The following is a 72,089-nucleotide window of genomic DNA, read 5'->3' as shown; positions in this document are numbered from 1 at the left end:
TTGTGGCACACAAGCTTAGTTGATCCATGAAATGTGGGATGTTCCTGGACCAGGGTTTGAACCCATGTCTCCTGCATTGGCAGGTGGATTCTTTATCACTGAGCCATCAGGGAAGTCCCTCAAATAGTGTGTGTATATATATATATATATATATATACACACACACACATATATATATGCATATATATATATATTGACTCAAATCTATATTGCTGAAACTGTCAGCAATATATATCAAAATATATATCTATCAAATCTATCAAAATAAATCTTTAAAATCTGCCCCATATACACTTTCAGCTATTATGTACTCCATACTATTAGGCTCAAAAATACTGAAACAATTAAATAGGATTATAATTTTCCAGTGGTCATGTATGGATGTGAGAGTTGGACTGTGAAGAAGGCTGAGTGCCGAAGAATTGATGCTTTTGAACTGTGGTGTTGAAGACTCTTGAGAGTCCCTTGGATTGCAAGGAGATCCAACCAGTCCATTCTTAAGGAGATCAGTCCTGGGTGTTCATTGGAAGCACTGATGCTAAAGCTGAAACTCCAGTACTTTGGCCACCTCATGCGAAGAGTTGACTCATTGGAAAAGACTCTGATGCTGGGAGGGATTGGGGGCAGGAGGAGAAGGGGACGACAGAGGATGAGATAGCTGGATGGCATTAATGACTCAATGGACGTGAGTTTGAGTGAACTCCAGGAGTTGGTGATGGACAGGGAGGCCTGGTGTGCTGCGATTCATGGAGTCGCAAAGAGTCAGACATGACTGAGCGACTGAACTGAACTGAATAATTTATCTAGAATCTCTTATCCTTCCAACAAATGTTTTTAATTACATAACTTCCAGACCAGGTGTGAGAAGCTGGGAATATAAAAGAGAACATTCTTACCACTAAGGAATTTACAATTTCTTGAGTGAAAGGAACCAATGAACAATTATACTACAGCATAATAATTTCTACAATAATGGGTAAATTTAAGATTGTTAGTGAGTAGAAAGTATTCACATACCTATTGCTCTTATTGTCATTCTGAAAATACTGCAGAGTTGAATTGACTGGATAAGAAAAATGATTAGGAAAGGGAACAAGAGATGAAGAAATAGTAAGTATATCACAATGATTTCTGATTTGGGGAAGTGATAGAGACACAGCACACACGAGAAGGACCTAATTCTGAAGTTCGAGGTGAGAAGGGGAGAGTGATCTATATAGATGAAATTTCAGGTTCAAGAACTGGACTTTAGATTTGAGAATGGTCTATATTTAGATAAAACCGATGCCAGAAAATGCATATGCATAACCAGGGAGTCTGCATAATGTGTGAAAACAAGAGAAGGCGTTAACATTTAGAAGTTGACTTCAACAGATTAATAAAAGACTATGCAAAGAACCATGAAAAGACTCAAAAATTGGAGGGGAAAAACGCAGAGTGCAAGGTCAGGAAAATTCAGGACAAGAAAATGTTTCAATAGGTAAGTTATAAAGAGGGTCAGGTGGGTAAGATACGTAAATGTGATCAAGACTGAAATGTGCACGGGCCTGTGGTGTGGGTACTGTTGTCACCTCAAGGGAAATTTCAGACAGTTCTGTGTCCTCTCCCCACTCTCAGTGGGGAGTCTAGCTTGGGATCCACCATCCATTTGCTTGCTCAAAAAATATTTTTTGAGGGTCTATTATGTCCCAGGAAATGGAATTTTTTGAAAGAAAGGAGCTCTTTTATGCTCTTTTGGGCTTGGGCTACATCAGAACCAAAAGACCCAAAGCCCTGCCCTTGTGGTGCATCCCTGCCAGAATTAGGTGAGACAGACAATAAAAATACTTTTTATTGTAAATTAATAATTTTTGTATTTATTTTTATAAATATAAAAAGAAATTTTATATTCTTCAATCAATTTCAATGGATTAAAGAATAAATAGGAAGTAATTTAAGATAATTAGTATATACCAATATCAAAATTGTTATTGTTGCTGTTTAGTTACTAAGTCGTGTTCAACTCTTTGCAAAGGGACTGTAGCCTACCAGCTCCTCTGTCCATGGGATTCTACAGGCAAGAATACTGGAGTGGGTTGCCATTTCCTTCTCCAGGGGATCTTCCAGACCCAGGGATTGAACTGAGGTCTGCTGCATTACAGGCAAATTCTTTACTGCTGAGCCAATGTGGCAGCAACAGATTTTTTTTTTTTCTAAAATGTTCACATAGGATTGATGCCAATGGAGAAAGAGGAACTGAATATAAGGGGGAAAGAAAGCAGATAAATGGTGAACTAACATTGCCATGAAGAGGAAAGGACTGGATTTTAAAGTACAGGTGGCTATTTGAGGTTTTTTGTATTTCCATACAAATTTTGAAATTATTTGTTTTAGCTTTGTGAAAAATACCATTGGTAACTTGATAGGGATTACATTGCATCTATAGATTGCTTTGGGTAGTATACTCATTTTCACTATATTGATTCTTCCGATCCATGAACATGGTATATTTCTCCATCTATTAGTGTCCTCTTTGATTTCCTTCACCAGTGTTTTATAGTTTTCTATATATAGGTCTTTAGTTTCTTTAGGTAGATACATTCCTAAGTAATTTATTCTTTTCGTTGCAATGGTGAATGGAATTGTTTCCTTAATTTCTCTTTCTATTTTCTCATTATTACTGTATAGGAATGCAAGGGATTTCTGTGTGTTGATTTTATATCCTGTAACTTTGCTATATTCATTGATTAGCTCTAGTAAAAAATGGGCCAAAGAACTAAACAGACATTTCTCCAAAGAAGGCATACAGATGGCTAACAAACACATGAAAAGATGCTCAACATCACTCATTATCAGAAAAATGCAAATCAAAATCACAATGAGGTACCATTTCACGCCAGTCAGAATGGCTGCGATCCAAAAGGCTACAAGCAATAAATGCTGGAGAGGGTGTGGAGAAAAGGGAACCCTCTTACACTGTTGGTGGGAATGCAAACTAGTACAGCCACTATGGAGAACAGTGAGGAGATTCCTCAAAAAACTGGAAATAGAACTGCCTTGTGACCCAGCAATTCCACTGCTGGGCATACACACCGAGGAAACCAGAAGGGAAAGAGACACATGTACCCCAATGTTCATTGCAGCACTGTTTATAATAGCCAGGACATGGAAGCAACCTAGATGTCCATCAGCAGATGAATGGATAAGAAAGCTGTGGTACATATACACAATGGAGTATTACTCAGCCATTAAGAAGAATACATTTGAATCAGTTCTAATGAGGTGGATGAAACTGGAGCCTATTATACAGAGTGAAGTAAGCCAGAAAGAAAAACACCAATACAGTATACTAACGCATATATATGGAATTTAGAAAGATGGTAACAATAATCCTGTATGCGAGACAGCAAAACAGACACTGATGTATAGAGTAGTCTTATGGACTCTGTGGGAGAAGGCGAGGGTGGGATGATTTGGGAGAATGACATTGAAACATGTATAATATCATATAAGAAATGAATTGCCAGTCCAGGTTCGATGCATGATACAGGATGCTCGGGGCTGGTGCACTGGGATGACCCAGAGGGATGGTACAGGGAGGGAGGTGGGAGGGGGGTTCAGGATGGGGAGCACGTGTACACCCTTGGCGGATTCATGTTGATGTATGGCAAAACCAAAACAATATTGTAAAGTAAAAAAAAAAATTAAAAAAAATAAAGTACAGATGGAAAAATTAGAGTTATGCCAAAGATGTGACATTGCTAGTGTGATCTGGATGCAAGGAAAAAGGAAGAAAAAGTCATGGGTGTGATAATAATAAGAGAGATAATAAGATAATATTATGATAATGATAAAACTTTATGCTTTCAGGGAAATTATAAGGTCTCCTCCTGACAGTAAAAGGAAAAGTATAGAGATAGAAGGGTTAGCAGAGACTTTGAATTATTACGCCTGAGTATGAGAGGACAGCAAAGAGTTGGGCATGAGAGAGAGGACTGCCAAGAGGGTCACTCTTATCATTAGAGTTGATGCCCTCGTAGGACCCGAGCAGCCTGAATTTGAAAATAGAGAAGCTGGAAAGATTTGTCATTACAGAGCCAGTAGATGAACATTGGTGCTTAGGTAATTGGCAAGAAGGTAATGCATTAATGGGTTGTGAATCCTAGAAAATATGTGTGTGCATGCTCAGTTGCTCAGTCACGTCTGACTCTCTGTAACCCCATGGACTGTAGCCCACCAGCCTCCTCTGTCCATGAAGTTTCCCAGGCAAGAATACTGGAATGAGTTTCTATTTCCAACTCCAGGGGATCTTCCTGTCTCAGGGATTGAATCCATGTCTCCTGCATTGCAGGCAGATTCTTAACCACTGTGCCACCTGGGAAGCCCAGAAAAGACGAGGATCAGAAAAAATGAGATGCCAGGTAGGCAAGCAGAATACCTGAAGATCTGGAGGTGCAAGTTTGAAAACCTCATATGTCCAGCTAATCAGTTCTTTCGTGGATCATGCTGGATGTACAGATTTATTATCAAACCCAAGGTCAACCTACATATCCACCTATTTTACCTTCCAGGGAGTTTATAGTTTTGCATCTTACATGTAAGCCTGTGATCCATTTTAAGTTAATTTTTGTGAAGGGTCTGTGCCTGTTCATTATTTTGCACATGATAAAATGTGTTCCAGCTGTCCCAGCACTGTTTGTTGAAAAGACTGTCTTTAAGCCATTATATTGTCTTTGCTCCTCTGATGAAGATCAGTAACTACACAGATCTCTCTCGACTTATGATGGGGTTGTGTCCCAGTAAGCCCATCGTAATTTGAAAATATCAAAAGTCAAAAGTGCATCTAATTACCTAACCTACCTCTTAGGAACAGCTCGTTCCTCCTTTCTGACTAGTTAGGGCATGGTTCTGACCCCATTTTGGAAAATAAGACCCAGACTGGATATTGCTGACAACTTGCAAAAAACTGTATGTTCTTCCAGTTTCAATCTAATTTGAGTTGCTGATAAACCCCACCTAGGAAAGATTACAGGGCTCTGTGGTACTATTTTGTGTTCTGGAAGCCATGGTTTTTTGAGGGTCCAGAGGTCACCCTGTGGAGGGGGAAGCTGTGACAGTCTCTAGTGCTTTCAGGAGAAGGATGAATTGATTCTCTTTTCCCCAGGGGATGTCACATAACACCCGGCATACACAGGAGGAGAGCGTTCCTGGGTACTGCAAAGGAGCGTGCACCCTGACGTCCAGAATTTGGTTTGCTAGAATCACTTGTTGTTGACAGGGGCCAGGCTGAAACCATAATTGGTGCAGAGACACTGCGTATGATTAATAGGTCTGGAGCTGACTGCCCTGAACTAGAGAGAAGGTGCCTTTTCTGAAAGTGCATCCACAGATGTCCCAGTGACTAAGTCTATAAGAGATGAGTGTGTACACCCCATACTAGGACTCTTTCTGGAACTGAGATCACTGTCAGAGCAAATAAGAGTTTGTTTACTCTCATAGCGTCCAGACTGTTCACCTTAAGGCTATTGCTGCACAGTCAAGAAAATGAAGATAGAGGAGAGAGAAATCCTATAGTCTTTTATCATGCAGCCAGAGTTTTGTTGACTCAGATAGAGATGATTTTTACTGCTTGCCAATGTGGCCAGCTACTAAGGAGGGTTGCTCTTCCCAAGGCATGGAGAGGCAGAAGGTCAAGTAATTATAAGCTTACCAAAGCCTCTGGTTTCTGGAAAAACTATAGATAGAAACTTATACTGAATCACTTTTTAAAAGTTCTATTGACATCTGACATGCTATAGACTGCACATAGTTAAAGTGCACAGTTGGATTTATATGCTACTGCTAAGTCACTTCAGTCGTGTCCGACTCTGTGCGACCCCATAGACGGCAGCCCACCAGGCTCCCCCATCCCTGGGATTCTCCAGGCAAGAACACTGGAGTGGGTTGCCATTTCCTTCTCCAATGCATGAAAGTGAAAAGTGAAAGTGAAGTCGCTCAGTTGTGCCCGATTCTTAGCGACCCCAAGAACTGCAGCCCACCAGGCTCCTCCGCCCATGGGATTTTCCAGGCAAGAGTACTGGAGTGGGGTGCCATTGCCTTCTCTGGGATTTGTATGAGATACATATAAATCCATGAAACCATTGTAACCATTCTAACGAGCACATCCGTTGCCCCGATGTTCACCCTGTGCCCTTTTATAATCTCATCCTGCCCTCACCAGCCCTCTGCGAATCCACTGACTTACTTTCTTTGACAATAAACTCATTTAAACTTTCTAGAATTTTCCATGACTGGAATCATAATGTTTGCTTTAAAAAATTTTTGGTTTTCTTCATGCTTCATAATTATTTTCAGGTTCAAAAACAGTATTTATGTGAATAGTTTCTTATTTCTGTTGTTGAGTAGTATTCTCCTGTTTGGATATACTACTAACTTGTTCATCTACTTAGCTGTTGATGGACATTGGGGCTCCTTCCAGTTTGGGGCTATTACAGAGAAAGCTGCAGATTTTAAATGTATAATTTGATGTTTTGATACATGCTTAAATCTTTGACACCAAAAGTCTCTTTTCAGCCTTTTTAAATCCATCCTTTGTGACTTGTAAGATTATTGGTGCAGGGACGCTCAGAGTGGATATTCACTTGCAGTGGATATTGATATGTCCATACAAACGGTGAGGACCCTGTTATGAAGCCCTAGTCCTTCCCTGATGGTCATCTCACAGCCAGTCTTGCATCATCAGTCTCCACCACCTTACAGGGTTATTTTACTTATAAGTCCAGACATCCTGTCACTTAATGCATAACCTCTTCAGAGTGTATTTTTAAAATGTAATTTCATAACCTGAGTAGCTATCACACAAAATAAAAATATTTAAACTATAACCAAAAATGGATAATGTGAAGGAGTTTACAATTCACCAAAAATTAAATTTGATCAATAAACATACAAAAAATACCCAATTACACTAGCAATCAAAATATACACATTCAAATACAACCAACAACCAGCTGTATAAATTTTTTTGCTCAAATTTAGCAAAGATTTAAAAGTGTGACAGCATTAGCTAGTAGGAAAATGGTCACTTTTATACTAGTTGGTGGGAGTATACATGGGTATCACATTTTTGGAAATTTAATCTGGTATATCCTAACTCAGAACTTTTACTTTTTGGAATTTAAATTAAGGAAATAATTAGAAAGGGTTTTTTAAAGTAAAAATGCAAATAATTGAAATATCCAATAATAAGATATTTCCTTTCATGGAGTAATGTGTGTCATTAAAATAATGCTGTTAAATAAAGAAGATGGGTACATATATACAATGAAATATTACTCAGCCATTTAAAAGAATGAGATAATGCCATTTGCAGCAACACGGATGGACCTAGAGACTGTCATACTGGGTGAAGTAAGTCACAGAGAAGGAGAAATAGTGTATGACATCCCTTGTATGCAAAATCTAAAAAGAAATGATACAAATGAACTTATTTACAAAACAGAAACAGACTCACAGATTTAGAAAATTAACTTACGGTTGCCAGGGGTAAGGATGGGAGAAGGGTGATTAGGGAGTTTGGGATCGACAGGTACACACTGCTGTATTTAAAATGGATAACTAACAAGTCCTACTGTATAGCAAAGGGAAATCTGCTGAGTGTTATGTGGCAATCGGGATGGGAAGGGAGTTTGGGGGAGAAAGGATACATGTATCTGTATGGCTGAGTCCCTTTGCTGTCCACCTGAAACTATCACAAGTTGGTTAATTGGCTATACTCCAATATAAAATTAGAAGTTTAAACAAATTAGATAATGCTGTTAATAGGATAGCAAATGTATTTCAATTCATGTGCGAAGTCTAAAATATGACTTTCCTTTATGGATCACATTATTATGTAAATATAAGTAACACTGATTTATTTGTGTGTTTAAATGTCGAAATTTTGTTAGCAAAGTCATACATGTGTTGGAAATAGTGTGTCCATTGCAGTATAATTCAAGCAATCAATATTCAGCTAATAAATGCTTTGTAGACCACATGAGTTCAGTACAACAGAAAGACATTTGAAATATATAATGTTCACAAAAATATAATAAAAAAAGAATTACAAATATATATGTACAGAAACATTTATAAAATTATTATTGTTAATAATAACAACAACAATAAAGATGATATAGTATTTGCAGCATGGAGTAACAAGAAAGCATTGTCTGGCATTATTCTGCAACTTACACATTATATCTTTCATCTTAACTTTTAAATATAATGCTTATTCTATACTTATGTAGGATAATGTTCTTGTTTATTGACCCAAAATGTTATGGGGCTATGGGGCAATATGTTGACAATTTATTCTCAGATGGTAGTGGGAAAAAATTTCCTTTTATTATATTTTGGATATTTTTCCAAGTTTGAGATTATTCCAAAATAAAGACTAATTTAAAAATCTTACCAAGTGAATTCATTCATAAGTCACATGTGTAGCATTACGACTCACTAACACACCAGGCAGACAATACCTCTGTACATAATTTTATTTATCATTGATTGATGTGTATTATTTAACTCCACATCTTGATGGGACATTTTCACTTTCAAAGGATAAATAAACTCAGTGTTTCATAGGGTCATATACTGTTTTACCAGATGTAGATACAGCCACATATTCATTATAAACAGATTTATCCTGTCTTTTAGGCAGATTTGGAATTTGTTAGTTTATTACAAAGCAAAAATGGGTATTTTATTTACTGAAAACACTTTGCCATTTACCTTATGCATTTTATTTGGAATGTAAGTCACTAAAATGAAAAAGAGTGAGAGAGAGATTAATAATGAAATTATATGCTACATTACTACCAGCAAATAAAACTGCCATTTCTAATGTAGCTATGCAATTTTTGAAAATAAAGGAAATTTGAAAATTTTGCAAAATTTTGATATTTGGCAAAACTAATACAATTATGTAAAGTTTAAAAATAAAATAAAATAAAAAAAAAAGCAAGTTATTAAACCAAACTTTTTCCTCATATGCCTTTCCCAAATCTAGAATTGTTTTGCCTACTGAACTGTTGGGTGGAAATTATATTGGGTTAGTTTGACATGGGGAATTCTTATGGAACCCAGGCTGGCTCCTAGTGTTAACCATCCCAACTCCCTGAGAGCTTAAAAAACATTGATTCATGTTAGAGCATAAAAGTATGCTGGAGATGGATGTCAAAGTCATCCCACTACAACTTCTGGAATGTTCCTATGCTAACTTCTCCCCCCAACTTGCTTCCCTGCCCTCATTTTGACTTGTCCTTTGAAAACATAGCCATTTGTGTGTTTCTGGTCATCTGACACCGGGCACAGTCCCCTCCAAGAATCTTCTCATCAGATCTTCAATCATAAAAGGAACTAGTTAGACGTTGAAGAATTTCATTTGTTTGGATTAACAAGTACATTTTAAAACTAGAACTTTCAGTCTTCTAAAGTTCTTGTGATCTTCAGACCACATTTCTTTTGTTCTATTTATTGTAAATAATGCTCTCAAAGATGGCTGCAAATAAAGAGCATCACCACAGTGTTATGGATATTCAACTATTCATGATCATTTGTTACATCAGCCACTCTAAGTTCCTCTCCATATATTCGTGTATGTGCATGCAGTGTGTTCTCATTCGCTTCAGTTGTGTCCAGCTCTTTACAACTCTATTGACAGTAGCCCGCCAGGCTCCTCTGTCCATAGGATTTCCCAGGCAAGAATACTGGAGTGGGTTGCCATTTCCTCCTCCAGGGGATCTTCTCAATCCAGGAATCAAACCCGCTTCTCTTGTGTTTCCTATAGTGCGGACAGATTCTTTACCACTGGCTGAACCAGGAGCCCATATTTGTGTGTGTGTGTGTGTGTGTGTGTATATATATATATATATATATATATATATATATACCTCTTGAGAAACCTATATGCAGGTCAGGAAGCAACAGTTAGAACTGGACATGGAACAACAGACTGGTTGCAAGTAGGAAAAGGAGTACGTCAAGGCTGTATATTGTCACCCTGCTTATTTAACTTCTATGCAGAGTACATCATGAGAAATGCTGGGCTGGAAGAAGCACAAGCTGGAATCAAGACTGCCGGGAGAAATATCAATAACCTCAGATATGCAGATGACACCACCCTTATGGCAGAAAGTAAAGAGGAACTAAAAAGCTTCTTGATGAGAGTGAAAGAGGAGAGTGAAAAAGTTGGCCTAAAGCTCAACATTCAGAAAACAAAGATCATGGCATCTGGTCCCATCACTTCATGGGAAATAGATGGGGAAACAGTGGAAACAGTGTCAGACTTTATTTTTGGGGGCTCCAAAATCACTGCAGATGGTGATTGCAGCCATGAAATTAAAAGACACTTACTCCTTGGAAGAAAAGTTATGACCAACCTAGATAGCATATTGAAAAGCAGAGACATTACTCTGCCAACAAAGGTCCGTCTAGTCAAGGCTATGGTTTTTCCTGTGGTCATGTATGGATGTGAGAGTTGCACGGTGAAGAAAGCTGAGTGCCGAAGAATTGATGTTTTGAACTGTGGTGTTGGAGAAGACTCTTGAGAGTCCCTTGGACTGCAAGGAGATCCAACCAGTCCATTCTGAAGGAGATCAGCCCTGAGATTTCTTTGGAGGGAATGATGCTAAAGCTGAAACTCCAATACTTTGGCCACCTCATGCGAAAAGTTGACTCATTGGGAAAGACTCTGATGCTGGGAGGGATTGAGGGCAGGAGGAGAAGGGGATGACAGAGGATGAGATGGCTGGATGGCATCACTGACTCCATGGATGTGAGTCTGAGTGAACTCCAGGAGTTGGTGATGGACAGGGAGGCCTGGCGTGCTGTGATTCATGGGGTCGCAAAGAGTCGGACATGACTGAGTGACTGTACACACTGATATGTGCATATTTTTATTTTTATACATTTCACATACATTTATCTATAAATAAACATACACACATATGTGTTACTTTTTTCACATATTTTAAAGAACATTTTGTAACCTATCCACAGTTTAGAAATCTCAGTTCATGAGAGGCTTTGAGTGTTAGTCACTCAGTCTGGTCTGATTCTTTGCAACCCTATGGACTGTAACTTGCAAGGTCCTCTGTCCACGGAATTCTCTAGGCAAGAATACTGGAGTTGGTATTCCCTTCTCCAGGAGATCCTTCCAACACAGGGATCAAACTGAGGTCTCCTACATTGCAGAAAGATTCTTTATTGTCTGAGCTACCAGGGAAGCCTGACCTTCATAAAACTCTTCTTCAAACCTTGGACTTGCTTTTTTCCACCAACCTTCACAAAGCTCCTCTTTCTTGTTTCCTCTCAACTCTTGGGGCACTTCCTCAGATGCCTCCTTCTATGGCTGGATCTCATGAAATCCTTCCACTTCTCCCACCCACATCACTGGAACTCAGTCCTGATTTATTGTTTTTGTACCACTTATTCCTGCTGCAAAGTTGCTTCAGTCATGTCCGACTCTGTGCGACCCCAAAGACGGCAGCCCACTAGGCTCCTCTGTCCCTGGGATTCTCCAGGCAAGAATACTGGAGTGGGTTGCCATTTCCTTCTCCAATGCATAAAAGTGAAAAGTGAAAGTGAAGTCGCTGAGTTGTGCCCGACTCTTAGCGACCCCATGGGCTGGAGCCTACCAGGCTCCTCCGTCCACAGGATTTTCCAGGCAAGAGTACTGGAGTGTTTGCCATTGCCTTCTCCGACCACTTATTCCTACCTGCAGTAATTATTTTTCTGTCTTCTTCAACTAGAAGATGAGCTTCATGAAGGCAGGACAACTACTGACCCCCTAGGGCTTAGTCCTGACACAAGCACACAGTAAATATCCAATAAATATCTGTTGAATACAGTGCTGATGCCCCAAACATTAACTGGTACAGGACAGACACTGGACAATCGGAACAGGGGTGAGAAGTGAACAACTGGGGGTGCCCTCCTGGCCTGAACAGACTGAACATTGGCCGTCCTTAAATGAATGAGAGTTTCAGCTGACGTCATCTGCCTTCTTTCCAGAAATGGAGTACTGCTTTCCTCATTGGCTTCTTAGGAATGCCTCTCAAATTTGTACTTATAAGAGTGGCCACTTGTAGTTATAAAGCAGAACGTTTTTACTGCAAACCTCACAGATATTTCCAGTAATATTTCTTTATATTGACATCTAGTCATGGGATCTTTCTCATACTTTCTCAGAATTTTCCATAATCTGGCTTTTGAAAGACTAATTCTTTTTTAAAAAGTTTATTTATTTGGCTGCCCTGGGTCTCAGTTGCATCATGTGGGATCTAGTTCCCTGACCAACGATGGAACATGGACTCCCTACATTCGGAGTTCTGAGTCTGCCACTGGACCACCAGGGAAGTCTCAAGACTGATTCTAATTCTAGCATTTCTTTCTTTGTCCAATGTGAACACAAGATGCCCAACTTATTACAAAATCTCAGTATACAAATCAGTTTTTCCTTTTAGATTAGAATGCAACATTGTTGCACTTTTCCTTTTTTTGCTTCATCTCTCTTGAGATTGAGAATGAGTAAAATCAAATATATTTCACATGCCTCGCTCTTTCAGTTGAAAAGAGACACAATCCACTACCCCATCATCCTGTCTTCCTGTCTTCCTTCTGGGCGAGTGTTGCCCACCTGCTCTACTCACGGCTCCCAGGGAGTAAGTTATTTAAAGTCATGACTCATTTATTCATTTTTTCAAATCCTCACCACTAGGCAGCAGAGTCTGACTATAAATGGGAACAGTAGCTTTAGGTGAAATTGAATTGAATATTCTTTTTCCTTCTTTCTTGGCCCAATAATTTCTTATTTACCTTCTTGGAATTTAAATTATGCACATGCTGTCTACTCCCCTGTCCCTGTTCTTAGAGATCTAATACAAGGAAGCTTTTAGCCTGCCGTATTCCAGTCTTGACTGTCATCTCACTGGTTCCCAGTAATAAGGGAGATCTAGTTTACCTCCTTCTGGTTCATTTAAATGTCATTTTATTCATTACTCCAAATCACTCACATTTTCTTATTCCTTTCATTTAAGAGTTACCAGGACCATCCATGTTGCTGCAAATGGCATTACTTCATTCTTTTTAACGGCTGAGTAATATTCCAATGTATATATGTACCACATCTTCTTTATCCATTCATCTGTTGATGGACATTTAGGTTACTTCCATGTCTTGGCTATTGTAAACAGTGCTGCAGTGAGAAGTGGGGTGTGTTTATCCTTTGGAACATGTGTTTCTTCAGATATATACCCCAGGAGTGGGATTTCTAGATCATATGGTAGCTTTATTTTTAGTTTTTTAAGAAACCTCCATACGGTTCTCCATAGCAGTTGAACCAATTTACATTTGTACCAACAGCGTAGGAGGGTTCCCGTCTCTCCACACCCTCTCTAGCATTTGTTATTTGTGAATTTTTTTTTTTGATGATAGCCAGTCTGGATGTAAGTGGGGTTTGAGGGAGAACGGATCCATATATACGTATGGCTGGACTTCCCAGGCGGTACTAGTGGTAAAGAACCCGCCTGCCAATGCAATAGACATAAGAGATGCGGGTTCAATCCCTGGGTTGGGAAGATTCCCTAGAGGAGGGTATAGCAACCCACTCCAGTATTCTTGTCTGGAGCGTTCCATGGACAGAAGAACCTGGTGGTCACAGTCCACAGGGTTGCAAAGAGTCCAACACTACTGAAGCAACTCAGGATGCACACAGAGCACATATGTATGGCTGAGTCCCCTCGTTGTTCACCTGAAATTACCACAACATTGTTAATCAGCTATACCCCAAAACAAAATAAAAAGTTTAAAGTTTGGGGAAAATTTTTTTAAATAAATTTATCAATCTGTGAAAAAAAAAAAAAAAAGAAGTTACTGGGAAACCCAGCCAAAGTATTTGGATTTTAATTTTATCTAATTACATCCCCCTTCTTTTGAAGTTTTTTCCTTCCATCCATCTTTTCTCCCTCCTTTCCTCCCTTCCTTCTTCTTTCAGCTTCTGCCTCTGTCCTCTCTCTCTCACTTCCTAAGCCAGACTATTGACCTTAATTCCACAAGATACCCAGGTTACTTGCATAGTTACAGTTAAAACCCATAGTGCCTGTGAGCAGGAATTTTTCCATTATTAGCTTCCATTGTTATTTAGACAACATAATATAAGGTCTCACCTTATCGGTTCCAAAGTTTGACAGCAATTAAGAAAACTAAATTCCAAAGCAGCAGGAAAGCAAGCTAGCATATTTTCCCAAAGGTTAAAGTCTTGAAAAGACAACCTCAGTATCAGTTTTCAATTAAAGAGCCTGATTGTTTGAGTTATTTAGGTGTGTCCAGATATATTTTAAAACAAAATTAAACAAACTTCAACATTTTAAGGGGTGTCTGGAAAAATACACTTGCCTAACTTCTCCAATTATTTATGGCCTTTTGTGAGTCAAAGAGCAAATGAGAATGTAGAAGGCTTCTTTGGTCAGATAGAGCTCCAGAAATTCCACTGTGTTCCCAGATCAATAAGAGAATGTTCCTGTAATGTAACCAATAAATTATACATCACATAACTAGCCTTTATTTTTAGGTCATCTTGAGGAAGTCAGTTCATAAATATTAATGGCTCCGGATCAAAGACAATAACTTTATTATGTTTTTTTTTTTCCAAAATTAAAGTTAACCTAGTTGTCCCTATTTGAAATAGATGTGTCTGATCATAGGCCTCTGGTATAGAGATGGCTCGTCCTGATTCCATATCCTAATATATATTATGTGTTAGTGGTATTAGATCCAAGATAACCAAGACATACACTTCGAATTTCATAGTACTTGTAAATGCTATATCTAGTTCAACCTATTTTTTTCATTCAAATGACTCTTTGCTGTTGTCATGTGTCACTGATCTTCACCAATATTTCAAGAGCAGAGAGCATGTGATAGGTAGGATGGGTATATGTGAACCCCTGAAACTTGTCTGCCCACTCCCCACAATGGCTTATCCCATCTTCCACCCTAGCCAGGACTCAAGGGACTCTGAGGGACCTGTCCCAAACCCGCACATGCAAAGCCTCCAAACCAAGGAAGAAGTCCACTTGGTACCCAGTTCCCTGTCCTGCTTCCATTCTTCGTTCCCTATTTTCAAGGAATTCTAAGCCTGAATTGGAGTACAGGGCAAAGGCAAGGAAAGAGGCAGAGAAAGAGAGAAGGAAGAAGATAGGGGGATTAGGGAGGAGCTCTCCCATCTCCCCAAGCCCTAATCTTCAGTACCAGAAAACTGAGGATTCACTTTGAAAATACCCACAAAGCCTACAGAGGGGCAAATTCTCCAGGCTTCCAAGTCATATATCCTAGAAGTTTCTGAATTTGGTTTTCTGTTGCATATTCTAACTCTCAGAACCAAAAATAGCTTCACTGAGGAACATTTTTCAACCTTCATTTATAAAGGCCATTGAATCGATTGCCTTAATGCCCTGCCCCCAAATTTACAAAACATGGAAAATCATGCATTTTAAAAGTCCCTCGCAAGTCTAGGCACTAGATATCTCTGAAAGTTGTCCTCTACCATTACTAGAAGGCTGACCATCGAAGAATTGATGCTTTTGAACTGTGGTGTCAAGGAAAACTCTTGAGAGTCCCTTGGACTGCAGGGAGATCAAACTAGTCAATCCTAAAGGAAGTCAGTCATGAATATTCATTGGAAGGACTGGTGCTGAAGCTAAAGCTCCAATACTGTGGCCACCTGATGCAAAGAACTGACTCATTGGAAAAGACCCTGATGCTGGGAAGTACTGAAGGCAGGAGGGGAAGGGGACAACAGAGGACAAGATGGTTGTATGGCATCACAGACTCAATGGACTTGAGTTTGAGCAAGCTCTGGGAGATGGTGAAGGACAGGGAAGCCTGACATGTTGCAGTCTATGGGGTCACAAAGAGTAGGACACGACTGAACGACTCAACAATAACACAAAAACCATTACTAGCTGCTAAAGAGCAGGGCCTTTTTCGACAACCAAAAAAAAAAAAAAAATCTCAGATCACCAATGGCACATGAGCAACATATACACTTCTGAACTCTTAAATCTTTCCTCCAAAGAAGACTTTGCTTGTGTATTTGAGCATAGTGAGGCACAGGCCAGTTTTGCTAGAACCTTTCATAGTCTCCCTGTCTGGTAAGTCCTCCTACTGGAGAACCTAAAGAATGGGAAAGTGTTTTCTCCACAGTGCATGGGAGGGTCTAAAAATTGCATAGAAAACCTTCAGTGCAGGAAACTTGCATCTCATTTTCCCCATCATACTATGGCACTAGAAAAGGCTAATCTGATTACCCTTCAGTGACTAGAATGGTTAAATTTCCAAATAAAAACATACAAACCACTAGGTATAAAATAAGCTACAGGGTATGTTGTACCATGCAGGGAGTATACAGCCAATATTTTATAATTAATAAATGGAGAACAATCCTGAAAGTTGTGAATCACTATATTGAACACTGTGGTTTACATATTATACAGCAAATATGCTTCAGTAAAAACAAATAAGAAATTTTAAGGAAAGGGCTAGTCTTAAAGAATTTTCTAGGACACTACCTAAAAATTCAAAAAGAATAAATAACATTTCAAAGATAAAGCAGCTCAGCCAAGTACCAAGAAAATTTCCTTCCCCAAGATTAAAAACCAGATGTATAAGCCCTAACATCCAGCATTATACATACACAACATATTTTTTTTCATTTATCAAGTGTGCTACAAACTCAGAAACAGGAAACAATTCAATGGAAATGTGACTAGGTGGCTGTCCCAGGAGGTTTCACTGACACACATCCTCCTGATTCTATCTTGCCAGGTAGATTCTTGTGGTCAGTGTCATGAAGGAATCTTCTCTTCTCTTGCTGTCCCCACCAGAACTGTTCCTCCCAAACCCCTAGACTCTGTCAGTGTAAAACAAGATAAATACAGTTGATCTTATTCCCTTGCCCTCAACTTCAACTCATTCTCCAAATGGAATCAAGATAAACTTTTTAAAAAATGCTTAATGAAACTTTTATCTGGACTATATTCCACTACATAAAATCATAAAGCAATGAAAAAGTATTTCAAATTGTTATATTTGTTCAAAATATATATATTCTCTTTAGTAGATAGCGTGGTAAATAAGGAAATAGCAATTATCCCAAATCTCACCACTAAAAAACTGTCACCATTAAAGCACTGATAGATTTTCTAACAGTTCTGTTTTCACAAGCAATACACATAATTTTTAATCAAGATTGGGTGTTGCTGTATTTTGAGTTTAGTATTCCATTCCATTAGGATTCCAGCTTATTGCTATATCAGAAGATTTTCTAATTTTTTAGCATTTGTTGTCTAATAATCTTTATTCATCATACCATTAACTGAAAAGTGGAGATGAATTTAGCTTTCAACAGCTGAGGAATTGCTAGTATATCACTGTACATCCCCTCCATCAAACATTTAACCAACATTAAAAATAATTTTCCTAAAGATAAACTTTTAAACACTTAAATCTGAGAGCAATCTCTGGTTTTCAAGGCCATTCAGTGACTTATTAATGTCTGAGAGTGAAATCTGATGTTCATTTTATTACTTACAAGGTTCCTGGGATCTGGTTCTTGGCTTTTTCTCCAGCCTTACCTTCTGCCATTACTTCAACCCCCACCATCATCACCAAGTGAGGAATTTCTTTTTCTGTTCCCTATGCCTTTGGTAGCATATTCAAAAGCAGAGACATTATTTTGCCAACAAAGGTCCTTCTAGTCAAGGCTATGGTTTTTCTTGTGGTCATGTACAGATGTGAGAGTTGGACTGTGAAGAAGGCTGAGCACCGAAGAATTGATGCTTTTGAACTGTGGTGTTGGAGAAGACTCTTGAGAGTCCCTTGGACTGCAAGGAGATCCAACCAGTCCATTCTGAAGGAGATCAGCCCTGGGATTTCTTTGGAAGGAATGATGCTAAAGCTGAAACTCCAGTACTTTGGTCACCTCATGCGAAGAGTTGACTCATTGGAAAAGACTCTGATGCTGGGAGGGATTGGGGGCAGGAGGAGAAGGGTACGACAGAGGATGAGATGGCTGGATGGCATCACTGACTCGATGGACGTGAGTCTGAGTGAACTCCAGGAGCTGGTGATGGACAGGGAGGCCTGGCGTGCTGCGATTCATGGGGTCGCAGAGGTGGACACGACTGAGCGACTGAACTGAGCTGAACTGATAGCCCATCACAGATCACCACCAACTGGGCATTTAGCAGCTGTCACCTTGACCACTTAACTCTCCTTCTCCCATTTCCTTTGCCTTCCAGGTCTTAACGCCCACAGGAAAATGTGATGCTTTGTCAATTACAAGTCCCAAGACTAACTCAGCCTCAAATGCCATGTAGATTACAAGGTTCCCCAGTTTGGTAGAGTCAATAAATGGAATTCCATTTTCAAACTGGAAAACCTGTTATGGGGTGAACTCTGTCCTCCCACCAACCATAAATTCATCTGTTGGAACCCTAAACCCTAGGACCACAAAACGTGATTGTATTTAGAGATAGGGCTTTTAAAGGAGGGATTAAGTTAAAGTAAAGGCCATAATGATGGGGCCCTAATCTAATTATTATCCATATAAGAACCAGAGATTGGGACATACAGGGTAACACCAGGTAACGCACAGAGAAAGACGATGTCAGGACACAGGGAGAAGGTGGCCGTCTGCAGGCCCAGGAGAGAGGCCTCAGAAGAAACCACTCCTGCTAACACCTTGATTGATCTTGGACTTCCAGCTTCCAGAGCTGTGAGAAATAAATATCTGTTGTTGAAGCCACAGAGTCTATGGTGATTTATTATGGCAATCCGAGCAGACTCGTACACTATGAAAAGCTAGAAATATTTAACTTGTATTCTGGAGCTGAAAATCTATCCATATCATCATTATTTTTCCATTTTCAACTGTCTTTACCTCTAAATCTAGAAATAAATATGAACATTAAGGAAGAACCTAATAACAAGGATTCATTCATTGGTCAGGCCAATGAATATTGGTCAGGTATACAGGGCAGGCCTTGTAATGGGTGCTTCATGAATGCCAATTTATTCTCCACATAACAGCCCAGGACACTTAGGACCACACAGGTTGAGTAATCAGCCCAAGATCATACCATCAGCACAAAGATAGAGATGACATTTGAAAGTGCATCTCTGTGAGAGCTGAGTTTGGTAGGCGGAGCAAAGGCTTGAACCCAGAAATGTTGCTAAATCTCCAAGTCTGATCTTAAGTCAGATTATTTGTCTTCCATGAGCTCAGTTTCTTCATCTGTAAAATGAGGATAGTGTGATATTTACTTTGCAAGATTGGAAAAAGGATTAAATGAGATAATACGCAGAAGAATAAGAATGCAGTAGATATTCAAAAGTGGTCAACCCCTCTATTGTAGCTTGTCTCAGAGACAAAGCCAAGAAAAGAACCCTTGATGCCAATATCAGCAGAAATTGGTTTGTTTCAGTAAGGCCCTTCAGTTTCAATAAAGAAAAAGCCTATTTCTCTATTGATTTATATGTGATCATTTATAAATTAAATAGGCTTTTAAGTGACTGATCTGCCTCTGTCTAAGCTGGGGCCTGTGACGAGGTGCTTTTGGGATGTCTGTGCTCACCTCTAGAACAGGACAAAGGAAAATCAAGTGGAGACTGGCCCATCTCGACAAGTCAGAGCTGAGCAAACAAAGTCTCATGCCTGTGTGAAAATATAAAGTGAACAAGGAACTCTGATTTGAACTAAAGTCTATTAGTGTGTCTTAAAGAAATCACTATTCAATCATAGTGACAAGTACTGCTCAGCTACAATACTTTCAAAAAAATAAAAAGTTTAATTGAAAAAAAAAAAAAAAAGAAGAAGAAGCACCACTCAGGAGTCAGCCACACTTAGAGTCAAAGTCACCTCCTTCAATTTTCGAGATAAGTGACCTTGGCCAAATTCCCTAACCTCCCCAAACTGGTTTTCCTCATCTGTAAAATAGCCACAATAATAACTGCCTCATGGTTTGGTTGTAAATAATAAATGCAATTATATACATACAGTGCTTCATGATAATAGCATTTACATAACACTTGCTATGTGTCAGTCACTGGCTTAAGCACTTGACTTATATTTATTCAATTTGGTATAGTCTTCATAACAAGTTTTTAAAATAGGTACTATCATCAGCTTCATTTTACTGAGGAGGAAGCTGAGATTCAGAGAAGTTAAGTCACTTGCCCAGGGTCACACAGGAGTAGTTGGTGGAGCTGGATTCCAGAGGCTGTACATTTAGCCTTTATGGAATGCCTGCCTCTGAGTAAATACCTAATACTTCAGTTCAGTTCAGTCACTCAGTCATGTCCAACTCTTTGTGACCCCATGGACTGCAGCACGCCAGGCCTCCCTGTCCATCACCAACTCCCGGAGTTTACTCAAATTTATGTCCATTGAGTCGGTGATGCCATCCAACCATCTCAGCCTCTGTTGTCCCCTTCTCCTTCCGCCTTCAGTCTTTCCCAGCATCAGGGTCTTTTCCAATGAGTCAGTTCTTTGCACCAGGTGGCCAAAGTATTGGAGTTTCAGCTTCAGCATCAGTCCTTCCAATGAATATTCAGGACTGATTTCCTTTAGGATGGACTTCTTGGATCTCCTTGCAGTCCAAGGGACTCTGAAGAGTCTTCTCCAACACCACAGTTCAAAAGCATCAATTCTTCGGCGCTCAGTTTTCTTTATAGTCCAACTCTCACATCCATACATGACCACTGGAGAAAACCATAGCTTTGACTAGATGGACCTTTGTTGGCAAAGTAATGTCTCTGTTTTTTAATATGCTCTCTATGTTGATCATAACCTTATACAATTGCATTAAAGAAAAAATAATCACTTTTGACTCTTAATTTTTGTTTTTTATTTTAAGAGGACTTTGTACAACAAACTAAAGCATAACCTATCAATAGGAATGCTTTCAAAAATCATATGAATATGGTTTGTTTCAGATTTAGCCTAGTTTTAACTAAGAATTATGTTTTTAATTACATAAATTACATTGATGATAGAATCACAGTAAGTTAATGTAAGTGAAATTAAATAATGTTAGGAGCACAGAAGATGAGAAATGTTTATCAAAAAGTTATAGAGGAATGGAGGACTTGTTTACTGAATAAAGAGTACCTTTTTTGATTTTCAAATATACTGTACATAATATCCTATGGATAGTTTTAAGTGAAAATATACCTTTCATATAAAATATAATAAGATCTCAAAACATTCTTCTCCAAAGATATAACACCCATGAATTTTTTTTCCAATCTTATGTTTAAGTTGTGTAAAAAAGTAATCACAGTATATAGGAATTTTCACCATCTAATTCAAATTTTCTGTCTTTTCTCGAACACATATCTCACATTTATCTCACATATCACACTTATTATTTTTCTTCATACAATCCTGGAGGTAAAGATGGTAAAGAATCTGCCTGCAGTGCAAGAGATCTGGATTCGATCCCTGAGTATGGAAGATTCCCTTTGAGAAGAGAAAGGGAATGGCTATCTACTCCAATATACTTGCATGGAGAACTCCATGGACAGAGGAACCTGGCAGGCTTCAGTCCATGGGGTCCAAAGAGTCAGACATGACTAAGCGATTAACACTAAACTACTAACATTTACTCAGTACTCACTTTGGGTGGTCCTGCCCTGAATGCTCAGGACACAGCTGTCCTTGAAGACACTCAGAGACAGGAAGGTAATTATAATAACGTGAGCGGTGTTTCCACTGTAGTTCTTCAGCTCAGTAGGAAGACGAGTGAAGAAGGTAGGAGAGGACTATGCTCGGGTGAGCAGATACTGTACTGGTATGCCAAAGGCCTGAGCCTGGGCAGTGAGGTCAATTTTTTAATGGATGCAGCTTCCCAGGCTGCAAAGAGGAGCTACAAGAAAGATAAGGGGTGTGGAATGCCTCCCATGCCATGCCAAGGATTGAGATATTTTAAGGGTTTTAAACATAAGAATGTCTAAACATAATCAGATTTGTGTTTTAGGATTTTTATTGGAAGGAGTGTGGAAACTAATTTTTTTTTTTTGTAATTGGAGGATAATTGCTTTACAGTGTTGTGTTAGTTTCTTCTGTACAACAATGTGAATTAGCTATATGTATACATATATCTCCTCCCTTTGAACCTCCCTCCCACCCTACTCGCCATCCCACCTCTCTAGGTCACCACAGAGCACTGAGTTGAGCTCCCTGTGCTATATAGCAGGTTCCCAATAGCTATCTGTTTCACACATGGTAGTGTATATATGTCAATGCTATCTGGAGGCAAAGAAATAATTCAGAAGTCTAACTGCTATTTGTGTCAGAAGAGAAAGTATAAAGGGTCTGAACAAAGACAGTCACCATGGAAACCAAGGGGAAGGAGAGGGGTGGGGGTTACCAACTGTGTTCAAATTCACAGTCTTTCCTTTCTACTAATAAAACTGTTTCTCACATTTTTCTCCATCTCATATGAGCTAAAATTGTTATCAATTTATGCCTGACCTAATTTCATTGTCCCTAAAGTCTGATAGGAACTGCTACTTACCAATAAGGGCTCTGAAACACAGAGTTGAAGCAACTAGCTCAAGGTCACACAATCAGGCAGGAGCAGAGAGACAAGACCCAAACCAGCTTTGTCTGAATCTCCAGCTGATGTACCCACCCACCCACGCACGCACCCACCCCCTTTCTGCTTCTGTTCTCCTGTTTTTCACTCTCACTGACTGGCTTTTAACCTGAATTCATCCCTGTCCTTTCTTAAAAGAATAACTCATCTGCTTACTAGTCTTTCCAACTACCGTGCAATCTATTGCTTTCCATGTCATATTGGTCTTAAACCTCTGCAATGTTCACCTTGTCATCATTTTTTTTCCTTAAATTTCAGCATTTGGTTTCTGTGCCATCTAAATATACTGACGCCGGGACTTCCCTGGGGGTCCAGTGGTTAAGACTTTGTGTTCCCACTGCAGGGGCATGGGTTTGATCCGTGGTTGAGGAACTAAGATCCCACAAGCCACAGGATGTGGCCAAAATATAAGTAAACATAAACATTGATTTAAAAAATCCATGATGAACAAAAATCAAATTTAAAAAGCAAATATACTGACACCAATTATTATCTGGAAAATTTTAAAGTATTTCTTCATCCTTCTTTCCCTGTGCGTATCAGAGTGCTTTGCGTTAGTAATAACTCCTTTATTCCCTGAAACTCTTTTTCCATATGCTTTTCCAACACGTCCCTGTGTTACTCCAGCGGCTCCTTCTCTGGCTCTTATGTTAGTTCTTTCCTGATAAAGAAAAACATTTCCTTTCTGCTATGTTCTGTACGTGCTTCTAGAGGTTTGGGTTTTCCTTTGTTTCCTTTTAATTTTTTTTTTAAATCCTCTGCTGTTCTCTTTCAATATAAAGTCTTCTGTTCCAGTGGTGTGCTGACAACATATATTTCACACAACCTCCCCATACGTGCCTGTGTGCCACTTACCTAATCTGCTGCCTCTTGGGAGCAACAAAGAAGTACGCAAAGGATTCATCCCTGTTGTGTAAGCTTTTTGCCTGACCTCTGTCTCCCCAAGTACTTAGATTTCTTTGATCATGAAAATAAATGCCAGGCAGGTATTCAGTTTACAGAACTAGAACTGAAGCCTGCAGATGACAACAGGAAAGAGAGAAAGACAAAGTCAGCGGAATACTCCCAACTGAATGCATCTTAATGCAACAGCTCAAGCTCAAGTTCCTGGAGGACCAGGAACCTCTGTCTCATACTTAACTGGAAGCCTCCAGAACGAGTATGACTCAACCAGCAAACATTCCATTGAACCTGCGCCTCACCAGGCTGACAGCGAGGCTGGAAGCCCAGTGCAGTCAGTGATGACAGTCTTGCTGGGCACTCTCAGGGTGACCCAGAACTGACACTGATCTGAAACACGAGTGTCAACAAGACTCCTAAAAGTTCCGTCCTTGAAAGACAGGATCCATGGGTTTCTGTTCAGAGCACGGTGCACTTTAAAGCACAATTCAGTAAGGAAAAAAAAAAAAGAAGAAGAAACCTAAAAACGGTGTTAGTCACCTTTGCTCCCTCCATCCCCACTTCGATGTCCATGAGATAAGAATTTAAAAACTTAGATTAAGACAAAAGGGCAGTCCCTAAAATTGTGCTTTACTGTTTTTGTTTTTTGCTTTGTTCCTTCTTTTTCTATTTTTTGGAGGGTGGGGGTGTGGAGGGAGAGTGGGGTGGGGGAGGAAGATCTGGGCACAGAGGAGGAATCCAAGCTCTTCAGCTTCTCCTCTGCCCTCCTTTTATGGGGTGGTCTTCAGCGCACGGAAGGGATCTCTTCTTGGGGAGTAACCTTTCTGCTTGCTTTTTAACCAGCCAGCCTGCGTCCAAATCATCATCTCCCCAGCTAGTTAGGTTACAAGCTCCACAGAGGCAGAGCTGTTTATTTACCGTATGTCTCATGCCCTAGTGCAGGGGGAGGCTCCTAGGCTCGGCTACGAGTCAGGAAGGCAAAGATCGACGGGCCGAGTGCTTAGGGCCAGGTGACACAGTCCTGGGTGCCGGCGCGGCTTGACAGCTTCATCCCCGCCCACTGGCAGGCGAGCGCGGCCGGGCCACACATGCGCGCGCGCAGGGTCCTTAAAAGCCGCGGCCGCGCGGAGACGCTGAGCTCGCCCACCGAGCGCAGGCGGCGACATGCACGTGAACGGCAAAGTGGCGCTGGTGACTGGCGCGGCCCAGGGCATCGGGCGAGCCTTCGCCGAGGCGCTGCTGCTCAAGGGCGCCAAGGTAAGCGCGGCGAGGCGCACGGCCCACCCGAGACCCGCTCTCCAGTCGAGGTCCCGGAGAGTGAGCGACCCAGGCTGCGCCCCCGGTGCTCTCGTTGCCGCCTCCAGAGCTGTCCAGGCTGGCGCACTCCAGCGGACTTCGAATGCGCTGGCAGAGAACCCGATCTGTAAACTGCCCGATCTCAGGTTCAAACGAGGAGCTTCCTGTTGTCTCCGTATTGTCGGTCTGTCTGTTTTACCGGGCGCGAAGGATCTCGATTCCTCCCCTTTTGTCCGTAGGTAGCTCTGGTCGATTGGAATCTCGAAGCAGGTGTCAAGTGTAAAGCCGCCCTGGATGAGCAGTTTGAACCTCAGAAGACTCTGTTTATTCAGTGCGATGTGGCCGATCAGGAACAACTGAGAGGTAAGCGAGGGGAAAATCAATCCATCAGCGCGGAGCGCGCCTTGAGCAAGTAGCAACCTGAAGGCAGCCTGCGCCAGAGAGCCAGCTTGGGGTGGCGGCAGGCTACCTACTGCAGAGGGGCTACCTCCTGCAGAGCAGCTACCTCCGAGCTCCAAGAGATAGGCGACTGCTACCTGACATCACAATAGACATAAATATAAAACTAAGGAGGAAGGGATATCTGACATCCCAATAGACATAAAAAAACTAAGGAGGAAGAAAAGCCAAGCATGTTTGAGAAATCCTTTTCTTTTAGTCATTTGGCAGCACATAATGTAATCAAAATTCCTTGGTGTATTCCAAGATAGTGCTGCTTCAGTAGTTATTAAATGATTGAGCTTGCAAATGGAACTAAGAAAGATAAAGTAGGCTAGGGGATTACGGCGTACTACTCCCAGAAAGCTGGAAGACGGCAGAATCCAATGGCAATCAAATGTGGCAATGTTTCTCCTTGGAACATGCTAGAATGCAAGGTCAAGGGTTGTCATCACAGCTGTGCTGGATGCTTTTGACCAGATGTTCTCCCTGATTTTTCCCCTATGAAATACTTTAAAAACAGTAATAGTTGTATTGCAGAGTTAGAATTGCAGAAAAAAAGTTTCTATCAGACTTTCCTCAATGCTTTCCTGTTTCTGTCTACTCGATTAAGACAGACGGATCTACTTGACCAATCTAGAGATAGTATTGGTGTAGACAAAAAAACAGATTTGGTCATTTAGAAGTCCAACAGATCTGTATGAGAAAACACATGTATTTCGAGGAAAAATGAGAAAATAGAACATTTGTATTTCACAAAGTTTTTTTTTTTTTTGGAAGACTAAGTGAAAAAATTTGTTAGGCACATCTTTAATTAACGGATCAAAAAACTTTCATGAAAGTCACTTTAGTACTTCTCTTCTTAACATGGATGAGTCTGTGTGTAATTTGTTTTTTTAAATGTTGGAGTGTTCTGTGAAAGAGTGAAAATGGAGTGGTATGTTTGAAGGAAACAAATTGTTCAGGGAAATTGTTTTTAAGGAAATTATGTAATTAAACTCTGAAAATTTTATAAAGACCCATAACATGGATTATAAGTGTGAGCAGAAGAGACCTGTAAACACAGTGCCAGAGGAATGTATTTTGCCAGAGGAAAAAGTTTTGCTGATTGCACAGGGTATTTTTCTTCAAGGGTAAAGTCATGTCAAATCCCAACAGCCATGCTGATAGAATAGGGAACAGTAGAGGTCATCTGACAGCTATTTCTGTCTGAATTTATATAGTTTGGCACATGACATTTAACCTTAATTGTTTTGCTTCCCAGTATTTAAAATTAGTACCTTGGCTGTAAACACGTTCCTTAAGGATAACTGATTGTGGAGGAGGAAACCAGACACATAATGAGTGACCAGGAGAAGGCATGATGGTCAATGAGAAAGCCACATGTTTTCTGGACATCAGTGTTTATTTGCATTTTAGGAAAACTTGGCATTGGCTCTTGCAGTTTCAGGATTTAGTGTGGCCTACAACTTTTAAAACTATGTAGACATGTAGCCCAAGAGATGTCATTGAAATCATAAAAATACAGAGGTGAAAAAGTTCTTGGAGATGACCTACAGATGAAAAAAAAAAGCAACAGGAAGAGTTTAGGCAAAGTATAAAGGGTGCCACAGCATTTAAATGTCAGCAAAACCTAGATTGTAAGTTGCTTGAGCCCAGAAGTGAGAAGCCATTAGTATTTGACAACCTAATTTCCTGTAAGGTGGTTGTGGAGTTCTGAAGAGTGTGTGTGTACCTGCTAAGTCGCTTAAGTCGTGTCCAACTCTTTGTGCCCTGTGGACCGTAGCCCTCCAGGCTCCTCTGTCCATGGGATTCTCCAGGCAAGAATGCTGAAGTGGGCTGCCATGCCCTTCTCCCCATCGAACCCACATCTCTTGTGCCTCCTATATTTGCAGTCAGGTTCTTTACCACTAGCACCACCTGGGAAGCCCACTAGGTACTAGATGCACGGAAATGGTCATAATGGATCTGAATACACGAGTGTTTAATATGACACTTTCGGAAGATAATATGGCTTATTTTTAAAAGGATGTTTGTCATAGGCTAAGCCACAGGACTTCAGTAACTTCTCAGGGACAGAGATGCTGGCTACCCAAACTGACTTCCAAGAGCACTTAGCACAGGGTGCTCAGCTCTCTAAAATTTACTCCATTGAGGTACTGCTTACAGAACTTTAATGTGCATACAAATTGTCTATGGATCTTACTAAGGTTAAGATTCTGATTCCGTAGGTCTGTGGTGACTACTGATTCTGCATTTTTGACAGGTTCCCAGGTAATTCTGATTGATGGTGCTGGCTCGCAAACCACACTGAGAAGCATGGCAATAAGCCACAATCTGAGTATAATTTTCACCAGAAGACTGCATAAGTTAAAACATCATTTCAGGGCATACACTGTGATAAATGTGTCTGGGCAAAGTAAGAATGGATCTATAATGTCTTCTTTTTTTATTAGATACTTTTAGGAAAGTTGTAGACCACTTTGGAAAGCTGGACATCTTGGTCAATAATGCTGGAGTGAATAATGAGAAAAACTGGGAAAAAACTCTGCAGATTAATTTGGTAAGCTGTCTAAACCATGTTCATTCTCTACAATTATTTCATAAAAGGATGTCTTAAAAGGAAAAAAGAGTTTTTTTCATGGAAACAATATAATGACCTACAATTTAGAAAAAGGGAATTTACAAAAAGCTAGGGGAAAAAAGCACTTCCTTTCACAAATAGTAAGACATTTGAGATTTCCAATTATGAAAATAAATCTGTCTTAAAATATTAAAGGAAATAGGAAAAAAAACCATCATTTATCGAATAACTTAATAGTTGTCAGGCTATCATCTCCAGCCAAACTAGCCTGCCACCTGTTTTTGTATGACCTGCAAGCTACAAATGGGCTTTACATGTTTTAATAGTTGAAAAAATAGTAAGAAAAGAAGAAAAAAATGAAATGTATGCATATAAGAAATTCAAATTTCAGTGTCTGTAAGCTTTATTGGCACACAGCCACGGTTGTTTATTTACGTGTTGCCTCTGGCTACTTTTCTGCTCCAACAACAGAGCTGAATAGCTGTGGCAGTGGCCCTGCGGTGCACGATGCCTAAAATGTTTACCATTTGGATTCTTTCAGAAAAAATCTTTCCAATTTCTGCTTTACATTATTTATTTAAAAACTAAATTCAATTCCAGGACTACAAAGGCTAAAGTGACCATTGTACTTTGTAATAATTAAGATTTTTATTATTAATGTCAGTGTATGTGTGTGTGTGTGCATGTATGTGTATCATTTCTACAATGTTTGATGATTATTTAATTCTTTCATGAACTGTGAAAATATAGAATTAGGAAATAAAATTTGTTTTCTGCATTGTATTACAAGCTTACAGACTATCCCATTTTATAAACACATGACATAAACCACTGGGGTTTAGAAATACTGAAACTTTAGCTAAAGCCAGATGTCAGAGCTGGGCTGGGCATGGGGTCACTATGCCCTTGGTAATTTCTTTTATTTGGTAATCTTTTTTATTACTCTTGCAAAGCAGGCATGTGTGAAGTGCAGAGGGGCCATGGTGTGTATATAAACACATAGGGAGTGCTCCCTACTTCACCATATCCAACTTCTTAAAAACAGGTACCACGTGATGTTTTTCTTTGTTCTTCCCTCACTAATCAACATGATATCCTGAAGATAGTGCTTAGTTCATAAATATTTGACTTGAATTGACATTCTCATGAGTAATGACTTAACTGTAATAACTTGATAGAATTGATGAAAATTACTCTAACTCGCGAAAAAAGGTAATCTGTGAACACTGCTTTTTTTAAGGTACAGAGTTGCACCCCAAGCTTGACAGATCCCTAAAATCCTTTGACCCAGATCAAAAGGTACTATTTTAAAATGCAAACACCCTCCTTCTAGTTCTATCTAAAATTTGTCTCAAGCATTCCTGGGTATCATATTTCAAAATAACTTTAAAAGGTGTTTGTTAAGTGTCTCTCAAAATGTTTCTGATGTGTGTACGTTTAGAGACCTCACAACTGCTGTTTCTGAGTTGAGACAACTCTTTGATTTTCTTCTGCTTTACACAAATAGTATAGTTAAGTAAAATGAAATATTTTCATTCTGTGAACCATAGTTACATCTCTTGGCTAAATCTTACTTTATTACAGTGTATCAATGTCTAATACCATTGATTTTTGCTTAGTTAACACCTAATTTAATTTTACATTTGTGTCTCTGTTGTGAATGATAAGATCTTATCATTTTCTGAAAATATTTCTATTTGATTTGGCTGTCAGTTATTCCTGTGCTTACTTTATCTCCTTCATTGGTCTGTTTCTGAATAGAATGTAGTTATATCTCAAATGACAATTGTCAACTCACCTACCTCTTTCAGTCATCCTGTCAGTTCTAATTCTGCATAAATGGCTGGTGATCATTATTTATTAACTGTTGACTTTTTAAAGTTGTAACCCTATTGCAACCTGGGATTTTTTATGTGTTTTCTATTTCCAGATATAAAATTGGCATCCATGTTTTCTTTTGATTCTCATTTACCTAGGCATACTTTTTTCTGTTTCTTAATTTTGAAAATGAAAATAACCTTTTATGTTAATTTTGTCTCTTGCTAACAGTATAATGTAAAATCTTATTTTTCAAATCACATCCTAGAACTTTTTACTTTTTATATTTGTGAATTTAAGCCACTCATATTTATTTTTACTCTTCTGTTAGGATTTATTCCTTTTGCTTTAGTTCACACTTCATGTTCACTAAATTTTCTTTTTGTCTATGTTCTGTTTCCATTCTTATCTTAAATTCCACTGGATAGCCTTAATTTTCTTTGGCTGGTAAGAAAATAGTACATTTTATGTGTACTCTTTGGTGGTTATCCCTGACTGATTGTGAACCATACTTCAGTATATCCTTTGGTTGCCAGACTTAAAAAAAAATTTTTTTTGAACATGCAACCAATTGGAAACTTCAGGAATTTAAAGAAGATATATTTTTATGAACTTATGCCACTCTCTGAAACCACATAAAGTGACCAAATTTTTTAAATTGAGCTATACTAATAAAAAAAATCACACAACAGTTCTTTCCCTTGTGTATCACTATGATTTTTAGTTTCATCTGTAAAACTCCAGATATTTTATAGATAGAGGTCCCTAGGATGTAAATTTTCCATATTCAGTTCATTCATAATGGGTACCTACTGTGTCTTTTCTCTGAGAAATCAGCTGTCAGAAAACATGTGCAATGATTAGAGTTAATATAAAGAAACATGAAAATAGTGAAGAGATATCACAGGGGGGGATAGGATTGGATTCTAATGATCTGTTTTCATCTAGCAGAGAGGGCATGTTTGCTTTATTATAATAAATACACAGGTGAATAAACATCTGCTCCAAGCTGGGAAGTTCTTGCATTATCTGCAAATAGAGAATTCTGGAAGATGGGAATTTTATTTGTCCCCTTTGGTTATAGCTCACTCTCCAGGATTCTTCCTCATTGAAACTCAACTGGCCTTTACTTTTCTTTGAACTCTGCTGACAGAGGCCACTCCTTAGCTTAACTCCAGAGACTGATGACATTTGTTTAATATTACAGAAAGAGAACAAGCTATAACCTTTGTCACCCATATATAACTTAAAAACAAGTTCCTTCACTGCTACCTACAATACGCATTGCAAGAGTAGATTAGAGTCTGACTAATCATTGTCCTCCTAACTTGATTATCTCTGGTAGTAGAATGCAAATATTTGTGTGTGGTTAGTGTATAATATTTTTTTTTTCAATTCTGCTCTGGATATAATTTGCTTCCTTGAATTTTACAATTCCGTGTGTGGTCTTTTCCATGTTTTTTCATGTTCTTGTCCATGTCAGAGAGTCAGCAGTTAGTTAAAGAACCTCACCACATATCATTCCCTCTTCTGAAAGCTTATACAACATAACTTATCCTCATAGGGCGTATCAGTTTTTGAAATTTTATTAGAATTATTTTGATACATGTACAACGTATGCTAATATGCTGTAAATTCTTTCAAGGCGGAACATTTTTGTTTTGCATGCTTAGTAGATGTTCAATTAAAGTGTATTAGAAAAATAAACTGCTATCCTGTGATATTTTGCAGACACGGATATTCATTTTTGTGTTCAGTACAATGTTTGGATGGTTTCCTATTACATCAGTGTTGCAAACAGTATCGTCTATCCTTCCACTTTTATTCCTTACCAAATTTATCCCTTCTTCATTCTTCAGACAGTGGTTCTCGCCATGTGTCCCACACAAGAGCTCCAGTAAACCTCTTCTCAGCCTTTTTTTTTTTCCCATTAGACTTCTCTGTCCTTCCTTTTCAGACTGAAATCAGCCACAGGAGCCTTATTTATAGCTGCTCAGACTCACAAGGAACATTCAGGAAAGAAATAATTTTTACATAACTATTGGTTGGTCTGGCCTTTGAGCAGAGGTAGACTTAACTTTGAATACTGATAAAGTCATTTGGTAATGTATTTATTTCACTATTTGAAACTTTAATAAACCTAAATAACTCATTCACACTCAGGTGGGACTTACGACTTAATTTGGGCATATGACTAACTTGTATTGACTCCATTAGTATATTCAAATAAAAATTAAATAAAATTGATGGCTATCACTGGAGATTCTTTAAAAGGATTTGTTCTGTACCTGAATTTAAAACTCATGAACTTTTGGGACTTCCCTGATGGTCCAATAGGTAAGCATCCATGCTCCCAATGCAGGGGGCCCAGGTTTGATCCCTGGTCAGGGAACTAGAGCCCACATGCCGTAACTAAGACCCAGAACAGCCGAAGAAATAAATAAAAGTAAAATAAATAAAATATTTTTTAAAGTTTATGAATTTTTATTTCACTTTTCTGATTTTGTATTTACAAGATTGGGAAAAGATGAAAATAATCCTTTTACCTCTAAGGTTGGTTAAACTTCAATAAAGCATAGTTTGTATGAAGTCACATTTTCTTCATTCCCACCATCCCATTTCTAAATGAGGTAGACTTTTCTGCTCTACTCTGCCTCTAATGAAGAGTTGAGGAAACAGATCGAAACCCTGTTGTCAAGCATACTCCTTTTTCTTGGCTCCCAAGCATGCTGATTACAACTTAAATTAATAACTACTTTCTGTTATTGCATCTCTATCATATCTAAAGACCCTATAGAACTATTTTAGTTAGTTAGGCAAGGCTTCCTGAATTATAAGTAGCTTCTGCAAGGGGGAACACAATCAGATTTACCCCCTAAATAAGCAGAAATTTTGAAAGATTGAACATGGAAGAAAAAAAGATGAAAATAGATTTCAGAAAAAATGATCATGTGTATTAGTATCCCTTGAAAACTGACTGGAGGAAAAACAAGAACCTAAAAGGTAGAGTTTTATGATTATATGACAGAATTTTTTATAATTGCTTTAGTTACTATGTAGCACAAGAACCATAAATAAACTGAAAGCAACTCCAGAGTGGAGGGAAATGAGATAAAGGAAATAACAGATTAGAAAATTTCAGTAGTAAACACACACACACACAAATATAAATGGAACATATATACATCTGTGTGTGTGTGCGTTGCTCTGTTGTGTCTGACTCTGCGACTCCATGGTTCCTCTGTCCATGGAATTCTCCAGACAAGAATACTGGAGTGGGTAGCCATTTTCTTCTCCAGGGATCTTCCTGACCTGGCAATCAAACCCAGGTCTCCTGCATTGCAGACAGATTCTTCTTTACTGTCTGAGCCACCAGGGAAGCCCATGCTCCCCTCCATGGGATCTTCCCAAACCAGGGATTAAACCCACATCTCCTGGGTCTTCTGCATTGCAGGTGGTTTTTTTTCTGCTGAGCCCCTAGGGAAGCCTATCTATACATATATGTGTGTATAATAGAAGACATGATGCTTAATGAGAGGAGTTAAGTTCATTTATCCATTTATCTTTATTACTAGAGAATTATTTCCAGGATAGGGGAATTTATGAGAGTGATTTTTAAGTTACAGAATGCCTTAATTCATGAAAAAAAGTACTTTAAGATTTGGAATACCAAACAATTGTAATTTCAGTATACATATAAAAATTCTCTCTTCATAACCAGAAATATTGAGTAAGCATGTGCTCATTAGATTATTTTGTCAATAGTCAAGTTTTTACTTACTCTCACTATGTAAAATTAGGGCTTCCCTGGTGGCTCAGTCGGTAAAGAATCCACCTGCAATGCTGGAGACCTGGGTTAGATCCCTGGGTTGGAAAGATACTGTGGAGGGCATGGCAACCCACTCCAGTATTCTTGCCTGGAGAATTTCCATGGACAGAAGAACCTGGCAGGCTGCAGTCCATGGGTTTGCAAAGAGTCGGACACAACTGAGCGACTAACCACACGTAAAATTAGACATTGAATTTTCCTTAATATATGATCTGGGATGTGGAAGAGATTGTCATAGTAAAGGAAAAGAGGTGAAAATATCATATATGTTCAGCTAAAACATTAGGGGTTTTTTTCTTGTAGATATATTTGAAGAATATTTCATTTGAAAAATTACTCAATTCTTAACCTGATAATAGATGGCACGACCATTATTTTTCCTCCTCCATCAAAAACCAGGAAATAAATCTGGCTTTTAAAAAAATTAGAAACATTCCCCAATCTTCTATCTGGCTGCCTCATGTAGATGTTGAAAACCCAAAACAGGTGTCAGCAAAGCTGTAAATACCTGAGAATAAAAGAGTAGTGCCAATACACATAAGCAGAAGTTCTGTTCAGACATGCTAGAGACCTGGACAGAAACACACAGAATCTGACTTCAGTAATTCCAGCCATGTACATTTGTTAATCCTTCTTATATAAACCACTGAAGGTTGTTTTTTTTTTTTTTTTTTTGCCTTTTAAAAGGGAATCATGTGCAAGTTTTATGCATTCTCCCTGAGTTTGCTTAATATCACAGTGATGCATGGCTTGAGTGAATAGAATCTTCAGTTTACTTCTTTGTGCTAAAACTACTGTTAGGTATAGAGGCAACTCTGGATGTTTGTCAAGAAAACTCCAAAAGGAATTTTTAAAATAAAAAGAAGGTAACCATCAATATATGCCCTCAGGTTCAGACTCGTTATCCCATTCTCTGTTATATTGTTTTCTTTGCAGTATTGTGAAAAATGAAAGTCATAGGAATTAAGATGTCAAAAGGAAATTTTCTATTAAAAGTCTAAGTTGGAAGGGAAAGGCGTTCTTAAATCTAAAAGGGAATGTAAGGTTTCAAATACGTTGCATGTCACAAGTTGCTTTTGATAGTGGTTAGTTCTTATTTATTTTTGGTTGTGCTGGGTTTTTGTTGCACGCAGGCTTTCTCTAATTGTGGAGAGCAGGGGCTGTCTCTGGTTACAATGCACAGGCTTCTCTTGTGGAGCACAGGCTCAGTAGTTGCGGCACATGGGCTTAGTTGCTCTGTGGTGTGTGGGATCTTTCAGGACCAGGGGTCAAACCAGTGTCTTCTGCACTACAAGGCAGATTCTTAACCACTGGACCACCATGGAAGCGCCAATTAATTCTTAAATGTTAGAATAATACCGAAAAGGTGCCTATATGTGGGTGTCAGTAATAAAACAGAATAAGCTATCAAAAAGGTAGCTGCAAAAGAGATGAACAAAATAAGTGATTTCATTACTGAAGACCATGTGTCCAGGGAACAATAATCCCCCGCTCAGTCTAGGTGAAACAGCTATGTGATCTCACAGGACACTGAGTTCAAGGCTGCTTGATGCTGCAGCTCTGTGAAAGTATCAGGACAGTCCCGTCATCTCTCCCATCTGCCATCGTTCATGGTGGTTCCCTCTTAAGGATGCTATCTCTATAACTTCATTCCAGCCATTGTTGTTGTTCAGTCACTCAGTCATGTCCAACTCTTTGCCACCTCATGGACTGCAGCATGGCAGGCTTCCCTGTCCGTCACCAACTCCCAGAGTTTGCTCAAACTCATGTGCATTGAGTCAGTGATGCCATCCAATCATCTCATCCTCTGTCATCCCCTTCTCCTCCTGCCTACAATCTTTCCCAGCATCAGGGTTTTTTCCAATTAGTTGGTTCTTTGCATCAAGTGGCCAAAGTATTGGCACTTCATCTTCAGCATTAGTCCTTCCAATGAATATTCAGAACTGATTTTCATTAGGACTAACTGGTTTGATCTCTTTTCAATCCAAGGGATTCTCAAGAGTCTTCTCCAACACCACAGTTCAAAAGCATCAATTCTTCAGTAGTCAGCCTTCTTTATGTTCCAACTCTCACATCCATACATGACTACTGGAAAAGGTCAGTTTTCATTCTAATCCCAAAGAAAGGCAATGCCAAAGAATGTTCAAACTACCACACAATTGCACTCATTTCACATGCTAGCAAAGTAATGCTCAAAATTATCCAAGCCAGGCTTCAATAGTATGTAAACCATGAACTTCCAGATGTTCAAGCTGGATTTAGAAAAGGCAGAGGAACCAGAGATCAAAGTGCCAACATCTGTTGGATCATAGAAAAAGCAAGAGAGTTCCAGAAAAACATCTACTTCTGCTTTATTGACTATGCCAAAGCCTTTGACTGTGTGGATCACAACAAACTGGAAAATTCTTAAAGAGATGGGAATACGAGACCACCTGACCTGCCTTCTGAGAAATCTGTATGCAGGTCAAGAAGCAACAGTTAGAACCGAACTTGGAACAACAGACTGGTTCAAAATTGAGATAGGAGTATGTCAAGGCTGTATATTGTTACCCTACTTATTTAACTAATATTCAGAGTACATCATGAGAAATGCCAGGCTGGATGAAGCACAAGTTGGAATCAAGGTTGCTGGGAGAAATATCCATAACCTCAGATATGCAGATGACACCACCCTTAAGGCAGAAAGTGAAGAAGAACTAAAGAGCCTCTTGATGAAAGTGAAAGAGGAGAGTGAAAAAGTTGGCTTAAAGCTCAACATTCAGAATACTAAGATCATGGCATCTGGTCCCATTACTTCATGGCAAATAGATGGGGAAACAGTGGAAACTGTGAGAGACTTTCTTTTTTGGGGCTCCAAAACCACTGCAGATGGTGACGGCAACCATAAAATTTAAAGACACTTGCTCCTTGGAAGAAAAGCTATGACCATTCTAGATAACATATTGGAAAGCAGAGACGTTACTTTGCTGACAAAGGTTCATCTAGTCAAAGCTATGGTTTTTCCAGTAGTTATGTATGGATAGAGAGTTGGACTCTAAAGAAAGCTGAGCACTGAAGAATTGATATTTTTGAACTGTGATTTTGGAGAAGACTCTTGAGAGTCCCTTGGACTGCAAGGAGATCCAACCAGTCCATCCTAAAGAAAATCAGGGCTGAATATTCATTGGAAGGACTGATGCTGAAGCTGAAACTTCATTACTTTGGCCACCTGATGCGAAGAACTGACTCATTGGAAAGACCCTGATGCTGGGAAAGGTGGGAGGAGAAGGGGATGACAGAGGTTGAGATGGTTGGATGGCATCACTTACTGAATGGACATGAGATTGAGCAAGCTCTGGGGTATTGGTAATGGACAGGGAAGCCTTCTGTACTGCAGTCCACAAGGTCGCAAAGAGTCGGACATGAGTGAGCAACTGAACTGAGCCTTTGTTGGCAAAATAATATCTCTGCTTTTCAAAGTAATGTCCCTGCCATTCCCTGCGTACAAAGCAATGAAAAAGGAGTAATGCAATCATTTGGTTTTCTTAAGAGCACTGAAAAATTTCTCTGTAGCATCCTCTTTCATCACCCTCCCCAATCTGGACCCCACTTGCAGCTGACTCCTTCTCTGGTCTTATTGGCTGGGAAATGGGTCACTTTCATCTCCTAAACCAGTCACAGGCAAGGTGAATGGGATTTCTGTGACTCAATTAGATTAACTACTGTCTGCACTAAAGCAAGGGAGATCGCCTTCCTTTGTATTACATGAAGAAGTAGATACAAATACAAAAAAGAAGGAAATGAGAACTGTCCAGGCAATCAAGGGTATCCACTATGATATACTCCAAGAGGCAAGAGAATGAAACACAGCAGATGGATGTGCCACAGAATACCTGGGCAAGAGAACTATGGGCTAAACAGGGTGAATAAATTTCGTATCCACTATTTAGAAGAGAAAAAGAATATATAGAATTCTTGAAGATGCTATGAATTAATGAAAGTTAATAAGATACTGTTGCAATATAACATTTATCATAAAATCTCAGAAATTGGGCAACTAAGTGAAGTTTTGCAGAAATGTGATGAGCTCTACAAATTTAGGCAAACAAAAGAGTTAATTACTGGCTTAAAACCAAAACACAGCCATTTCATAACCTTTCATTGATAACTTTTGCAGGAATCTCCATCAGTGTCTGAGATAGCAATAGAAACGTTGGGGTGTGACTATATCACAAAATATAATGGTTCTGTTTTCCTATTTCTGCCCCTGGACTAGGTTTCTGTGATCAGTGGAACCTACCTGGGCTTGGATTACATGAGCAAGCAAAATGGAGGTGAAGGTGGCATCATTATTAATATGTCCTCTTTAGCAGGTAAGGACAATTATGATGTTAATAATGATTTCTTATTGGTCATTTGGACCACAGAAATATCTCTTCAAAGTGTATTTATTACCAACTCAGGTTTGAAATGGCAATTTGGTTTACTTTTCTTTTTACTGGTTCTATGGGATTTTCTGTTTCATAATATCAAAAGTTTGAACTCAAAGTTTCTTTCTTTTGTTTTAAATTGTGACTTTAAAGTTACTTAATACAGTACTGTTTTCAAGAAACATGTTGTTTAGTCATTAAGTCGTATCTGACTCTTTCAAACCCAAGGACTGTAGCACACCAGACTCCTCTGACCTCTGCTGTCTTCCAGAATTTGCTCTAATTCATGTCCATCGAGTCAATGATGCTATCTAACCATTTCATTCTCTGCTGCCCCCTTCTCCTTTTGCCTTCAATCTTTTCCAGCATCAAGTTCTTTTCCAATGAGTTGTCTTTGTATCAGGTGGCCAAAGTATTAGAGTTTCAGCTTCAGCAGCAATCCTTGCAATGAAATTTCAGGGTTGATTTCCTTTAGGATCAACTGGATTGGTCTCCTTGCAGTTCAAGGGACTCTCAAAAGTCTTCTCCAGCACAAGGTGGAGAAGATCTTTTTCTCCAGAAAAAGGTGAAAGCATGGGCAATACTTAAAAGACATATTTGATCCTAGAGAGGGCTGAAGTTTAGATTCTCAGAGACTGGAATCCTAATTCAATAGCATCAATTCTTTGGCATTCGGCCTTCTTTATGGTACAGTTCTTACATCCAAACATGGCTACTGACAAAGCCATAGCTTTGACTATACATATATATTTTCCTAGCGTTGCTATTTGTCAAAGGTTATTGTGAGATTCCTAAACAGTAAAGTTTGTAAAAACACCTTTGATGAACTAAAAAGGACTAAAATGAAGTTAAGGTATCTCTACTCATGTGTGATGGTAGTAAGAGTGTATAATTTTAAAATATGGCATATATAATTAGTTGGGATATACTGTAGGGGAAACCAAACTTTCTCTCTTTCTCAGTGCCTCTAGCCCAGTGCAAGAATTAAATTGACATAAGATAGATCAACAGAGGAGCAAAGCATACAGGTTCTCACATGTCCACAAGAGCCCCCGTGGGAAAAATGAAGATCCAAAGAAATGGTGAGACCTCAGTGTTTGTAAACTGGGTTGAGTGAAGCGAGGCATTTGCGGGAAAGTAACTAAAATATATGAGGAGACTCAATAAAGATAAGAGTTATTTTAACAAGATCTGTATAGATGTCTCTTCTCCTTGACACCAGTCTCTGATGATAAAGTTTCCTTCCTCCTGGGACTGGGACAGCATCTTTTACATGGAAGTTCTGTGTCCTGTTTTCAGGAAGAAAAGAGAGATTAAAGTGTTCCCTTGCATCTGCTGTTTTACAAGTGCCTTTAGCTCAAAAGTCACCCTTATGCCCAGGTGACATATTTTGAGATGCCATACTCCACCTCCCTCCAGTGCTAAACTTCTTTCATAAATAGACCCAAACAGGTAGTGGCTTAAATATAGCACAAACTTATTCCTCACTCCTGGATCAACCTAGGGCAAGATGCTCGCTGCAGGAAACCTTTTCTGTACGCAGCCTTTTGGGAAACCAGGCTGGCTGAAGCTGGGAGTCTGGGAAATGCAGGCAAGTTGTGTGCCTAAGGGTGGACATCAGCAGAGAGCTGATCATTCTTTCCACAATATGCCATTCAAATTGTGTTTTATTCAGGGCTATGTGACTTGCAGTCAGCTGATATCATTTTACTTGGTATAAGCCATAAACCATTAGGGTTTCCCAGGTGGCACAGTGGTAAAGAACCCACTGCCAATGCAGGAAACACTAGAGATGCAGGTTCGATCCCTGGGTCGGGAAGATACCCTGGAGTAAAAAATGGCAACCCGCTCCAATATTATTGCCTGGAGAATGCCATGGACAGAGGAGCCTGGTAGGCTACAGTCCATGGGATTACAAAGAGTCGAGCACAACTAAGCACAGCACAGCAGCAGCTATAATCCTTTTGGCAGGAACTTTTGGAGCAAAAGACTTCACTTTGAAAATTCTAGGAAAATCATCGTGAATAGTTCTTGAATAGTTCAAGTGGAGTCATGAAATTTTAGAAACCTGACCAATATTAACACCAAGTCTAAACTATCTATGTCCAAAAACGAGACTTTCTTCAGTCATCAGGTTGGTTTCAGTTATTGTGGTAATGGCAGAACCAGTGTGCCCACTGCCTGTTCTCCACCTCTCAGTTCCAGTAGCATTGCAAGCATCAGCATTAGAGGTGCCTGTGATCACATACCTGTCTGAGGCTCTGCGTTTTTCTCATTCCATTGAGAATCATTGTCAGATAGTGCTTAAACCACTGTGAACTTCACCCGAGTAGAAATGTAGACATCTCCTTCTTTAGAGGTTCTCAAAAATAAACTAGCATTTCATTTTCTGGGTTGCTTCAAGACAAAAATGACATCTCTAGAGTTATTATAGATGTAGTTACATAAACTGTTCAGGGTAATCTGGTTAGTTTTCCTAATGTGACATCTACTTACAAATTATAATATTTCAAGTCCAAGAAAAAGGTGAAAGCATGGGAAATACTTAAAAGACATATTTGATCCTAGAGAGGGCTGAAGTTTAGATTCCCAGAGACTGGAATCCTAAAGGGAAATTGTCAAGGCTAAATCTATACACCTTTGAATAAAATCCTAAGAAAAATATATAAATGATTGGAGAATTAAGAAAAATGTTTAATAGTTTATTAAAATATAAACGTGGAAAAGAACCTATGGTGGCAATCAAAAGGTAATTCCATGAATTCCTTCTTAAAGTTAAGAGGTCTAGTAACACTTGGAGAACCATGAATGCCATATAGTGGGAGACCCTTGACCTTGTATTATTGGAGGCACTGATTTCAGTCTCAAGAGGACTAGAAGCCCTCAGTGTTGAATCAATATAGGATTCTCTGGGAGAGATTCTGTAGCAGAAGAGGCTCAATTTCCCCCAAGAGCATGAATAGAGAAATGCAATGTAGTACTGCCTCTTATCCAATGAAATTATTTAAACATATAACAGCAATTAACTTTAACTGAGCACTCACCATTTACAGGATACTCTTCTAAATACTATGGACACCTTGTGCTGTGCTTAGTCACTCAGTCATGTCCGACTCTTTGTGACTCCATGGATGGTAGCCCACCAGGCTCCTCTGTCCATGGGGATTCTCCAGGCAAGCATACTGGAATGGGTTACCATGCCCTTCTCCAGGGGATCTTCCCAACCCAGGGATCGAACCTAGGTCTCCCACATTGCAGGTGGATTCTCTACCGACTAAGCCACTAGGGAAGTCCTTATCTCATTTAATTCTCTCAACAGCCCTGTGCAGTAGTTTCTATAATCTCCATCTTGAAGATAAGGGAGCCTAGTCTGGAGAGCGTAATAAGTATCTTGCACAATCTTACATGCAAGGAAGCTTAGGAGTTGGAATTCTCATAATAGCAGCCTGATAGGAGATCCCCTATGCCTTAACCGCAAGATTTTCTATCTCTTCTGTCTATAAGTTTGTTAAATCTGTGTCTGTTTCCATGTCTCTCTTAGCCTAACTATAAAGAAAGAGAAACTGAAGTCCTGTAACTTAATTAAGCCAGTGTGATGTCCCAGTATATTCAGGACTCCTGGGCACTATTTTAATCTCAGGACTACTTACTCAACCTTCAGTGAAAGCTTAAGCTTTTGCCCTGTTTGACACACACAGAGTAAAGCCCTGGAACCATGTGGGGAGATTACCAATGTCACAAGTCAAAACATGCCAAACAGAAGAGCAATTTAGATGTCCACTCACCTGAGATGTCCACTTGCCTTTCTTGGCTAAGAGTTTGGTGTGTCACACTTCTCATCCTGAGTGTTAATGAACTCTTATTCATTTTCCCAGAGTTAATATTGGGAAGCATGTGTGAATCTTTTGCTAGTCGTGTAGACAAAGCAATGAATGGATGGAAATTCAGTGAGGATACCATTCTGCCTTTGAGTTACTTTCTGACACTCTTACAATCTAGTGAAAATCAGAGCAATGCTAAATGATTCTCCCTCTGTTATTCTTCCCGATAGGCAGGGCAATTCCACTGATGGTGATTCATTGGTTCATCTCTGTCCATTACATTTGGCTGGGTACCTTCATGATGCCCATCTTCCACACCTGCAACATCTAACACCATTTCCTTGTTGCCTCTGACCCACCTGGGCAACCCCTGCTAGCCTTCCTCTGACCCTTGGCTTTGACACTGAGGTTCTCTCATCTCAGAAAGAATATTAAAATGTACTGTTTTGTGTTTTATCCACTCATTATGAGCCTCTGATCTTCCCTTAATGAAATCAGTTTGATAAAAATACAAGATTTTATAATAGTATAGCAGAGAATAAATTGTGGATGTCTCACATCTTCACACTTTCCTCAGAATTAATATCAAAAATTTTGTGCCCTTGAAGTCAGAGCGTGTTGGCAGACGTCAGCTGACCAAAAACGTCTTTGAGAATTACCAGAGTCAAAATTTTGTTTGTTTGTTTTTACTTCTCAGCTTATATGAGATACAACTGACAAATGAAATCATAGGAAAAGTAGTTCTAGTGCTTGCTTCCTGTGTTTTCCAGATGTTCCTTCCCTATAGACCTTTCCTCTTTCCCCTACTGCTCTGTCTGTTGAAGGAATAATGGGTACTATTCAGTCCAACCAGAGTCCATCCCATGATCTCGTGCCCAGATCCAGTGGAATCATTTAGTGTCATAGTAAAACCTCAAGTTGACACACTGGTTTGGGCAGAGGAGTTAATGAGTAATGACCACTGACGCAGACAGAATATCAGATGCAATTAATAAGTTTAACAAACAGAGGAGTAGTTACAGTAGAGAGTGATTCTTTGCTGTGTTGAGGGAAGGGTGTCTCCAGTCTGGAGCCAGGGAAGTTGTTCCAATCTCTGTTAACCACATAGACTCTTCTGTATGAGCTTTTGTCTATAAATCTAATACATAAACCTGCACTCAGTTTGCCACATTCATCCTTAATTATTAAGCAAGAAAAGTTGAACAACAGAGAAGAGCAAAGTCTGGTTTAATGCAGATAATCAAACAGCTCTGCTCCCATAAGACATCCCATATATGTGTGCGTGAGTGCTCAGTTGTGTCTGACTCTTTGTGACCCCGTGGACTGTAGCCCGCCAGGCTCCTCTGTCCATGGGATTCTCCAGGCAAGAATACTGGAGTGGGTTGTCATTTCCTCCTCCAGAGGATCTTCCCAACCCAGGGATCAAACTCATGCCTCCTGCATTGGGAGGTGGGTCTTTACTAATGAGCCATCTGGGAAGCCCAAGACATCCAATAGGAGTCAAGTATGCTTCTTTATACTTAGTTACTCAAATAGTGGGAAAAGAGGAGAAGTCATCATAGGAAAAGGAGTCTGCTCACCAAACCTGCTCCCAGCTGCTCAGCTACTGCGGTCTTGGTGTTTGCTGCAGGTGATCTATGTGCTTCAGAAATAAGGCACTCAGTGGCATTTTGTGAGTGACACTATGAAGGTCATATCACTGAATTGAAAACATTAAGAGTCCTGTGAAAATATTTGGATATCTTAGAATTTTTGTAGCTAAATACTAGCCCAGTGACGTACCCATTTGAGCTATGTCATATCTCAGTTCAGTTCAGTTCAGTTCAGTTGCTCAGTCATGTCCAACTCTTTGCGACCCCATGAATCGCAGCATGCCAGGCCTCCTGGTCCATCACCAACTCCCGGAGTTCACTCAGACTCATGTCAGACTGACGTCCATCGAGTCAGTGATGCCATCCAGCCATCTCATCTTCTGTCGTCCCCTTCTCCTGCCCCCAATCCTTCCCAGCATCAGAGTCTTTTCCAATGAGTCAACTCTTTGCATGAGGTGCCCAAAGTACTGGAGTTTCAGCTTTAGCATCATTCCTTCCAAAGAAATCCCAGGGCTGATCTCCTTCAGAGTGGACAGGTTGGATTTCCTTGCAGTCCAAGGAACTCTCAAGAGTCTTCTCCAACACCACAGTTCAAAAGCATCAATTCTTTGGCGCTCAGCCTTCTTCACAGTCCAACTCTCACATCCATACATGACCACTGGAAAAACCATAGCCTTGACTAGACGGACCTTTGTTGGCAAAGTAATGTCTCTGTTTTCAATATGCTATCTAGGTTGGTCATAACTTTTCTTCCATGTCATATCTAGAACAATATAATTTGTAGTGTTACAGTAAAAGTGCTAAGGTTACCACTTTAAATAACACATTCAAGTTAACTAAACATGTTGAACATCTACAGAAAGGTATTGGGGTATGAAAGCAAACTTTATACCCCAGGAGCTATATGTCAGTGTCTCTTGTAAGTATGTAGCACTAAATATTGGGCTGGCCAAAAAAGTTCATTTGGGTTTTTCTGTTACATCTTATGGAAAAACCCAAATAAACTTTTTTAGCCAACCCATTAGTTATCATGGCATAGACAAAGCAGAAACATAATAAGCAGTGAAAGTCTTTAAGACTCACGTGGCCTGAAGAGAAGCATTTGGGCTGCAATGTCACAACAGACCAGAAATTTCAGGTTATCACATGGCACAACCCTCTGTAACTCTTCTTGCTTTAAAGAAGGGGAACTAACATATTTAGCAAATGCCAAGTTCCAGGCATTGTGATAAACCATTGGCTGTACGATGTCACATTTAACTTTCACAGTTCCCTACAATAGAAGCCTGTTTAATTATCTACAATTTATAGTTGAACAACTCATCTTGAACAAGTTGCATAACTTGGTTAAAGTGGTGAGAATTAGTAAAGAAAGCAATGGACATGAGTTTGAGCAAACTTAGGGAGACAGTGAAGGACAGAGAAGCTTGGCATGCTGCAGTCCTTGGGATTGCAGAATTGGACACAACTTAGAGATTGAACAACAACGATTTTAGTGTATCTTGTACAATGGATGACTCTGCATGATCTGGATCTTCATTGGTCCAAAGAGCCACCTCCCTCCTTTAGTACCAAAGAATGTTTTCATGGTGCCATTTTGCTGTCTTATGACTTAAAATTATTAAGAAGACACACACTAGAATGAGTCAGTAGGAAAGGTCAAATATTTATATATTGGCCTTTGAGAAATGGATAAAAAATTTAGCATTTCCTAGCTGTGTTTGGCGGAGAAGGCAATGGCACCCCACTCCAGTACTCTTGCCTGGAAAATCCCATGGACAGAGGAGCCTGGTAGGCTGCAGTCCATGAGGTCGCGAAGTGTTGGACATGACTGAGAGACTTCACTTTCACTTTTCACTTTCATGCGTTGGAGAAGGAAATGGCAACCCACTCCAGTGTTCTTGCCTGGAGAATCCCAGGGACGGGGGAGCCTGGTGAGCTGCCGTCTATGGGGTTGCACAGAGTCGGACATGACTGAAGTGACTTAGCAGCAGCAGCAGCAGCTGTGTTGGGGTGGGGAAGACTGTTAAGGAATAGTCTTTCAGAATTCAGTATGAGAGATATTACCTTTGTTTAGAGATAAATTCTACTCTAGGGCGGGTCCTGCAATTATGATGCCAGTCCTTGGCCCCCAAGTTTGCACAGGGACATTCTTTGAGGAGCAAGCCCCTAAAGTTTGCACAGGGACATTCCTCTAAACCCAGCATAGGCAATAATTGAACTTTTAGGAAGGGGTATTTTGATGGGATATTAGGGGCAACTTTCTGAGCATTAACAGTCCCTGGAAAGTGCTACTGAAGTTACCTTTTGGAAAGATTTTTATTATGAAGATGTCATTTTGTGAAAATTTATGCCACTTTTTATGTCATGGCACATTTCAAAGCATAATTTGTTAATGGCAGGCATGAGACTGAGGGGGAAAGAAATAGCAGCATCAGATAAGGGGTTCTACTTTGTGAAAGATCATATAATGAAGACATCCACCAGTTACTTCAGTTAGCTTTCTGTGTAAACATAGATAAATGCGTTCTCACTAGTTCTCGCTTCCCCTTCTATTAGAGAAGTGGTGGTCAAACGCAGAGAGATAGGTAGACAACGTGAGATGGGTAGGAAATGTGAAGAGTTAGCTGCTGAGCCCAAAGTTTATCATGCAAAGACATCAGTAAGTTTAGACTCTCAATTTACTTTCCTAAGTCGAATTCCTTTAACACTTCTGTATAGTTTATTTTACATGGTTTCTATCCACTTAAAAGCAAGTATGTTCATGGATTCAGTACAATTGCCATCTGAGCATATTTCAGTTTTTTGCACCAGTGAAATGGTGCTTTTGAGCTTTTTACTCTCCGTGAAATGTAGATATTGAAGCTATCTTTTGTAAATATGGGTAGAAAGAATGTTAAAGGTAGAAGAACTAATGTGGAAATGGAAATGATATTTTATCTTTCTGAATGACTTTATTCTGTAATTGCATGTTTAATTTCCAAGTATTTAAACATTTTTTGATAGTTATTCCATCAGTTTGTGTCATTTGGTATTATTATCCTGAGTGGTTGTAGAAAATATTTCTCTGTTTCATGGACAGAGTGTGTTGCTCTGTTGATGTTATTTTTCTTAATCTCAGTTATGACAGACATAAACCTGCTACTAATTAGACGTGTTCTATTTTGGAGAGAGCCATTTTGCAATTCTTTAAGTAAACTTGCACAGTGCTGGGCCTAGAATAAATAAGCATTAAAAGTTTCTTCCTAACTTTTTTATAATTTAAGACATCTATTTTTAAGCACAATTGAGGATTCCCCACAACGTCCAACAAAATGACATTTCTTTAGAGACTGTTCTCTCCTGGTCACAATCCTTGTTTTGTTATTCTTAAATCCTTTAACATGAAGACAAAAGAATTTCTCTGTGCATATGAGAATTAATTTGCAAGATTTTAAAATATCTAAATTCATTCCAGCAACTGCGCCTGCAGTCATTATACTGGCAGAACTCCCTGTGAAGTCAGATGGGGTCATCTGGCTGGTTGAATATCAAAGTTCTACCCTACCCCTGCACGAGGGGCCCTCCGGTTTGGTTTACACATTTCAACAGAGCATATTTGAAATACTACTTCATTATCCTTTGTATTTAAAGTTACTGAATACATAGTTCTTAAATGAAGGCACTCTGCAAAGACTTTTGAATTAGGATTAGCAACAGTCCACAGTTGGCCAAGGGTCAGAAACCAAATCGAGTTAGGATGCTGTACCAGATATGTGGCATTTTAGTGTAAAAGATACATTTTCATAAAAAGGTACACTGTGGAGAAACAGGTAAACTGATTAATAAAACAAGACTTTGAGATGTTTCATCTTAAGAAAAATGTTTAATTTGCATTTATAGAAAAATAACAGCAAATGGTAGGTAGAGCTTCTTATGTGGTATGCACAGTTTTAAGTATTTTGTGTAAATTAGCTCATTTAGGACTCACAATGGCTACTATTCCTCCTCAAGTTCACACAAGGAAAACACCACAGTATCCAGAAGTAACCCCTGCAAAGGTAGAGCTCACTGTGGTGGATTCAGGATTTGAGATCAGCTAGTCTGGCACCCCAGATCCAAACTCCTGTAATTCCTCTCAACAAATTCAATTAAAAGGACATTTTTAAACGGTTAAATAATATAAGAGATGACATTCTGGTCAAATGGTGATCCTCCCCTTGGTTTTATACATTTATAACTAACAATTTAAAACATGTTTTCATTCTATTTGGCACCTAATTGGTACCAAACACATATTTCTAAAATGAATTCACTCCTATAAAAGCTTTTGAATTAGCACACACTGTGTTTTAAGGGAAGAAAACTAATGGGAAGTCTCGAGACAGAGGAAGAGATCCTGGCTGGAAATGTGGAATTTAAATTTAAAAATCATGTGTGTTTATGTGAGAGAGAGAGAATGAAAGAGACATTGAGAGAATGAATTTCATCCACAAGAGTGGATAAAGTCACATAGGGGAAAAGTGTGCATAGAAAGAGAGGGACTTCCTTGGTAGCTCAGTGAGTGGTAAAGCATCTTCATGCCAATGCAGGGCACACGGGTTTGACCTCTGGTCTAGGAAGAATCCCACATGCCTTGGAGCAACTAAGCTGTGCACCACAACTTTTGAGCCATGCTCTAGAGCCCAGGAGCTGCAACCATAGAGCTCATGCACCTAGATCCAATGTTCTGCAACAAGAGAAGATACTGCAGTGAGAAGCCTGTACGCTAGATGGTGGCTCCCACTCTCTGAGTCTAGAGAAAGCCCACACAGCAAGGAAGACCCAGGGCAGCCAAAAATAAATAAATAAAATTATTTTAAAAGGCAGAGAGGGCCAAGGTCAGCTCTTGGGTCCTCCAGCCTATTCCTGGGTCTGGTTGAGGAGGAGGAGGTGCTGCTAGCAAGCATGAGGCGGAAGGACACCAGCGAAAGGAGGGAAGTGTTTTGAGGAGAGCTTAATTCACTGTGTTGGTTGCTGCTGAGGAAAGTGTCCAGGAAGATGAAGGGTTAGCCTTAGCAGACATAGGTCACTGGCAACCTCCACAAGATCTGTTTGACTGGATTGGTCAGATGAAAGCCTTATTTGGGTGAACTATGGAGCTATGCAGAGGCAGCTGGAGAGAGGTGAAACCAAGAGGGCTACTATATTTATTTTTTTAAGTTTGATTTTTTTTGTTGTTGTTCATCATGGATTTTTTGGCACCAGTTTTTTATTTTTATTTACTTTTGGGTGACAGCTACAATTTTTAGATGAGAGATTTTGAGACTTGTTAATATCTCAAAGAAAAGTGATTCTCTTTCGATTCTGCACTTGATAAAAGTAACCAATATAGGCTTCTTAAAATATTTCCATCTTTAATTTCTATGACACTTAGCTTAACTTGTTTTCTTCCTACCTCCACTGGTTCATCCTCCTCTACCACAGAGGGCTTCCATGTATGGTTGTGCAGGTTATAAACTGCAGGAACTCTGTGGGGCACAATTTCTACAAACTACCATGTGAGTGGTGATCCCAGAGTCATATTGGACACACCCTGAACAATTCTCTGTGCTGACCCTTATTTCTAGCCTCAGAACAGATTTTTATGTGAAGCATGTGGAAACCATATATGAGTATATGTTAGCACTGTGAGTCTAAGGTCTGTAACAGAGTATGGCTAACCAACACTGAAGTTGACTGCAACAGAAATAATGTTTATACTTGGATTGTGAGGTCCAAGAGAAAATGTTGGATTTCTGAAACATTTCAACCTCAGTTAAAGTCATTGTCAAAAAAACAAAAACACTTTTCTCTCTCCCTTTAGCCTTCCTTTCCAAAGCAGCAAACTGAAGGAGAAAGAGCAAATGTCAACACTGAAAGTCAGTTGGCAAGCTGGGGAAAAAACCCTGTAGGATCTTTAGCTGTTCGAAACGTAAGAAGCAGTAGTTAAAATCTGCAAGTAGTGGGAGATAAAGAAAAACTATTTAACTAAATTAACTACAAGTTGCCTGAATAAAATAATTGAAAAATAGAATTTTCTTTCTTTTATCATCCTCCGAACTGAATATATCTATCAAAAGAGCAAGGTATATGCAATTGATAGGTATACCCTTACAGTATAATACTATTCAGAAAAAGAAAGAAAGAGAAATGAGCTATTGATAGACATTACAAAATGGGATGAATCCCATAAGAATTATCCTGAAAGAATCCAGATAGAAAAGTTTACATTGTGTGCTTATATTTATATAAACTCCTAATCTATAGTGACGCAGAACAGATCAGTGGTTGCTTAGAGGGGAAGGAAAGGCAGAAGGACGGGATGACAGAGTACACACAAGGAAACTTTTGGGGGATGTTTGTGTTCATATCTTGATTGTGGTCATGGTTTCATGGGTGTCGACGTATGTCAAAACTTATCAAACCACACACTTTAAATATGTGCAGTTTATTTTATGCCAGTTATACCACCAAGCTGTAAAAATACCTTAAAAGGATGTTTGGTTTTTGAATGTCTGAAAAGGATTTATGCAGCCTTTGATCTAATACCAGAAAGTGAAAGCAGAGCAAGAGGAAACATTTCACAGGATCACAGTGAAAATATCACTGGAATGCTAGGAGAGTTACAAGACCAAGCGCCACTTCAAAGATGCAGACAAATTCTGATTGCATGTCTAATATACCTTTAAAGGAAAGTGCATTTTGCAGCTTGCTTCTTAGAAGCAACACAACAATATTAGATCTCCTTCACTGCTGTGACACTTAGAACTAGTTTGAGTTCAGAAGATCATTGCTCCCACATATGTAACAGAAATTCACTCCACCTTCATCTTTGACAACATCTGTGAACAGTGTCCTTCTGGGTTTTGTGCCTGTCAACTAGCTCATCTCTGATTCAGATTCACTCTGCATTTCCTGCTGTCTGTGAACACCACCTTCCACCATTGCCTTGGCCTCATAAACACTGAAGGAGACAGTAGAACAGTAACTAACTTACAAGAACAAGAAGCAGCAGTGTCTGACTGTACCTGTTTATTTGCTTTATCTTGATCTCTTAATACACCTGTATACCTAATACATCTGTGAAAGAATCATTAATTCTTTCTTGTTGACTGACACTGAAGACCTTAATTAACTTGCACATGTTACTGAACAAAAACAAAACGAAAAGGAGAACCACATGTTCCATGCTTTGAGATCACTGGGTGGATGCACTCTGTGTGATCTACCATCTCAGGGATTTAAACTGCTCTTGAGCAAACATACTTCATAAATTGAGACCTGGCAGGCACCCAGGAAGTGGTTAAAGTTCGCTGAACTTTGGCATAACCGGCTCATGATCCATCCGTAGCGTTCTGGGACTAGTTAGCTGGGTAGAGGTGAGCACGTCTCAGCAGAATCATTTAGTAGTATTAGCATGATATTTGATAGTAATAACATTATAGTAATCAGGGATTGCTGCTTCCTGATTTGGAGAAGGCACAAATTTAAAAAATGATAGAGCATGTTAGCTCAGGAAGTTAAAAGCCAAGATGGAAAAACGGCTGTAATTAAGTTTCACTGTTGATTGAGATAGAGAATTGACAATTAGGAGAAATAAAAGTGAACTTACTTAGAAAACAGGCTCACAGACATAGAGCACGGACTTAAGTTTGCTCGGGGGAAAGATGGGAGAAGGGATAGTTCAGTTCAGTTCACTTCACTTCAGTTCAGTTCAGTTCAGTCGCTCAGTCGTGTCCGACTCTTTGCGACCCCATGAATCACAGCACGCCAGGCCTCCCTGTGTTAGGGAGTTTGTGATGGACATGTACATACTGCTGTATTTGAAATGGATAACCAACAAGGACCTACTGTCTCCCCCCAAATCCCCTCCCATCCAGGGGAGTTTGGGGAAGAATGGATACATGTATATGTATGCCTGAGACCCTTCACTGTTCTCCTGAAACTATCACAACATTGTTAATTGGCTATACTCCCATAAAACAGAAAAAAAAATTTCAAAACAAACGTTTGATAGTACAAATATCTACAGTAAAGTTTGTTTTTCTTGTTTCATTTCTTTGGGTAGGAGGTGCTGTTGGGCTGGGAGGTAGGTGAGAAAAGATACTATATATGCTACAATACTATCTTTTCCTGGACTGTGAATTTAATCATATATTTGAACAGTTACTATTGCATGTCTATGGAAAATTATCCAATTGTAAAATTGCTTGAATTCTGTTGTTGAGCATGTAATTATGAAAGGAAATAAAATAGGATCAAACATGTTTGTTTCTGGTTTTCTTTTCCTAAGTCATGGAATGAGATCTAGGCATCTGCTACCTCAGAATCAAAAGAAGTTAATTTTTAATTTTCTTCAACACTTAGAGGCATCTTTCAGGGCAGTTCAGGGCAGAGAAATGCTGACCAACTTAAAATGAAGACAAATAAAACCCTCCAAATCCTGCTTAAGCTATCTAAATTCCTTCAGCCTTAAAAAATGTAGAATATACACTTTTTAAAGTCCAGGCTTAAAAACTGAAAATTAGATAATAACTTACTGGATTTCAAGATGATTCTTTTGGTGTTTTAGATAAGGTCAACTTTTCTTGACTTTGTCAAGGAGGCAGATAAACTTTTATATCACCCTTGCCTGTATCTCTAGGCTGTAACTTACCAACTGTAAATTCAGAACAATAGAGCAGAGGTCATGCTAGAAGTATACGATGCTAGAACTAGTGAGTTTTACAAAGTTGTCCAGTGATGACCTTAGAGTATTCTCTAAGATTAATCTTAAAATGGAACAGGCACAGATTATTTATTTTCACAGCAATTGTTGGGGTTTGTCTGCTTTTTTTAAATAAAAATTGTTTTTGGTTTTTATTTGTCTGTTTCAGGGCTCATGCCTGTTGCACAGCAGCCTGTTTATTGTGCTTCAAAACATGGCATAGTTGGATTCACACGCTCGGCAGCGGTGAGAACACAGCCACAATATCTCTCTTTCTCTTTCTGGGCAAATGTGACAGATGAGCTCTATAAAGTAGAGGGGAACAGAGTTAAAATTCAGTACATTTAGGGACTTCCCTGGTGGTCCAGTTGTTGAGATTCCTCGCTTTCAATGCAGGGGGCATGGGTGCAATCTTTGGTCAAGGAACTAAGATCACACATGCTGCATGGTATGATCAAAAAAATAAAAAAAAGGGCAGAAAAAGTAAACAGTGCAGGTAGTGTGTTGTATGTTTACATTTTTATGAAAAAAAAAAAAAAAAAGCCAAAATTTGCTTAAAATTTTTTTTTGATACATTTAAAGATAGAAAAATAAATTATACTTCAGAGTTGTTGTTCAGTCACTAAGCCTCTTCTGACTGTCTGTGATCCCATGGACTGCAGCACGCCAGACTTCCTTGGCCTTTCACAATTTCCCAGAGTTTGCTGAAATTAATGTCCTTTGAGTTGGTGATACTAGCTAACCATCTCATCCTTATTTATTATTAAAAATAGTTTCCAGGTAACATAAAGGACCAACTATAGAGTAGATTATTTTAACATGAAGTATATTCTAAACACAGGTTACTGAAAAAATCCTTAAGGATTAAAAAAACAAAAAGATAGCCTTTATTTTTGAAATTGACTCCGAATTAAAAAATCCTTAACTGTAAGACTTCCTTAAATGCTCAAGGCATTACTTATCCTGACAATATGGTAAAAATGAGTCAGAGCCTGGAGGATGGAGGAAGGGGTGAGGCTAGCTTTTACCTGGTAGCATTGTCAAGGATTCTGTCCCCATAGAGATATAGGGTAAATGTGTGCGGAGCTTAGAAAAATATTTTAGCCGTAACTGACCATATGCGTTGATAGTATGATGTACCTTTTTATAATAATTGAAAAAAAATGTACAGCTTAAGTGGAGCCTGATGAACAAGGGTAAAGTAGAAGGATGATTGATCGGAGGTGTAAGCAAGAACCAGACCAAAGGCGACTTACGGATCAAAGTCATGAACTTGGACTTTATTCTAAGTATGGCCGTCATTGGGTCTTTTCTGCACAGGAGAGACAAGATTATATTTCCATGTGAAGAGGACCATTCTTGCTACTATTTAGAGAATGTATAGGAATTCTCTGGTGATCCAGTGGTTATGACTCTGCACTCTCACTGCCAGGGGTGAGGGTTCAATCCCTGGTCAGGGAACTAAGATCCCTCAAGCCATGTGGTGCTGCCAAAAGACAAAACAAAGAAAATGTATGAGAGAGGACAAAAGAAGAAGACGAAAGAGCAGTTGAGAGACCTCTGCAGTGGTTAGTCTAGTTGAGACAGAGAGAGGGGCTTGATGACGAGGAAATCATTAATAGCAAGAAATGATAGGCCTAGAGAAAGCAGATGGTGAATGGTAAATGCTCAGTCAAAAAGGAAGATGAGCAGCTGCCACACTGCTAATTGAAACTGATTGGAAATTTTAACTTGCAAAGTCTTAATCTTTAAATCAACTTTTAATGAACACATAACACTATTACAAAGCAAAGTACATTCATGCATGCACGCTAAATTGCTTCACTGGTGTCAGACTGTTTGCAACCCCATGGACTGTAGCCCGCCAGGCTGCCCTGTCCATGGGATTCTCCAGACAGGAATAACTGGCGTGGATTGCCATGCCCTCCTGCAGGGGATCTTCCTGACACAGGGATCAAACCCATGTCTCCTGCAGCTCCTGCATTGCAGGTGGATCCTTTACTGCTGAGCCACCAGGGAAGCAGAGTAAATCAAAGCAAAGACCAGAAATGTTGCATTTACAGTTGCAAGACTGGAACTTGTACAGTTGATACTCATTATTCATTAGTTATGTTCTGTAAAATCACTTGCAAACACTGAATTAGAGGATACTGAACTATTGCTTTTAAGGGAAATTTGGGGTTAAGTTCCTGCAAGGAACTTGTCACAATGTCTTGGTCAACCAATCTACACATAGCATAGTATTAAGTATATTTCCATTTAAAGACACCTTATTTAATATGTATTGTGTGTAATATGTATTGTATTATTAATAGCATGGCCAATAGCATTTATACCTCACACCTGAAGGAAGCTCCGCTAATGTATGTATTTTCTCCCATAAGGCACATTACAGCCTTCTTGCACTTAGAAATACTAGACAGCACTTCAGCACTATGCCTTGAGGGCATTTCAAATAGTAAAATCACCAACAAAAAGCATAAAGATGAGAAAAACCTGGGCAAGTACCCTGAAAAGGATGCGTGTTTATGGTAGAGGAGCTGAAACAAGAAAGCAGAGCATCATTTTGTTTGACCTTAGTCCACATCAGGCAACTCAAATTTCTTAGTACTCTGTGTTTGTCCACAGATAAACTTGAAAGTGCTATGAGTATTGATTTGAGGTCTTATGAGTAAATTTTAACAAGGAAGCAAAAAGGAATCTACAAACAACTGACTTAAATTTTGTTTTAAAAATAGTTCAGATAAAATGTATAGGTTGAAAATTAAGCCAAAATATGTTAGTCTGAAAATACTTGAAAATTGTCTTCCAGATAGTGCCAATTACTAAATGTCTTTAGAATAATCAAAGTCCTAAAATTTTCCACTAAAAGTATTTTTAAGCAAGTAAGAATACTTTAATACAACCCATTTCAAAGAAAACTTGGGATATCACTTCTAAAGCCTTAGCTTTTTTTATTTTATTTTAAGCTTTTTATGTGTGTGGTGGGGTATGGCTGATTAGCAATGTTGTGGTACTTTCAGGTGGACAGTGGAGGGGCTCAGGCATACAGATACATCTTTCCACCTAAGCCTTAGCTCCTTACTTTCAGCTTCCTGCAGTGTTCAGTAGGTAAGAGTACTTTAGATAATCAAGTATCTTCAGAAGTGCCCAATACTGAATTTTTTAGAAAGTAATCAAGTGAGGCTTTTGGGAATCAGTTTACCACTTTAGTTTTGTATTCCTTTACTTTCTGCCATCAATCAGCCTTACCAGAGCCATCTTTATAGAGCTAGAAGGATAGCTGTTTAGTGGTTTTCACATCAGAGTCTTTTAACTAGCTTTACTTATCAGTTTATCCTACATGATACATTTACGAAACTCCTGAAACCTGCAACCTTCTACTTCCAATTAACAGATGGCTGCTAATCTCATGAACAGTGGTGTGAGACTGAACGCAATTTGCCCAGGCTTTGTTGATACACCCATCCTCAAATCCATTGAAAAAGAAGAAAACATGGGGAAATATATAGAATACATGGGTCCTATCAAGGATATGATGAAATACTATGGAATTTTGGAGTAAGTAAAGCTATACCTATCTTCCTTTAATATGACAAAGCAAAGGGCTATATAGACATAAGCAATCAAAAGGGAAAAAATTAACTTTTACATCTGAAAAACTCATGCAAGCTTCTCTGCAAAAAAACTTTTTTCTGGGTTTCTGAATAAACTGTAGTTATATATCATGAATTTTGTTTTTAGATGTAGAGAATGCATTATTAATACCTTCAGCCATAAGGAAGTATTTTTTTTAAAGGTGATGTTTAATTGTCTTTCGAAGAAGTGATACCTTATCTGCCTAAATTCCAAGCAATGTTTAAATATACCCTTCATGACATTTCATGTGGCCCTCTAACTTCAACCACTTTCCTAACCATGTCTGAGTTAGAGCAGTTGACATTTCACAGGATGGAGTCATCGGTATCAAATCCTGACTCCACCACCGACCATAAACTTATCCGTCAACCTCTGGGTATCTCAGTTTTCCCACGTGTAGAATGGGAGTGATCGTAAAACAAGCTTACAGGACTTTGAAAAGTCTACAAACAAGTTGATAAATGGAAGTTACTTAAAACAGCCGCAGATAAATAATAGACATTCAACAAATGTTGGCTACAATTCTTTCTCCTTCTAAAATTCTTTCTCCTTCTACAATTCTACCTCCTGAGAAATCAGTACGCAGGTCAAGAAGCAACAGTTAGAACTGGACATGGAACAACAGACTGGTTCCAAATCAGGAAATGAGTACGCTAAGGCTGTATATTGTCACCCTGCTTATTTAACTTATATGCAGAGTACATCATGAGAAATGCCAGGCTGGATGAAGCACAAATTGGAATGAAGATTGCTGGTAGAAACATCAATAACCTCAGATATGTGATGACACTAACCTTATGGCAGAAAGTGAAGAAGAACTAAAAAGCCTCTTGATGAAAGTGAAAGTGGAGAGTGAAAAAGTTGGCTTAAAGCTCAACATTCAGAAAACGAAGATCATGCCATCCAGTATCATCGCTTCATGGCAAATAGATGGAGAAACAATGGAAACAGTGAGTGACTTTATTTTTTTGGGCTCCAAAATCACTGCAGATGGTGACTTCAGCCATGAAATTAAAAGACTCTTGCTCCTTGGAAGAAGAACTCTGACCAACCTAGACAGTATATTAAAAAGCAGAGACATTACTTTGCCAACAAAGGTCCGTCTAGTCAAGGCTATGGTTTTTCCAGTCTTCATATATGGATGTGAGACTTGGACTATAAAGAAAGCTGAGCACCAAAGAAATTGATGCTTTTGAACTGTGATGTTGGAGAAGACTCTTGAGAGTCCCTTGGACTGCAAGGAGATCCAAGCAGTCCATCCTAAAGGAAATCAGTCCTGAATAGTCATTGGAAGGACTGATGCTGAAGCTGAAACTCCAATACTTTGGCCACCTGATGCGAAGAACTGACTTATTAGAAAAGACCCTGATGCCGGGGAAGATTGAAGGCAGGAGGAGAAAGGGACGACAGAGGATGAGATGGTTGGATGGCATCACCGACTCGATGAACATGAGTTTGAGTAGGCTCTGGGAGTTGGTGATGGACAGGGAGGCCTGGCATTCTGCAGTCCATGGGACGGCAAAGAGTCAGATATGACTGAGTAACTAAACTGACAATTCTTTAAATTTCTACTCTAAGAATATTTCTGATAGGCCTAAATTCTTCTGTTAGGCTAAAGTTGGGAAAATAATCATTTACTCAATGTAAATAATAAGGATAAATTTATGAATCCTTCCTATCAAAATAACAGAAGTTTAGGTGTGGACATCTACAGAAATTTATAATTCAGTGAATATCTCATTGAATTAAAAACTCAGGTAGCAGTGCTGCATAACATACATTTCCCAATTATTTGTTAAAGGTAATAGATACTTCAAAAATAACTCAAAATGATGTGACAATTATGGCTTATTCTTTAATTTTAAATTATTGATTTTCCCTTTATATTTAGCCCTTCAATGATTGCCAATGGATTAATAACACTCATTGAGGATGATGCTTTGAATGGTGCTATTATGAAGATCACAACTTCTAAGGGAATTCATTTTCAAGATTACGACACAACCCCATTTCACACGAAAATGCAGTGAACATCTTATATGTCAGCTTTAACTGAAAAGAAGCACAAATGACATACTCCATCTTCTATTGAATATAGCTTTTTAAGTGAAATGTTACTGTTTTAAGCCTTCCTTTCACGCATGTGATGTTCATTTTCTCTAAATGATTAGTTAAGTATATAGACTTTAAAAAATGAGGAACTATCAAAAATATGACATGAACCAAAGCTAGGTTTTGATCTTTATAGTCTAAACAAGGGATATTCCAGGAATATTCTGCCTTTCAGAAGATGTATTTAAATTTGTGATTCATAAATGTTAATTTCTTCAGAACTTCATTTTAAAAGAGATACTTGAATTGTTATTTAAGTCAAAGCAGATGTAAAAAGCTCATTTTGTCTCTATGTTCACACTTTAAAAGAAGGAAGCTACCTACAATGGCAAATATTTAGTAACAATAACTTCTACTTATGCACCATCTTTCAGCTGACTGTTTCAGCTCTTTGAGAACATGGCATATGTAGGGCCCAGTAGGTAAGGAGTAAATTACTGTATGAATATATCCCAAATGAAAAAGCTAATGTATGGAAAAATGACAAAAAATAACTGGCTGGGGTGTTGATCTACAGTTCACCCTTCCATCTGGTGAAAACATCTTTTCCTCTGTGCTTGCTTTAAAAATTTTGACTCCATTTTGATATTTGGCAAATCTAATACAGTTATGTAAAGTTTAAAAATAAAATAAAATTAAAAAAAAAAAATAAAAAATAAAAAAAAAAATAAAAAAATAAAAAAAAAAATATAAAAAAAAAAAAAAAAAAAAAAAAAAAAATTTTGACTCCAAAAATCTCAGGAATGAAACTTTTAATAGCTATAGCAAAAAAAGCATAGTTAGTACTCCTAAAATGTTGTATTTAAGACACACTTGTTAAGAAAGAAATACAAATGTAATTTTTTTCAGATTCCTTCTTTATTTGTGCCAATTTCAAAAATGCCTGCTTTTCAGTAAAACTTTTTTTTTCTTCTAATCTTCATGAGTTACTCAGTGTTCTATGTATAGATGTAGAGAAGAAACCAATTTTGTGACAGCCTCAACTGAAGATGTTTTTGTGTTTTCAAAGCCATAATAAGAAATAAAAATAGCTGTGGTATTTTGCCATTTTCCCTGTCAGGTATTTTAAGACAGGATCATTAAATGCACCTGCTTCGGGTAATACTATTTGCAAGCAATAATTAATGCTAATAATAATGACATGCAAGATTTCCAAATCAATCATTTACTTGTAGAAATATTGAAAAGTACCTCATTCTGCCTGCTAGCTCCTAAGCTCCCATGTGGAGCAAAATCCATCCATGCGAGATTAGTATGGATTCCTTAGAGATATTGGTGAGTTGTCAGATTATGACTCTGTTTTAATTCTGCCATAGAGATCTATTACCTTCACTTTTAAGGAGTGGATTGAATATGAGGAACTGTTGTCTAGATGTCCACATACTTGAAAAACACCAAGAAGTGAACATCAGTGAAAATCTAAGAAAAGTTAAGTTGTATAATTAGGCACAATCGTGTTCATAACTTGTGGCGGTAACAAACCAGTTAGTGATATAGATATGAGGAATATCATTTATCTTACTCTGTCTTCCACTGTAATGCTCAAAGCTGTAGCTTAAGCTTTTAATTTATGGAGAAGTGTTTGTACTGGTGGCCTTCACTATACATTGTGCTTTGAATTATTGTTTTTAAATCAATAAACTATGCAGACATTTAAACCCAAATACTGAGTAAAACTGAAAAGAATGTGTTCTATTTTTTAAGATTATTTTTACATTAAAATGTTTATTCTATAAACAACTTTAAATAAATCATAATGTTATATGGTGCTGTATATACTGGTTAAGAAAAATAAATATTAAATTTCCAGGGAAGGGAGTGGTGAAATCTTAAATGGAATTTTTCAGTGAAAACCCTAATGTAAATAATTTTTTTGAACAAATTTTTCTTAGTAAGTGAAGTAGGGCTCCCAAGGTAGCAAAACTAAAAATGTATGGGTACTGAAAAAAGATTAAGAGATTGGATAATGACTCTGAAATGTCTCACACACTTAGTTGTCCCATATGAACATAATTTTATATACTTGTAGTAACATTTAAAATAGAAGTGATTATGTGATAATTTCTAATTTTGCCCTGTGTATAAATTTAGGACACTGAAGAGGTCTGACAGTGTACATATTTAATAAAAATTTAAGGCATTTCACAAATTAAGTATAATTTATGAATAGCTTTTTCTTGCATGTTGCAGGGTCAGTCCGTGGTGATACAGAACTGAGCAGTGTAGTGGAAAGGAATGGATTTGAGAATAAATAGACAAATGATAGGCATGACATACATTTGATATTTCCCCTGCTATAGACTTGAGCTTGTCACTTAGCAACAACTAAAAGTTGTTTTTAAGAGCCATGAATAAAGTGAAAGTGTTAGTCGCTCAGTTGTGTCTGACTCTTTGCAACCCCATATACTGTAGCCCACCAGGCTCCTCTGGCCGTGGAATTCTCCAGGCAAGAATACTGGAGCAGTTTGCCGTGCCCTCCTCCAGGGGATCGTCTGAACCAGGGACAGAACCTGGGTCTCCTGAATTTCAGACAGATTCTTTATCATCTGAGCCACTAGGGAAGCCCAAAGATATCACTAACTCTATAATACTATAATGATGTGATGTTCTGGGGTCTGATCCAATCAAATCAGTTGCTCAGTCGTGTCTGACTCTTTGCGACCCCATGAATCGCAACACGCCAGGCCTCCCTGTCCATCACCAACTCCCGGAGTTCACGGAGACTCACGTCCATCGAGTCAGTGATGCCATCCAGCCATCTCATCCTCTGTCGTCCCCTTCTCCTCCTGCCCCCAATCCCTCCCAGCATCAGAGTCTTTTCCAATGAGTCAACTCTTCGCATGAGGTGGCCAAAGTACTGGAGTTTCAGCTTTAGCATCAGTCCTTCCAAAGAAATCCCAGGGCTGATCTCCTTCAGAATGGACTGGTTGGATCTCCTTGCAGTCCAAGGGACTCTCAAGAGTCTTCTCCAACACCACAGTTCAAAAGCATCAATTCTTCGGCGCTCAGTCTTCTTCACAGTCCAACTCTTACATCAATACATGACCACAGGAAAAACCATAGCCTTGACTAGATGGACATTTGTTGGCAAAGTAATGTCCCTGCTTTTGAATATGCTGTCTAGGTTGATCATAACTTTCTTTCCAAGGAGTAAGCGTCTTTTAATTTCATGGCTGCAGTTACCATCTGTAGTGATTTTGGAGCCCAGAAAAATAAAGTCTGACACTGTTTCCACTGTTTCCCCATCTATTTCCCATGAAGTGGTGGGACCGGATGCCATGATCTTCGTTTTCTGAATGTTGAGCTTTAAGCCAACTTTTTCACTCTCCACTTTCACTGGGGTCTAGCTCCACAATATCTAGTGACCCTGCAGTCATCTTGCATGATGTATGGATTTACTACTAATTCCTATCACCAATCCATAAAAGCATTTGTCTTCTTTATCTTATACTCAGAAAATACTGTCTCTCCATCACTGTATAGATGCTGTGAAGGATGTGCTATGCTGTGCTTAATTTCTCAGTCATGTCAGACTCTTTGTGACCCCATGGACTGCAGCCTGCCAGGCTCCTTTGTCTGTGGGGATTCTCCAGGGAAGAATATTGGAGTGGGTTGCCATGCCCTCTTCCAGGGGATCTTCCCAACCCAGGAATTGACCCCAGGTCTCCTGCATTGCAGGTGGATTCTTACCATCTGAGCCACCAGGGAAGCCCCCAAGGATACAATGATATTAAAACACATTGCCTGCCTTATTAAATCCTATCACATTTTTTGTGTTTAACCTCTTGGGTTTAAATTAAAAGGATAAACTGGTAAATTCCTAGATTTAGGTTGCCCTGAAGTAATTGCATGCTAGTCAGCCACCATTTACTAAAATCTAAATGTATAAAATTAAGTAAATTTTTATTTCTTTGTCCTTAAATTCATATGTGTATGAAATATACAGAGAGAGACATATAAATATATATTTGCTCCTATAGCCACAAAATAATTTTTAGAACTATGTGTCCATTGTAATTATCTAGTATGAGTAGTAGAGGATTCAGATAAACCTTGAAACTCATGATTTAACATAATAGAATTGTTTCCCTTTGGTCACACAAGAGTCCAATGCTGATATTCAGTAAGCACATTTCCATGAGGTGGTTTAGACTGCTTCTGCCTTGTAGCCCCACCGTGTAGGACTCTGGAGTCATTCAAATCCAGCCAGTGGACTGGAAAAGAAAAAATGAAGAAGGTATCCCTGCTTCTTAAACATTTCAACCCGGAAATAAGAGTCATTATTTTTACTCATAGCCCATTGATGAGAACTAATGGAAAAGCCCTACCTGAAAGCAAAAGATGCTGGGAGATGCAGACACAAACATGCCTCCCAGAAACAACTCTACACCATAGAAAGGGAGCATGAATTTTTAAGAGACAAATACATCTTTTGTCTTTGCCACATCTGCTATGTCTGTAAATCCCTTGTTCCTCACATTGAATACACTCACTCCCATTCCAGAGAAACATCCTAAAATTCTATGCAGTTACTGTACCCAACTCGAATCCAGATCTCCAGTAGCTGCACTGACGTTTCCATTAAGATTCTGTGGCTTCTCATGATCCTGGGACAGTTTATCTGGCCTGTGCACACACTCTATAGTCATGAGCAGAGAGAAAATCTACAGTCAAATCTCTCATTTAGAAAAGGGAAGAATGGGATCACTGGTCAATAGGCATGGTAAACCCTGCAAGCAGGCACTGTGAAATCTTTGCCCCAAAGTGAGGAACTTTCTTGACTTTACTGCAGTCTTCAATTTGAGAATAACGATTTTTTAAAAAATTTTTTATTTTTGTATTTGGGTACAGCTGATTAACAATGTGATAGGATCGAAGGGACTCAGCCGTACATATGCATGTATCCATTCTTTCCCAAACTCCCCTCCCATCCAGGCTTCCACATAACATTGAGTAGAGTTCCATGTGCTGTACAATAGGTCCTTGTTGGTTATCCATTTTAAATATAGCAGTGTGTACATGACCATCTCAAACTCCCTAATTATCCATTCCCCCCATCCTCCCCCTACCCCAAAACCACAAGTCAATTCGTAATTAAATGATTTTATCATTGTGCTGGAAAAGGGGGAAAGTGAGGTGGACTCTGGCTTTGCCCTAAGGGGAATTCTTTTTCCTGTATTATCATCCATGGTTTGTTTGTTTTTTGGCTTCTTGGTTTTTCTTTCTTTGGTACCAGATCTTCTAGGAAGTGGTATAGTTTTCACTCATGCTGTCCTGTCAAAGCAAGTTTCAAAACCTGAGGGGTTTTTTTCAGTTTTAAACAGTTAAAGGTTGAAAAAGTCTGGCTTGTGATTTCTTTAGCTGAGCAATTTGTAGGCTTCTGATTATTTGCTTCCAGTTGATTTCAGTTGCATGAAAAATGCCCAAATATATTGAATATTCATAGTTAATATTCATAATTCTCCAGTCTGATGAATTTTTTTTCTCCCCATTCCTTCTCTTCTATCAATATAAGTGCAGCTACATTGAGGTAAGCCAGCTTGGAGGGAACTCAACACTTATATTTTGTGGCAGAACTCGGCATTAATGGATCTTTAATGCAGAAAACATTTCTGAATCGGGCCTTTTCATTTTCGGAGTCTAAAACTAGTTGAGTTTTCAACCCAAAAGGCTCCACATTTCTGGATTCTCTCTTCTCCTTTTATTTTCATTTTTACCACAAACTAGCCTAAACCAGCCTGAAACTACCTCCTAGTTCTATTCCTTGCTAAGTGTAACCAGAAAGCACCAAAAGATATCACTAGCATTCCATCTTCCAACCTCTTCACCTAGAAATTGGCCTGAGGAGTCAGGGAAGACAAAATACTTGTCAGATGCTTCATCTTTGCTTCACAGGATTTTTCAGTTTTGTGGTCTTAAGTGTCCACCTACTAGGGGCTTCCCAGATAGTACAGTGGTAATGAATCCGCTTGCCAGTGCAGGAGACACAGGAGGCACAGGTTCAATCCCTGGGACAGAGGGGCCTGGCAGGCTACAGTCCATGGGGTCGCAAAGAGTGGGATACAGCTGAGCGCAACTGAGCAGCAGGACCATCTACCTGCTAAGTCAATGACACATGTTTCAGGTTTGTTTGATTAGTGTTGTTGTTGTGTTTGGCAGCTCTACTTCTGCTACCGAGTGAATTAGCTAAGGTAGTGTTCAGAGCTGGAGAAGGCAACGGCACCCCACTCCAGTACTCTTGCCTGGAAAATCCCATGGATGGAGGAGCCTGGTGGGCTGCAGTCCATGGGGTCGCTAAGAGTCGGACACGACTGAGCGACTTCACTTTCACTTTTCACTTTCGTGCATTGCAGAAGGAAATGGCAACCCACTCCAGTGTCCTTGCTTGGAGAATCCCAGGGACGGCAGGGCCTGGTGGGCTGCCGTCTATGGGGTCGCACAGAGTCGGACACAACTGAAGCGACTTAGCAGCAGCAGCAGCAGCAGCAGTGTTCAGAGCTATAAGGGATAAATCCCAAAACTGGGGGGGCTTGATAAGATAGAGTTCCTCTCAGAAAGATTTAATACAAGTGTGGAGTGGGCAGCCTTCCAAGGGGCTGAGTCAAGGATTCAGCTTCCTCCCATCCTCCATCTCCAGCATCTTTCGGAGCCTCAGAGTCTACTCATGGAGTAGCCAGATGCACCTGCTTCTTATGCACTCCAAGCCACAAACCATTTGAAGACTCGCTCAGACACCCCCCTCCAGATGCAAGAGGTCAGGGTGCAACTGAGAAGTGTAACCCTGGCCAGAGACACTTTCCAGCAAAACACTACTCCCTGGAAAGAGGGGTATAAATCTTTGGTAAAGAGCTAGCCATCTCTGCCATATTGCTCTCAGTTTTAAGTTAAAATATATGATGTATGGCTTCCAGGTTGGTGAACACATGGAAATGTGAAGAGAGAAGGCTGGAGAGGTCACAACAGCTGTGCACCATTTTCTCTTTCCTTGTCCTGTGCATTGTTCCATCTGGCTGTTCCTGAGTTATATCTTTTTATAATAAACCAATTCTCTTAAGTGAATAAATATACAAGTTTAAATCACTACAAAATATGTACTTTTGCATATTTTAAATATTGGCATTTAAAAATATCCAATGGGAAAAATAAGCACCATGACCACTTTATGCATATCATCTGCTCTAAAATTCAAAAATAAAAATTTTTGGAAACGTCATAATTTTTATGTTTTTTTTTAATTGTTTAGCTTATACTCATATCTTCTATAGCATTTTATCCTAAAGAATTCTTTCCTGGGAATTATTATATGATCATAACTCTTTGCAACAAGTGTAAATACACACACACAAATTAAAAATTAATTTTTGTTTTGCATATAAGGCTCTAGATGGTAAAAAATTTCCTTTGGATTTGGTAACACTAAAATTATTAATAACAAGTATATTAAATTTTTATAAGTAATAATTATTCTTAAAAGCACAATGCATCATTATTAATATATATAATCTTTTAAAAATATTAAAAATCCAAGTCCACTTTCAAAAAATACAATACATTAGAAATGTATATGGAAACAGATTTTCCCCAAAATTATTCATGTATGCAAGAATAGATATAAAGAGTACTTGTAGATAAAATAAGCATCAGTATCAAATCTATTCCTATTATAACTTCAAGATTTAAGAAACTTTGTAAATAAATAGCTGGAAATAAAAGGAGTTTTGTTGTCTTTGAATTCTCTCTGAATTTTATTCCAAAAGCATGCAATAATCTCTCCTCAAAAAGTGTTGTTTTGAAATCTATTAACTGACAACTCAGTTATTTCCTCCTTCAATTTGTATTGAAAGTAAAGAAAGGTCAGTTTTCCTGCCAAAGGATTTGTTATCCTTTGCTTGGAGTCTGTGAGTGTCCCAATTGCTGAGAAGTGTAACAGAATGGCTATCCAAAATGTGTTGAATATCTTGTTGGCCATCCTAGGTTGCTGATATATATAAAGACTAACAACCCTTTGCCTGTCAGCACCTGATTTGGTCCAGTCAACAGGAGGCTCTCAAAACAGGTTGGAAGACGGAAGAAAGCGAGGTTAGGCTACTTTTCCTTGGCTTCATTCCTGAGCTGTTGGTATCAGCATCTGTCAGAGAGTCCTTCCCCAGCACCCCACCACCCCCAGCTCCTCACAACGCATCAGTCCTGGTGATCATTCTCTTCTTTCTCCTCCAGGTCCAAGGCTGGTAACAAACCACTGCAGTTCGCACCCCTTGTGGTTTCCCTGAACACCACAGATAACTTTATAAATAATTGTTTTATTAAACTCACTTCAAATTGCGCAGTTTGAGAGAATGCCATTTCTTTCCTGCCAGAACTATTACTAATAAACTGAAACTTATCAAAAGACTGTTAGCTATAGCTGTTACTCTTTCACTCAATAGCACTCTGTCGATGAAGTTTAAATTAGGTGAAACGGGGGTAAAACACTTCACACTGTTAAAAATAAAATGAAAATTCTCAAATAAAACTTTAGGAATAAAAACAGGTTCTTTAGAAAATGAAAAGATAGTACAAGGATATTATTAACAAATTACAATAGTAAATTGGAATATTTACATTAAATGGGAAAACACCTAGAAATATACAACTTATTCAAATGGACACAAGAAGGGAAAGAAAATTGGATTAGTCAGATAACTACTAAAGGGATCGCAAACTAGCCAATTTATTTATCTATAATTAAATACTTCCCATAAAAAAAGTCTTTACCCAGATGGCTTCACTGGTTAATTCTCTCAAATATTTAAGGAGGAAGCAATTCCAACATTACACTGGTTCTTCCAGAGGTCAATTCTAACTTATAATCTTGATTTCAAAATATTGATCTTAAAAATGAAATAGCTGATTATTTTACCAGCAAAATTGGGTTTATTCAGGAATATCAGAGAAACAGCAATTTGGGAAAAACAAGCTATGGCAAAAGCTGTTGGCGAGTCCAACACAATGAAAAGGAAAGTTGAAAAGGGCAAGTTGAAAGGGATTGTTTTGAACAAAAGTCTATTGGAGAAAAGTGAAAGTTTAGGGTGATGACGGTTTCTCACTGACTGAGTTGTCAGTCAGTGGGGTTGTCAGTTTCCTATAGGAGACACACATCTTTCCCTGTTGGGGCCTGTGATTGATGGTTCTTACCTGTTGGTGATTCTTCTGTTGGGATGTGTGATTAATGATTCTTCCTGTAATTGACATCAGGTGGTACTGCCTGAGAGGTTTCCCCCCTCCCCGTCTGGCTTCCTGACTCTGACTTAGTGAGGTTTTTCCTTATGTTTTAATTTAACTTTTTTTTTAAATAGGAGGTTTTGATATTGTTGTTTTATTTATTTATTGGTCATACTACATAGCATGTGGGATCTTAGTTCCCCAACCAGGGATTGAACCCTTGCCCCCTGCATTCCTGCATTGGAAGCATGGAGTCTAATCCACTGAACCACCAAAGAAGTCCCTGAGGTTTTTCTTTATTAATTTTCACCAAAACCTGCCAAAGATATCTTAAAAAGCATAGACCAATAACACTTTTTCTGTAATAAACATAAACACAAAAATTCTCAATGAGTTAGCAAAAAAATTCTTCCACATCAAAACAATAACAGAAATCAACAAGTTGGTTAGTATAATAATTAAATCTGGTCTAATATTTAAATTAAATCAGTGAAATTATCATATTAAAATTGTAATGAAAATATATGAAAGCACAAATGTTAAAGAGTACATAGATTTAAGGTATTTATATTTTCTAAAATTTGCTAAAACCACTAATATTAGATATCAATAAATCAAGCATGCCTAGGATAAAATATGATAAATCATATATAACTGGTAAGCTAACTGAGAAGAAATTTTAATAATAATTATTTGATAAGTCCAAACAAAAGAAGAAAAAAACAGTACATATAATGGTGAACCCTATAGAACAATATTAGGTGTTTGTGCAAATCCTAATATGTCATCCTACACTTCTCTTTACAACCTCCATTGGTTCCCCTCTGAGGTTAAGACAAAATTCTCACTAGAGTTATTGTCAGGAGGATAGAATAGACAAAGTTTTCTCCAGGGAACAGAACTGTAAATAAGTGGAAGTCTAAGGGATGCAATTTAAGGTACCATCAGAATTAGGATACTGGAAAAAGTCAGTTTTCATTCCAATCCAAACAAAGGCAATGCCAAAGAATGTTCAAACTACCATACAATTGTGCTCATGTCACATGCTAGCAAGGTTATGCTCAAAATCCTTCAAGCTAGGCTTCAGCAGTATGTGAACCGAGAACTTCCAGAGGTACAAGCTGGGTTTAGAAAAGGCAGAGGAACCAGAGATCAAATTGCCAACACTCATTGGATCATAGAGAAAGCAAGGGAATTCCAGGAAAACACCTACTTCTGCTTCATTGACTATGCTAAAGCCTTTGACTATGTGGATCACAACAAATTGGAAAATTCTTAAAGAGATGGAAATACCAGACCACCTCACCTGTCTCCTGAAAAACCTGTATGTGGGTCAAGAAATAACAGAACCAGACATAGAACCAGTTTGAACCTGACTGGTTCAAAATCGGGAAAGATTGAAGGCAAAAGGAGAAGGGGATGGTAGAAGATGGTTAGATAGCATCACTGACTCAATGAACATGAATTTGAGCAAACCTTGAGCGATAGCAAAGGACAGAGGAGTCTGCCTTGCTGACGTCTTTGGGGTCGTAAAGAATCAGACACGACTTAGCGACTGAACAACAACAATAGCAAATCGAATGCATTTGCCCTGGAAGCAGACAGTTCATTCCTCAGTGAGATGGTTGAAGCTGATGCCCACTAGCCCCCCATTAGAAATCTCGTGCACAGCATTTCTACCTAAGTGAGAAATTGAATCAAAAGAGCTTTATATCTCTTTTAAACTTTATTTCTATTCTGTGCACTATGCAATGGTCTTTGCAGTAAAGTGTATACAAAGTAAATATGATCCATGGTAATACTTTTCTTAATCACAAAAGATTGTTATGAGATTCCTGCACTAGTTTGCTTCCTTTCTAACTTTTTTTAAATGTCTGGTTTCCCCTATTTCACATATGGAGGCTTTCCAAAACTCTGTGGCACTACACCCAGGCTGCTTCTGTGGCTTCTACCCCCATCATACAGCCAAGTATCTACTTCCAGCCTCTGGCAGGACGTTCTTAAACGAACATCATAATGGCCACCTGACTGGATAAATACAAAGACTATTTTATTCAGATTTTGTGGCAAAAGGCTCACAAAATGTTAGTTGATGAATGGCCTGCTCCCTTCTTCCTGCCCATGGGAATGGGAGGGTTCCTTGGAAAGAAGGATGTTTTGAGCATCGGTTTTCTTAAGGAAATTTTATCATCCTTATCGGATGGCTGCTCAAATATTATGGCAAAATGATCTTTTTTGGTTGCTTCCTCTTCCTGTGTCTTATCAATGAGGGAATGTTGTAAGTTTGTAGGAATAGCACAGACACCTAGGGTTTTATATCTTTTTTTATCTTTCTAGTCTATGATCTTTTGTTTCTCTCATCCCTCTGATTCACTTCAACTGCCCCAAATCAAGTTCTCATAATATCTTACATGTGCTAATTTACTTTTATTTTGCTCATTAACTGCTCTCAAGTCTCCAAAGTCCTTCCTAGTCTATTAATCCTAAATACTGAGTGTGTAACGTAACACATGCTCCCTTTGGGTCACTTCCCAGCTCAGACTCTTCTGCCTCCTGTTTCCAGAGGCAGAAAATCCAGATCTCCAGCTGAACATTCCAGACTTTTCTCAATCAAACCATTACTAATCAGTCCTGCTTTATCTGGGCTCATCCTTATCAAATTATAGGCTTCCTCAAATCCACCCCGACCCCACCCTGGCTTTTGCTTCTTCTCTTTCCTTTTTATCCTCATCTATAAATCTCTTTCATATTGAAGAGAGTAAAAGAATATGCCAGGGGTATGCTTCAGATAGAATTCCTGCAAGTGAAAGAATTTTAAAATTGGGAAAAGAGGGAGGGAATAATGGAAGTCTTAAGGTAATTTGGGGAAAATTTTTGGATACGTTTCAGAAAAATATGGTTTCCATATTTAGCCTAGTATAAAAACATAAGGAATAGATTTCTGAATCTAATTGTCTGCCTACAGATGTTTGCCATCATTGTGAATTCAGATTCAACTGAACAATGAATAAGATTTTCTTATAATCACAGCATTGAATACCTTTCTGTGGTTCCCAATACCTCACTGGTTAAATGATTATCACATAAAGTGCTTATTGTTAATATTGCTGGTTTACCTGAACTGTTTAGTGACGAGGGCTTATCAGTCATAATCCAATATGTTCCATCCAACATAGGACTTGATCCCTGACTATTCCTTCTTCTTGTGCCTAAAACATCTAAAACAAGTCAGGCGCCAGCGTTGCGGGGTTGCTCTGTCACTCAGCATCATTTCACACACAGACGACAGAGCCCTGTATGATCTCTGCTTCCCATTACGTTTTTCTTCTTATTATAAGTTGTGGTGAGTGACTAACAACAATTACCAAATTCCAAACAGTCCTTTTTTTTTTTTTGTCATTGCTGTAAAATATTTAAAACTTAAAAAAAATAAACTAAGAACAGTAACACTATTTGTCAAGCTCTTCATGAACAGACACGCAAATGCATGGCTTGATTGGGCAGAAAGCCAGAATGAAGAGAAATGGCAGACTTCCAATCCTTTTCAAAAATAATTTTTATTGGAGTGTAGTTGATTTACAATATTGTGTTAGTTTCAGATGTACAGCAAAGCGAATCAGTTTGCATATATTCACTCTTTTTAAGAGTCTTTTCTAATATAGGTCCTTAGATTCTTGAAAAGAGTTTCCTGTGCTATGCAGTAGGTCTTCCTTAGTTATCTATTTTACATGTGTTAGTGTATATATGTTCATCCTAATCTGTCACTTTATCACTCCCACCCCCTTGGGAACCATAAGTTTGTTCTCTACATCTGTAACTAGTTCTAAAATTTTCTCTTTTAGAAGGCTACTCATTTGTAGAGGTTTCTAAGGCAAATGCTAGTATCTTTGTTTCATTGACCTTCTCTTGGTTCCTCAAGCATTTTATAGAAGAGAAGAGGCTGAGTCAGCCCCAGAGGAATTCTTAAAGCTTCCCTAAGTCCATCCCTATTGATGTTCTCCCATTTTGTTGTTTTAGTCACTAAGTAGTGTCCGACTCTTTGTGACCCCATGACCTGTAGCCCGCTAGGCTCTTCTGTCCATGGGATTTTCCAGGAAAGAATACTGGAGTGGGTTACCATTTTCTTCTCCAGGAGATCTTTCCAGTCCAAGAATCCAACCTGCATCTTATGCATTGGCAGGCAGATTTTTTACCGCTGAGCCACCAGGGAAGCCCTCTCTCCCCTTCTACAACAAAACCGAATGTCAATAAAGTGGAAAACTAATCTTTCTTTAACTCTCTCCTGTTTAACTTATAGTCAATCAACCCTGTTGTGTTTCAGCTTGTGACAAATCTTACTTTAAAGATGTTTCAACCTGCATGTTAAACATTAAAGCAGTAAAGGACTTTTCTATTCTTCCCTGTCCTTCTATCTCAAGAAAGAGACAAACTTGTTTTACTTTGATATAATGCTCTGTTAAAGAGAAATTTGCAAGGAAAACTAAATAATTTTCTCAGGACTCTGAAATAGGATATCCACTGAGTGAATTTTTAAATTTAAATTACATTTAATATAGTAAATGCCAAGAATATGAATAGATCTAGTCTCAGTTACATATATTTATTGGAAAACTTCCTTGTTTCAAGCACAGCCCTAAAAACCAAGCCAGCAAGGATGAATAAATTGTGTGCTTGCCTTAAAGGAGCTCACAATCATGTTTGGAAAACAAGCATGCAGAGGAAAAAAAATTACAATTCCAGATTATAAAGGCTGTAACAGATTTATGTACCAGATAGATAAGGAAGTTATAATGGAAACTGTTTAAAGGAGAGACTTTGTAAAAAAGAAGACTCTTGAGCCCAACTTTAACAGATTTTCAAGAATTTGGCAGATGTTCCAAGGAGAGGGAAAGTGCATAGTTGGTTCAACAAACTGTAAGCAGTTCCTTATGAGTTCAGGATGAAACGTAGGGTTGAAAGCTGGTGTGAAGCATCCTGTGTTTCATTCTAAGTGATCTGCAATTTATTTTGGCAGTAGGGGACCTTTCATGGATGTTTAGTCAGTCTTAATGAGGTGGATGA

The 72,089-nt window shown here is 38.8% G+C and overlaps 1 protein-coding gene and 1 long non-coding RNA gene across 2 annotated transcripts; both read left to right on the top strand.

Annotated features, from left to right (window-relative positions):
• Positions 1-24,494: 24,494 nt before the first annotated feature.
• Positions 24,495-58,424, top strand: HPGD (15-hydroxyprostaglandin dehydrogenase). Its single transcript, XM_055577685.1, has 7 exons — positions 24,495-24,839; positions 25,118-25,241; positions 27,773-27,879; positions 37,803-37,899; positions 52,246-52,322; positions 55,474-55,637; positions 57,607-58,424. Exons 1-7 carry the CDS (start codon positions 24,747-24,749, stop codon positions 57,743-57,745), a joined length of 801 nt encoding a protein of 266 aa, XP_055433660.1. The 5' UTR covers positions 24,495-24,746; the 3' UTR covers positions 57,746-58,424.
• LOC129649818 (uncharacterized) lies at positions 27,945-32,135 on the top strand. The gene is made up of 3 exons (XR_008713302.1): positions 27,945-28,945; positions 29,141-29,199; positions 31,578-32,135. It is a non-coding gene; the product is annotated as an uncharacterized LOC129649818 (long non-coding RNA).
• Positions 58,425-72,089: the final 13,665 nt, after the last annotated feature.

The sequence above is a fragment of the Bubalus kerabau genome, chromosome 4 (assembly GCF_029407905.1).
Source record: "Bubalus kerabau isolate K-KA32 ecotype Philippines breed swamp buffalo chromosome 4, PCC_UOA_SB_1v2, whole genome shotgun sequence".
NCBI lineage: Eukaryota > Metazoa > Chordata > Mammalia > Artiodactyla > Bovidae > Bubalus > Bubalus kerabau.
This window is presented reverse-complemented; position numbering and strand designations above follow the sequence as displayed.

Excerpts from the sequence above, each read along its gene's own strand:
- HPGD (XM_055577685.1), top strand. The coding sequence starts at position 24,747 with ATGCACGTGAACGGCAAAGTGGCGCTGGTGACTGGCGCGGCCCAGGGC. Across the intron at positions 25,242-27,772 it reads CGATCAGGAACAACTGAGAG|ATACTTTTAGGAAAGTTGTA; the intron begins GTAAGCGAGGGG and ends TTTTTTTATTAG. Across the intron at positions 37,900-52,245 it reads TAATATGTCCTCTTTAGCAG|GGCTCATGCCTGTTGCACAG; the intron begins GTAAGGACAATT and ends TGTCTGTTTCAG.